General features: G+C 39.5%; 7 protein-coding genes across 10 annotated transcripts; 3 read left to right on the top strand and 4 right to left on the bottom strand.

The window, feature by feature from the left end:
• Positions 1–2,444: 2,444 nt before the first annotated feature.
• LOC104426409 (copper transporter 6) lies at positions 2,445–3,146 on the bottom strand. The gene has a single exon (XM_010039462.3). It carries the CDS (start codon positions 3,013–3,015, stop codon positions 2,539–2,541), a length of 477 nt encoding a protein of 158 aa, XP_010037764.1. The 5' UTR covers positions 3,016–3,146; the 3' UTR covers positions 2,445–2,538.
• A 3,809-nt stretch (positions 3,147–6,955) lies between these two features.
• On the bottom strand, positions 6,956–7,309 carry LOC104427851 (class I heat shock protein). The gene has a single exon (XM_010040873.2). It carries the CDS (start codon positions 7,307–7,309, stop codon positions 6,956–6,958), a length of 354 nt encoding a protein of 117 aa, XP_010039175.2.
• An 8,964-nt stretch (positions 7,310–16,273) lies between these two features.
• LOC104426408 lies at positions 16,274–21,149 on the top strand. The gene is made up of 3 exons (XM_010039461.3): positions 16,274–16,716; positions 17,614–20,357; positions 20,453–21,149. The coding sequence occupies exons 2-3, from the start codon at positions 17,784–17,786 to the stop codon at positions 20,744–20,746; spliced, it is 2,868 nt and encodes a 955-aa protein (XP_010037763.2). The 5' UTR covers positions 16,274–16,716; positions 17,614–17,783; the 3' UTR covers positions 20,747–21,149.
• A 14,657-nt stretch (positions 21,150–35,806) lies between these two features.
• Positions 35,807–40,209, top strand: LOC104426407 (phosphatidylinositol:ceramide inositolphosphotransferase 2). The gene is made up of 12 exons (XM_010039460.3): positions 35,807–36,429; positions 36,591–36,680; positions 37,455–37,541; positions 37,626–37,694; positions 38,031–38,111; positions 38,271–38,342; positions 38,491–38,551; positions 38,636–38,738; positions 39,303–39,398; positions 39,483–39,529; positions 39,624–39,748; positions 39,844–40,209. Exons 1-12 carry the CDS (start codon positions 36,397–36,399, stop codon positions 39,922–39,924), a joined length of 945 nt encoding a protein of 314 aa, XP_010037762.1. The 5' UTR covers positions 35,807–36,396; the 3' UTR covers positions 39,925–40,209.
• A 3,685-nt stretch (positions 40,210–43,894) lies between these two features.
• LOC104426405 (serine/threonine-protein kinase BSK6) lies at positions 43,895–50,627 on the top strand. 4 transcript variants are annotated; one of them, XM_010039458.3, is made up of 10 exons: positions 43,895–44,107; positions 44,222–44,454; positions 44,536–44,671; positions 45,056–45,189; positions 45,264–45,369; positions 46,178–46,263; positions 47,559–47,747; positions 48,200–48,361; positions 49,666–49,779; positions 50,196–50,627. In XM_010039458.3, the coding sequence occupies exons 1-10, from the start codon at positions 44,005–44,007 to the stop codon at positions 50,436–50,438; spliced, it is 1,506 nt and encodes a 501-aa protein (XP_010037760.2). In that variant the 5' UTR covers positions 43,895–44,004; the 3' UTR covers positions 50,439–50,627. The 4 variants fall into 4 exon arrangements, with proteins under 4 accessions (XP_010037760.2, XP_039161360.1, XP_039161361.1 ...); XM_039305426.1 differs by lacking the exon at positions 48,200–48,361; XM_039305427.1 differs by lacking the exons at positions 49,666–49,779; positions 50,196–50,627 and adding an exon at positions 48,597–49,644.
• A 60-nt stretch (positions 50,628–50,687) lies between these two features.
• LOC104426406 lies at positions 50,688–54,878 on the bottom strand. The gene is made up of 2 exons (XM_010039459.3): positions 53,842–54,878; positions 50,688–51,395 (listed from the first exon to the last, which is right to left on the bottom strand). Exons 1-2 carry the CDS (start codon positions 54,306–54,308, stop codon positions 51,155–51,157), a joined length of 708 nt encoding a protein of 235 aa, XP_010037761.1. The 5' UTR covers positions 54,309–54,878; the 3' UTR covers positions 50,688–51,154.
• A 2,067-nt stretch (positions 54,879–56,945) lies between these two features.
• LOC104426404 (transcription factor MYB1) lies at positions 56,946–60,716 on the bottom strand. The gene is made up of 2 exons (XM_010039457.3): positions 60,290–60,716; positions 56,946–58,140 (listed from the first exon to the last, which is right to left on the bottom strand). The coding sequence occupies exons 1-2, from the start codon at positions 60,618–60,620 to the stop codon at positions 57,389–57,391; spliced, it is 1,083 nt and encodes a 360-aa protein (XP_010037759.1). The 5' UTR covers positions 60,621–60,716; the 3' UTR covers positions 56,946–57,388.
• Between the last annotated feature and the right edge of the window lie 10,114 nt (positions 60,717–70,830).

Raw genomic sequence — 70,830 nt, 5'->3', positions numbered from 1 at the left:
TGCGTAGTCCGTAAACTTTTGTTCTATCTGAGATAAGGTCGGTGCCCATGGCTGACAAGGACTAGGGCCTGTGAAGGACGTTGGAGATCAGTAAATTTTGAGCATGTTTTCCGCAGAAGAATGATTAGATCTTTCCGGGCGTGCAGTTTGGTTCAGAACCGCAAGGATTATATTTTTCTAAAACCACAAGATGCAAGGTAGTAAAGTTTGCAAAAACTCAAAAGTCATTATCAACGATAATTACTATTATCACGTCAACAGTAATCATGATAATCATGATAATAATGATAACGACAAAATGGAAAGACAGTAAGGCCAGGTGAGTTTGACTTCTCTGCTTCAGTTCTAATGTGGTGGTTGGGCTGGGCGGGTCGTGCACTACATGTTCCCCCGAAATTGGGTACAACTCCATCCATTCATGCACCAATAATCTCTCCGCAACGTTCTCCTCACTTCTCCCCCCAGTTTGCTTTTTGTATCATGCGTTCCACTTCCACTTCTTGCCCCCACTTGTCCTGTATAAAGAAACCACGAGATTGAACCCCGGAACCGATGATGTTAGTTAGGGCGCACATAAGGGGATTTTCATTTCAAGAATCTGACCTACTGTGTCGAAACTGTTCTGGGTTGAATTCATCTGTATAGATTAAAGGTCCGAACTTAATAGGTTTATAGGGTATTTCATGAGTTTGCGGGTAGTCAGCTTTCGATGCCCGTGTTCCTAAATTATCAAAGAAAAAAGAAGTAGAATAAGAAGGAAATATTTACGTGATTTTGACATTTGACACGAATATTCATTTTCCAGTTTGCATTTCTAAATTTAGCCCCCCCTTTCGATCCCACAATGATTAGAACGAGTGTGTGTGTATATATATATATATGTAATAGTTATCTATATCCTATCTTGTCGTTTTGATGCTTCAGTCTATGCGTACATGAGAAGGCTCTCCACATTCAACGGTTGCTCAACCTATCCACCAACTCAACCCTACTTTGTCATCTTCTTCCCATCAATAGCAGCACCCATCTGTACAAATTGCTGGTATGAAATTATGTAAAGTGGTCACGACAGGGTACTACGTTGTGACGCATGAGTAGATATCCGTATGAACGTGGGCATGAATTTACTATGCATTTTTGGCTCAACTAAAGGGTCCGGTTCTCTTTCCAACCGTATAAAATGAAAGCATTTCTCGAGGTAGGTAATAAGAAATTAGAATTGATTGGGCTGAGATGGCTACATGGGATTTAGCCCTTCTAAGGGCATGATGCAATGAATATATACAGTAATTAATGTTTTGTTTTCGACGAAAGATGTAATCAAACAGAGGGGTAAAAGGGGGAAAAAAACAGGTCTTGCTTAAGAGTTAAGCAAGACTTTTTTACATATAGTGGGTAATCGTTTCTCGGGTTGATTAGTTCACAGTTAAAGTTCCATTTTGAAAAGTTTGGAATCGCATATCAATCCAAACAATTGCTATTATATCGGAGAATTTTTTAATCAAACTAGACGGATTTTGAAATATTGGTGAAAACCGTACTAAACCTCCTTTTACTTTTGTCCGAAATTCAAAGTCTTCCCTCTACTTTTTCTCCAACTTTTTACTAGTATCACCGACTTTTCCTTAATCAGTTCAATAATGAATGTTGTTGAGATGGACTTGAAGTCTTTAAACATTTACTAATGTGAACTATTTGGACAAAAAAAATCTGACCCCTCTCTCCCTTCTCTCTCACAGCCATGGCCGCTTGAGTTCGAGCTCATAGCATCCATGGCTGCTCGAGCTCCAGCTCCAAGTCATAGCATTTATGGCCGTCGCCGCTCAAGCTTGAGTTCATGGCATCAGGCATCTCAAGTAGTTTTATTCCTGGAAGTCCATCATTGAAACAAGTCTGAAAAATCGACTTCAAGCTGTTAAGTTGAATTTTGACCTAACCTAACCCATTGCTTCCGATTGACGAAAGGCAAAGAACAAAACATCTTCGCGCATTTTCCGGATGGGCTTGGAATTTGAACGGCCCGGTCCAATTAGGCCTGTCTAGGCCGCTAAGACCCAACTGTTTACACGTCTAGGCCACACTAAATGGGCCGACCTTCGGACTTGCCCTGTTGGACCATTGAGCCCCCAGGAATTTTTCGTGGGTCGTGCTCCGAGTTTTCTCGATGGGGCCCATCTATCGATCAGGTCTAGCCTGCTCCGGCTCACCCGTTTGGCCAGCGATCACCGGGGATCGCCGATGAGATCCTCGCCCGACTGGCCATGTGACCGACAGGTCAAATCCAATCCAGAGCTATACGAGCATTCATGTTTTCTTTAAAAGACTAAAAAGTGCAATATCGATCTCATAGATTTTTTTATGCGTCACTGATTTGAAAAACTACTAAAATATCTTCCGATCGAATTGAAAGAAACTAGTGATCTTAACATTATTGCTATGAGAATTGAAATTGCAATGATAAAAATAAAGATGGCGTTTTCATTCAACTAGAAGTGAAAAGAAGCCATCCTAGTTCGATGTAAGAAGGTTTTAGCGGACTCAGCAGCCGGTGGGTGGAAGATCAGTCCGCTCCTTCGCCGAGCCCGGCCCGTCCGGCTTCTTGGAAACCCGACTGCCAAAGGCCAAGTGCCCGAGCGCGTGGCCGCCGACCGCGGCAAGGAAGACACCACCGTTGAACGACATGACGGCGAGCATCAACAGGTAGCTCATCCCGCAACGCAACGTATAAAGAACCGTTCGAAGAATGCCCGCGGCGAAATTCCGGTTCGAGCCCGCTCGCACGGTGAGCTTGCAGCAAGAGAATAGCTCCACGAGCGCAGCCACGGCGAAGACGGCAGCGAGAGAGACGGCGTACATCTTGGGGTCGGTGCCTGGCCACCGATCGATGAGGACCTCGGCGTTGTGGCCCCAGAAGAAGGTCATGTGCATCATCCCCATCTTCTTGCGGGGGTGCATGCACGTGCAGTTCCGGTGGAAGCCGTAATGCGGCGCCGGAGCTGACATTGTCTCCGGCATGGCGACGCTATGGTGTGCTCCGAAGTGGGGTTTATTTATTTTATTTTTTTTGAACGAAAGTAGGGTTTATGTTTGGACGATCGAAAAGAAGCGAGGATCTTGCGGCCGGTAGAGATTGTGATATTGAAAAATATGGGTTTTGACCTAGTCAAAAATAAAAAGGAGAAAGAAGAAGGAGAGAGACCGAGTCTTCGGGAGAGAAGAAGAAAAGGAAGAGAGAGAGAGAAGGAAAAAAAAGAAAGAAAGAAAGGAAAAAAAAAGGAGGAGATAAAAGGGAAAGAGAGAGAAAAAGGAGGAGAGAGAGAAAGGGAGATCAGAGAGCTTACGCTCAAAGAAAGGAAGAGGAGGAAGAAGAAGAAGAAGAAAGAAAGAGTTTCATGCATTTTCATCATGGGAGCCTCACCAAGCCACCTCAACTATGTAACGCAACGCTTATTGGGCCGCCCATTCGTTCAATCGGAGTAACTTTGGACCTAAAGCTTAAAATTCGGAATTTTGGAAACAACGAGCGGCGAAATATAATTTTTGAGTCGTTGAGCTGCGTATTTTTTAGAAATGATAGCTTGGATGTTGTGGAGCTGTAGGATTTTAAGAATCGTGATTTGAGCTTATGGTTTGCCGAAACAAAATTTTGAAGTTTATCGCGTGTGATGAACAGTGCGTGACCAGGACTTCAGGGCCATATTTTGTTGATTTTTGGCTTGATTTTGGGTTGGCTAAATTGGGGTTCTTTTAGTATGTTGAATGGGCTTTCCATCGACTATAAGTACGCTTGAAACATAGTTCAGTAGAAAATTATGGCAAAATTATGGCATAATGAAGTTTCATGTTCAAGCTTCACTATGGACGACTTTGAGTAATTGTTTTGGTTGAGTGATTTATTAGCGTGTAGGTGTCATTTTATCGATGAATAAGCATAATTTAGTTGAGTAGTTAGCTTTTTTTTTTTTTTTTTTTTTTTTTTTTTTTTTTTTTTTTTTTTTTTTTTTCTGTCGATAGTTGAGTCATTAGGTGGAGAGTAGCATATTACCTGGTTTTAATATCATTTTCGATTTATTAATAGAAATATGAGTGCGTTGGCTCAATTGATTTTTGGCTTTCCAAGGTGAGTGGTGCTATCTCTTCTAAGAATTTAGAAACTCATGTCTTCAAAATGATAAATATTTGATAGTTTACGATATATGAAGAAGCATATTTGTTGCTTAAAAATTGGATCGGGCAATTACTAGGTTTTGGTATTTGATAATAGTACGAGAACTTTTTGATGGAAATATATACTTTGTTTGATGAACGAAGTTGAGAAATATTATATATTTTAGATTTGTGAAACATTTTTTACGAAAAGCTTGACTTTGAGATGATTTATGGGATGTTATATAAATATCTATTAGTGATAAACTTTTTAAAATGTATTTGATTTGGTTTGTAAAATTGATTTATGAGGCGAGTCTTGAAAATTATTTGAGAATGTTTTAAATTGTGGATGGTTTTGTTCTAGATTGATATTAATGCTCAATATTGTTGTGAGCCCAGCGAGGAACTTGTGGGTATGTGCATATTAGTCTAAGATATCTTTGTGCCCGAGCCACGGGCTAATAATAGGTGGAAAGCTTGCCAATGGGAAATCTTGGTCATCTCATCACTAGGCGTTGTACCGTGATCATAGTTTGATATTGAGCAACGAATTGATCAATGAAGTAGACCATTGACATGTGATATGAGTTTGGTCGATAGAATATGCTATCAACGTGTAATTTGAGTTTAGTCGATGAAATAGACCATTGGCGTATGATTTGAGATTAGTAATTGAAATGGACCATCGATGTATAATTTCATTAGACCATGGTATAAGATTAATCAATGAAATAGACCATTGACGTGTGAATTAATGAGATTGATCAATGGATTAGACCATTGATGTTTATTTTAATATTATTGTGAAATGATTATTTCTGCTATAAATATAGCTGTGTTGAAACATATGTACTTATTATATTTACTATATGTTTGTTATATCTTGGATTTGAGTTAAAAGATTTGTAGTTTGATTTTGTAAATATACATAATAGGTACTCGATCCACTTAGAAGAAATGCACTACTTACTGAGTTGTGGTTGCTCACCTCTTTATTTTCCAATCTTTTCCAAGTTTCACGACTAACGATGAGTAGGTACGAGAGCGATATAAATGTGGGATTTTGGGATGAATTTTGGGAGCTTTGAGGTTGTGTCTTTTGAGTGGAAGGATGGCTATGTCATCCCCCATTCATGATGGTTTTGGGGTGTGACAGATATGATGCCGGATTGTTGGTTCTGGTGTGCAAGGATACAGGCAAGAAATCAGGGTTTAAGCACTGCTATGCACCGACGCAAAATTCTTATCGTATTGTTGATTTAACTCTATCTCGAAAAATTAAATAAGTATCGACATAAGAACTTTATCCTTTCAAAGAGGTTAAATCATATCTCCAAATTTCCGATCATAAAACCAGAGATATGTTCTTCAAATACAATTAATTGATCGATGCATGTCCATGGATTTGCTGAACCCGTGAATTTTCTCGCCAACGTGGCGTTGATCTAGAAAGCATGATCTCATGGATATCAAATTATCAGCATAGGTAGCGAGAGAAGGAATCCAAAGTTATATTCATGCTGAAGAGATTCGCCGTCGATTGAGTTCAGGTTTGTGCGCCCGCAAAACTGGATCGGACAGGACCCGAGCCCCCTCTAAAGGGCTCGGATTGGCCCAACTAGACGGCCGAGTTCGTTCTGTTGTCTCTCTGGAGGAATCAGATTACCTTGGTTTCGCCCTTCCAATACGTTCACAACCACATCGCTCGATTGTTATACCACAGTTGGACGAGAGTACCCGTGCGAGCTGGGGACATTTCTTGGGAGCATAGGACAATGAGTACCTCGTACTTGAATTCCGCTGTCAAAGGTGGATTTTCAGAGCCATTCTTGCAAATTGCATAGGTCGTACTTGTTTGGGATCTATTCCATTTATGCATACATTCATCAACTTCACCCGACCAACAGCATATAATCGAAGGGCTACGATTGAGCACATCGCAAACCGGTGCGTGGGCGGAGGCTGATGGTTGGGACGCTCGAGGTGACCAAAGGCCGTGGTTGTTTTCTCCCTGGTTGCCCGCCCCCGCAACGACGACTTCCTTCCCCTCTCTGCCGTCCCTGTCGACGTTGAGCTTTTGATAGTGGCAGAGCTCGGCAAAGCGTCAAGCTCCCTCTCAGCTGGCCGATGAGGGACTGCCATCTCCGGATTTGAAGGAGACGCCTCAACTTTTGGAGGCTCAGATTCCACGACCATGGAGGGGTGTCGATCCTCCAAATTCGAAGGACTCAGGGAGGACAAGCCGAAGACCTCAACGGTGGCAGAGCGCAAAAATAGAAAGGCAAGGGAGCGAGACGACAGCGGGCAGCGGAACAGCCTAGACACTTGGCGGTGGCTCCGCACAGTTGGTGACGCGGGCTTCACCAGCGGCAACGACAGAGGAAGGCGCGGCGACGAGCTGTGGTTGATGGGAGAAGAGGAGACAGAGAGACAGAGAGAAAGAGAAAGAAGGGTTGGCCGTTAGGGTTTTTGGAGAATAATACTGAATTAACAATTAAGTGTGGAGAGAGCAGAAGAGCTGGATGAATTCATGTCTCAATCCGGTGAAGAAAACAGGCGTATGAAGAATCACGATGCCAGCGTCGCAAGCATATCTGAAACCATAATCATGTGTAGATTCGCGTACGTATTCACTTTCATAAGATTAGATTTATCATTATATATATATGCTTTACTTAACCGAAGTTTAAGCGCAACCGACGGCGATTTATTTAGCTACTTGCGGCAACATAATTATCATAACGAACGCTTATAGGACTCCTAAAGGAGTATCCTCGCCGAAGTCATCAAACTTGCAATCGTCGTCCTAGCGGACGGCGATGTTAGCCCATTCTCCCCGCCCGTGTCGCGCCTCCAGCTTCGGAACCTTGATCGTGAGCAGCCCATTCTCCATGGCCGCCTCCATCTCGTAAGGATTGCAATTCTGGGGCAACACGAAGGACGTCATGAACCGGCCGCTGCTGCGCTCCATGTGGTGCCACCTATCGCTCCGGTCCTCCTTCTCGACGCGCTTCTCGCCGGCGATCTTGAGCACCCCACCGTCGTTCAAATCGATCGTCACCTCCTCTCTCTTGAACCCAGGGAAGTTGAGCTTGAAGATGTGGGCGGTCGGGGTCTGAGTGCATTCGACCCCCGTAGTCGTGAAGGCCGACGCCGCCATCCCAGCTGTGAAGTGAGGGCGCAGCGGCAGTGGGGGGCTGAAGGGCTCTCCGAGGTGGGGGAATGGGTCCCACGCGTCGAAGGCACAGGGTCAGGGAAATAGGTGGTTCTCCGGTTACTAGGGTTGATGGACATGATTGCTTGCTTTGTAGTTCTTCTTATTGAAGCTTATAGCTATGTACGAGATATTATTGAGAGAGTGATGGATTGGTTAGTGTTTGGTCCGAAGGGTTTTTGCTGGCTTATGTTGGGGGAAATAAGGAAAGCTGCATTTATATAGGAGAAGAAAAGGGCTCTTTCCTGGATAATGCCTATCCCTATTTTGTACTTTTTTGAATGTCCCCCTCAAAATGGATCAACACAATTTCGTCAGATTGTAGTCGATACTTGGAACTTATAGCAAAATTTTTTTTTTTTTTTATTAACCTAGTTTGGAAAGGAGTGAGGATGGACGATAAACGTCGCCGGTCAATCCCCTTACGTTGACACGGGAGTTTCATTTTGCCGTCGTACAAACCACAATTGTTCTTTATTAAAGTGAGTCCATCATCGTTGCTCCTCTCCCAGCTCCTTTGCCTCACACAAGTCAAATTGAGGCCACAAATGAATCATGATTTACCGAAATCGAAAGAGGGATCGGAGGATTTCGATATACAACTAGGGAACTCCAAACTATACGGACGTAAGCCCGACACTAGGCCAACCATTGTAGGGTGGTAAACATGGTATCTAATAGAATATATTTAGGTACTTAAACAGCACCTATCGTGGCATCTCATATGAAAGATGATGTCCGGAGTTAGAGATTAAAGATCGACAAAAGGAGATTTTTATGAGTATGACAAAGTTAGTCCGTATCAATTCTGAGGCTTCCAGAAAAAATTTACGCTCATATATGTTGCAATGCTTGATTTGATGCTAAGGAAATTAAGCCAAACGCAATCAGGCACATGCTTTTTGGCATAAATTCCTTTCTTGGCCCGTATATTTTATAATTAAATAGTGATCAAGAGGAATTTTAGTATAGTAGACATTGTCCAATAGAATTGATATAATGGATCTTTTTGCCCATGAGAGATCACCTTGTTGGGATGTATGGAGTTAAGTCATATTTCAGGATGATGATCATATATTGGGGAGTCATAGACACGGCATGACAAGGCATGGCAATCTTCAATAAGTGCCACGTTTTATTAAGTGGAGTCGACACAATTTCAAAATATATTTTCTTTTAGCTATGCTTCTTTTGAAATATGTAATTTGACTCCTTTGTCTGTTGAGTTTTGACACCCCTAAATCCTCTTAAACAACCAATTGGACCTAAAACAAATTTAAATCAAGACAAAAAAGACGTACAGATAATAGACCCGCCTCAACTATTAAAATGCTTACATAGATGCAAGAACAATTTAATATGAAGATTTTTTCTGTGGTTAAACTTACTCTTTTTTTTTTTAATGTATGTGATTATAATCCCCAACTCTCATTTTTGTTGCCATTCTTTCAATCGATCCCAATTTCAAAAGATTTTGTTTTTTTGGGATGGCTTTTAGATTATTTAGTTTATTTAGATTTGTGTGAGAAACGGTGGCCTAAATTTACATGTGATTATAGTTCTTAAGAATATCATTGGACTACATTGACAATGTCTCGTATGGGTGCTAAGAAATTGTCACATTAGCTTCTACTAGGATCGTTTATGCGTATGTGTTCAATGGCATGAAAAGGGTCGATGGTCCCATGATGGAGCAGGCACCTTCCCCGACAAGCAGAATTTTCTGACCTTAGAATTAGCCTTTTTTTTATCTGGACGGTCCTTGTGGTCCTGATTCTTTAATCAAATCCAGCACCGGATTCGAATTCGGATTCCGCACGAAGGAACAAGAAGATGTGGGTGCGGCTGGCCCCATCATGGGAATCGAACTTAGCTTCTTCTCGAAACTAGAGAGGAATATTACCCGTTTTACTCGGCGAATGCTTGAGGAAAATTGGGGTGCGTTTTTTCTTCCCCTCTTCTACACAAAAGCGTCTCAAATGCCCTAAATCTCAGGTAGGGTTGGGTCGATAGCAAATTGGGCGAGAGATGAGGCAAAAGTAGCTCGATTAGGGTTTCTTTTCTTCTTTTTTAGTAGAGGATGTGTTGCACGAGAAGGTGAGTAGAGCTTGTCTATTCCACGAATACCCCCAAAAATGTCGCGGAAAGCGTCACATGAGAGCAACAGATGCGATCCGGGGCATTTTGAGGCGGTTTTTTAAAGCACAAGGGGCAATCGGGGAAAAAACGCGGCTCGGGGACACCTAGCATCCGGTACCAATACGGAGGTATATATATGAAATTTTTTCCTAATTCTTGTGGTGAAAATCAGAAATTGTGTGCTTCTAGATGGAGGAAAATGAGAAATTGTGTGCTTCTAGATAGAAACCTCTTATGTCGACGAATAAGGACATCGACTGATGTTGTCTTCCACATAGAATTTTTCAGGAAAAAACTATGACATTTCTAGATTAACTCATTTGAGTTATTATTCATTTCAGCTCATCCCATACTAAGTCTCATGGTTTTATCCTTTGGCATCCATATAATCACTTTTATTAGAGGTCACCATCCTAATAGTGTTCTAGCCTATGCTAGCTTAACCTTAGAATTCCAAAGCAAAACTTGCCATTGCATCAAAAATTATTTTCATGAGTTAATTTAGTTTTCACATATGTTCCATAATCACTTTCCCTTTGTTCGATGCACAGTTTAATTCATTTTTACCCCACTCACCAATTTAGAAGTCCAGCAAGAGCCACTCTTTATCTAAACCCTCTTTGACCTCAACGATCACTCCCTGTTCCTATCGAACTAGGTTGTTACAAAAATAATATCATAAATTTACCATACTCGTTTGAGTGTCATAATTTTTTTTTATTGCTTAAATGATATAACTTATGTATCAGCACTTACTTGAGCACCATAATTTCATTTTTCACTTCATTGCTATAACTTTTTGAAAATGTTCACTAAAACATTATGTCACATCGTATTTTCAACACTTAGGTGAACATTCTTAAAAAGTTTTGACACTTAAGTGATCAACTGAAAGTTATAACACTTAAATAAACATACGTTAGAAGTTATAGTATTTAAGTGGTAAAAAAAAAAAACAAAGTTCCCACCAAAAAAAAAAAAAGTGGTAAAAAAAAAAAAGAGTTGTAGCATACAAGTGATGCCACACAAAAGTTGTGCCACTTGTCACATTCTTATCTCTTGTTTTTGGAATACAAAATTTAGTTAATTTTTTTAAAAAGTTTAGTATCCATCTCGGACATATCTTTGTCAAAATATAATTTTATCACACTATAAAAGAGTCCAACATCAAATGTCTCATTCTTTTTCCTTAAATATCTTGATGTTATTTGTATACTTTTGCAGAAGGGTCCTCCAAATTTAGTGGTCAAATCAATCCCGCCTGGCAAGATGACAGATCAACGAGGGAGACATTGGATTGGGGTCGATTTATCTTTCCCCTTTCACCCCTTCCGTTCCTTTCTTCCCTAATTCCACCAAGATGCCCGCTGCCCTCCTCTAGACCTTTTAAAATGGATGTCTCTGGTCGAGATTGGTTGGGTTGAAAATAGATTCAACCCAAACCAACTCATTTTTATTTAATATAAACTTAGCAATTCATACTTATCCAACTCGGACTTAATTCATACCCAACTATACACAATCTACAATTCCTAAGCAATTTTCTTTCTTAAGCATGAAAAATAGCATACTAAAGTAAAACAGAATCAATTAAAAATGCATAAAATGAATGATAAGGACAACATTTTTGAAAAAATGATTATTTGTATCGTTTACAAAAATGAATGAATAAAACTATTTTCATTATTCACAAAAATATTTAGATATAAATTATTGTCAATGATGAAACATTTTTAATTGATTAATTATTTCGAGCAATACAAACGATCAATTTTAAGAAAATATTTTATAAATCATTCATTTTTCACGAAATAAAAAGAGCCAAAGAGTGGTCTAGTTTGTACATATGGACACTAAAATGCTCAAATTCTACAACAAAACATCTACTATGTCACCATTATACAAGATATTCATACTAAAATACAATGGCATGTGCAAAAAACATTTGAAAGCGAACTTTTGTAATATGGGTCATTCACCTCGATTATAACATGCCTCTAATCTTATTCATTAAAGTTAATAAAATGTTCCATGATTTTAAAAATCAATTAGGGTGTGTTCATAATAATTAACAATATGTCCCCCCCCCCTCTTCAATTTAGAAAATTTATTTACTCTAATTTTAAGCATGTATATTTTCTTTGATCATAAATGATTTTCTGTCAACCGAAATTACTTCAGTCTAGGTCGGTTTGATTTTTTATCCCAAATTTTCTTTATTTTTTTAAGAAAATAATTCATTATGAAATTTCAAAGCTCTCCCACACAATTTTCATGAGGTAAATTTACACAAGAGTGATAAGGTTCACCCAAAGAAACAAAATTCGCACACCTCACCTTTAATGTAGCATAATGTTTACTGCCCATCTGAAGTTTGATGGGTTAGTTTATTGTTTTTTGTAACTTTATTGAGGTGTATAAATAAAAAAGTACTAACTTTTAATTTTTTTTTTTATTTCTTCGTAACTTTAGATATATGTTTATTTTTTCAGAACATTTCAGTCCGAGCAGCGGCAATGGCCCAACCATCTAAGGCCCAAAAAAACCTAGAACAGCTCGAATGACAATCTTAAGACCCACTCGACGATTAGCCCGGTCCTAACCTTAAAATACTCGGAGAAAAGCGACAGAATTGAAGCAGCTCACCGTTCGGGGTCACATCCATGGTTGTGAATGGGCTTCACTGGATCACGTGATCAAGCAATTCCACCTAAATTTTTGTACTGGAGGTCCTCCGGCGTTTAATAATTGGTCCCCCCACCAAAGAGCAAATATCGACAAAAATCACAACCTTAAAATGGCATTCCCATTTGTGGCAGAAAATAAAAAAGTTGAAATGAAGACATTCGTTGTCGATAGTGTCGACATAATATTTGCAAAGTGTAACCCGGTCAATCCTGAAATTGATCGACCCCGCATTATGTGTTTTGACCCTCAGTACTATCAATAAGCTATATAGCCCCAAAAAAATCTTCTCCAATTAGGGGCTTCTTTCGTCTCAATCGAAGAGAAAACTCTGGGACGACCCAGTCCTTTCTAATCCCTAGAAATTACGCATGAGATACGCTTGATTCAAAAAATCAAATCGTATCGAATATGCATGGCACTTTTGTGTTCATTCACTAATGTCGACCAAAGAGCATCGAGAAAAATAGATAGTTTGGCCCTTCTATGTAAGGAATAATCCATGACAGAAGAAAAAAAAGTAAGGAATAATCAATAATTATCTTCATTAAATAACAAGAAAAGAATAATTCATAATGATTAAAGTGAGATTATACATAATTATTTAATGATGATCTATAGTACAAAACGTGTAGTTTAATTGTCTTTGCGATATAATTCTTGCGCATTATCATGTGGTGATCGTTCATGTACCCAGAAAATCTAAAATTGTGATCGAGATAAAGACATATAAATATAAATAAAAGTTTGCATTAACACCAAGTGATCGAGGTAAGCTAATCTTATTGATTGAAAATAAAAATAAATAAATAAAGGAAGTCTAGCCCTAAGGTTGCATTTGGTCATTTGGATTTCTGATTATGATTGGACTATATAGTATATGAAATCTATGGATTTTGTTAGCCGGATATTTTCATATTATATCCAACCCATTATTTGGTATGAACGACATATTAGTATAATAAAACTTAAAAATTACATAAACAGAGATGATAAGAATCTCTCACAACACTCTTGCCTATTTTATTTTATTTGCTAATTTTTTTATTTTTGTCTCTCTTTTTTATTTCTTTTCTTCCCTTTCCATTGTTCTCTAGTAAAATTTTATTAAATAGTAAACTACAATGATCCACCTAAAATACTATAAAAAAACTAAAATATGAAATAAATCTAAATACTAAATATATTTATATATATTGAATATATATTTCAAGATAGAAAGAAATTCGATTATATAAATAAAAATGGGAATATATATAAAAACAAAATTGATGTTATTTTTTAAAAATATTCTAATATTGAAATTCAAATATTATTTATATTCAAATATCATTTTAATTTTATTGATTTAAGAATTTTATTATTCAAAACAAAGTAAAATATATATTTTAGAAATTACATATTCTATTTACTTTTATCCCATATACCCCATAAGATATTTTTATCTAGCTATATCCTTCTTATATTCGGCCATATATCCTTCTTATATTATCGACCATATCATATTAAGATTAGGACTTAAGGCTATATTTGGTCTTCGACAAGAACCAAACACATGATTATCCTATAAATCTATATTTTATCCTTACTACCAAACATAACCTAACATATCTAAAATATAAAAAATACCTAAAATAAATTTTAAGATTAGGATTTAAAAGATTGATATAACAAATGACGGGACTAGACAAACTTTGGGGAAATTTTCCATTCAGTCTTAAATTTTTTAATCTTTTGCCAATTCAGTCTTGAAATTCTGCGTGAAATTATAATGTAATCATTTTCATCAATTTTTGTTGGAAATTGCTGACTTAGCGAAATGCTACACAGGATAGGCATGAGCAAGATCAAAAGAGAATGCGATTCTTGGTTATTTTGACGACGCTTTTTCTATTTCTATTTTAGATATGTTTCATGTGGGTAAAACAGGAAGCTTTTCTTTATTTGCAAAAGAGCCCGAAAGCAGAAGAGATCTCACGGTTTCTACTCTCATAAAAGGAACAGCTCTGCCGGGGACCAAAGCGAGTGAAAGACTAGAATAAGACAGAGCCCAAAAGAAAGGGAAAGCTTAAAGAGAGAGATTCCTCCGAAACAAACGTCCAAACATTCTCTCCACAATGTCTTGTGGGATTTGCTCACCTTTTTCCCAAAGCTTAGAATCAAAATGCCAACATCTTTGCCCTAATCACGTCGTATTAGATTTAATTTTTTCATATTTAAACATAAGATTAGTCGTTATATACACACTTACAAGTTACTGAAAACGGTATGGTTGACAAACTTAAGAAATGCATTCTCATTTGAGAAGGCATATATGAATTCAATAAATTTGTCGATACGAACAGTATGTTAATCTATTTTCATATATTCGTGTCTGGCCATACTAAATTGACTAGCCCACATTGATGCTTACTTCTTCTTTTTTGTTTTATAGATTATGTATCAATTTACCGCACAAATAAATAAAGTAGTCACAGTTATCCAAGGAACATAATTCAAAGGCTGGACCCTAGCACAACAGCTTAGCTAGGGGGATAGGACATGCAACGTTTGATGGATCATCTATAGAAGCGGTCCTTAATGCTGTGACGTGATTGTTACATCTAGATTCAATTTTATTCGCCTACATTTTTAGTTATTTTGATTTGTTTTGATATTTATAAACCGATCTTCACTTTGACAAAAAGGCTAATGAACAGTATTTCTCCAATTCTCTGACCAAACGCACACCAAATATTACCATTATGGTTTCCCTCTTTTGTTGACTCCACCTAACCTCCATTTGGCTGGTTTTTAAGAAATAAAGAGCTAACCACTTTTTCCACCGAAATTAAAAATATATATGTACTCTCATCTGACAACCGGGAGAATTTCTAAGGAAAAACAATTTCGCCATGACTTTATACGGCGTTCAGCAATTTCATATTCATTTATTTGGATCAATGGTCGTTTTTCCTGCTATAAAGCAAAATGTCCATAATCAAACAGAAAAATAATGAACACGCGACAGATGATGAGCGATAGCAAAGACTAATGCATTTTTTTTCTAAATAAAATGTCTCACGAGAATCACAAAACCGATCAAACGGTCCTACTTTAGAATTTCGATCATATTAAAAGTCTTTAACCTAATGTCCCCTAACATTTTTTATATAGGACGAAATTGGAATCTTGGTTCACATGATTTGCTGATGCCTTTTTTAGGCTCCTATTTATTTTTATTTTTTTCAATACTCCTACCAGATGGTTTTTAAATATTGGTCGTAACTAGCGAGGCTTGTCGTCTAGGGAAAATTCATCCCAACCATTGACGAAAACAAATCCTGTCGGGCATGTGATCTTTGTCTCTTATGCTATTCCTGGCCAAGATCATGTAATTTGATTGGAGAATTCCGGATTCTCTCGCTTATCAGACACCGCGCAGAAAAAAAAGAAGAAATATTCCAGGATATCGAATTTATACAAAATGACCATGTTGACTATACCAATCATCAGTTAAATCAGCTCCGATAAAAAATTCAAGAGAAAGAAATATAGTATGTGTCGTAATTTTAATACAATATTCGCTCGAATACTGCAAACGTTTATTTACATGTTGTAAAACTTTTTAATCGATCAATTGAATGTTATAATTTTGTTAAAGCATTCATCAATAATTATCATGTCACATTAGATTTTCAAAATTTAATTACGGTATTTAAGTAATCAATTGAAAATTATGTCACGTTTGTTTAAACTATAATTTCTCAGATGATAAATATATATATATAAATATATTAAAATCCAAATATAATGCAGCTGAAAAAAAAAAAAAAAAAAAAAACTCTCGCCACTCCATACTCCTAATCCAATCCGGTTCACACATGCACGCAAGGGCCGGTCGCAGTCCACCGGCCGACGCAACGACCGGGTGCTGTGGGGGACCAAGCAGGTGGGGCCACGCGGGCATCGGGATTCGGTAAAGGACGCAAATTCGCCACGTGGGGCCCATCCAGCCACCCCCGCGGGCCCCACCCCCCAATTGCCCTACGCTGGCTCTCCACCGTCCGATCGGGAAACGCCTCCCCTCGCCATCACTCTCCCCTCGCCCGCCTCGTGCTCTCCTCTCTTCTCTCTCCCGCAATATTCTCCTTCCCATCTTCCCTCCATCTGCAGTCCCTGCAAGTCCGACTGACGCAGACAGAGAGAGAGAGAGACTTCTCCTCTGCAGCTCGTCCCGAACTTTTGTCCCTGACTCCAAAGAAATTCGGGGCCTTGGCTTGGCTTAGCCGGCTACACGCTTAGTGTCAGTGTGTGTGTGTGTACGAGAGTTGACGCGGTCGCTGATCCGTCGCGTCGGTTTCGCCTCCCTCCGTTTTTGGCGCGAGCTCCCCTCCCCTCTCTTGTCTCTTCCCTCGGGTAGTCCATCTCCACCACATTGCCTCGCCGCTCGCCCTCCTCTCTCCGGGGTGGGATTCGGGTCGGTGGGTCTCGACCGGTTTCCGATTTCGCGGCGATCCTGGACGGCTCGCGCCCGCCGTTCGCCTCCGGTACGTTCGCTCTGATCTTCCTCCGACAGCAGCTCGTCGTGTGCTTCTTTTGTTTTTTAGGGCGGTGGGTCTGCGCGCGTTTGGCTATTTCGCCGCCGACCGTTCTCGTTATCTGTCATACCTTGGTCGTTTCGATAGCTGGGGTGGGGGGGCTTGTGGAGAATGGAAAGTTTCGAGCTTGTTTTGGACAGTGCAGTTCTTGTGCTCTTTGATTGGGGCGATTGTTCGGACCTTTCTTGGGTTGTGGAGCTTCTGGTTTTTTTTTTTTTCCAGGGCTATAATCCGTTTCGAACGTGAATTTAATTTCCTCGGGTACTCCGCAGGAATCCTTCCTATTTATGCGCTTGAAACTTTTGGTTTCGGTTACTAGATCCGGGGTCCATGGCATTAACTCTGAGTTTGCTGAACGCTTAGATGTAATGCCGGTGAATTACCGGGACGATTTCGTTGACATAAGGCAGATTTAGGACATGGAGCTTGTCTTCGGCTCTGAATTCGACCGCCTGGTCCTTAATTCATGATGAAGAAAATCCATTACGCGAAGGTGCTGTTGTCACCTACCCATTAACATAAAAACAAGCAAGTTTCTGCTGTTAGGTTCTTGTAACAACGCTCGCCGGTGTTTTCTTTCTTCTTTTTTTTTAGCCGGGTGCATGCATGTGTTTTTTGGCCATTAGGATGTCCGAGGTATGTAATTTGTGCATGCTTTACGTATGTGCAAGTGGAAATTCTAAGTCTTAAATCAAATCTGTCTCTCCTTTTATCCCTGAATTATGCTGGTCAGATGCGTTTGTCATGTCATCTATTTGCAGCAGATGGAATAAAAAGGACTGCCTTCTTGCATTTGTTCACTTCGGCCTTTTCCCTTTTCTCACATGTTGTCCTCCTTGTTGGCAGGGCCTTTTTTTTGACCTGTTGGGTTCGGTAGTGCATTCAGAATGTCACATAAGAGCAATTTGTCACGGTGAACTGTGAGAGCGAAAGGCTGGATGTGGATTCTGAAATTATCTGGTGTCATGTCATCTGATGTTTGATCTGGAAATCAACACCTAGTATCTGCTGGAGAAATGGGAAAAGACGTTGAGGTGAAAAATTACCCAAGGCTTCAGCAAATCTCCAAGAAGGGGAAGGAGAGGGTCTTTTCGCCCCGTGGGTCTGAAACTATAAAGTTCCCAGAAAAGTTAAAGGTTGAAAATGGTCAGTGTCTGCAAAATGTGCGCCGCCATCATGAACCGGTAGAAAATTTAGATGCCCGAGCAATCTGCCAGTATACTTCAGGAAATCAACAGAGGCAGTTTTTCAAGGGAAAGGTCACCAAGGATGATGATCTTGTCAAGCACATGAAAAACTTGCCGGGCTATCTCCAGAGCATGGAAAAGGGAGAAAACCTTCAAGGTAACGCTCTGAATGTTGGAGTTCTAGATTGGGAACGTCTTGAGAAATGGAAGCCGAGTCAAAACTGTGATTTTAGAAGAGGTAGGTTCAGTTCATCTCTGAGTGGCATCGACAGGTCTTTGAATATCTCTGAAGGGTCATTTAGCTTACCCAGTGATGCTCGCACTGCAATACTTACTCAGAAAAGCAAGCTACAGGCTTCTGCTAGTTTCGATCCCCTTTCTTCTGCTAAAGATGGCCTTTCTCGATGTCCAAGACCAGCTAACCGAAAAGGCATGCGTGGTCAAGATGCCACACATGTTTCCAAATTCACTTTAGATGAGAAGACGAAGAAGAAACCAGTTTCCACATATGAGTCTCCTGAAGGAAACCATTCTAATATCAAGCGTAAAACTGGCAGAACTGAAGAAGGTAAAAGGATTGCTTCAGGTACAAACAGTCCATTGAACTTGAAAAACCGCAGGAATTTTCCAAGTTCAAAGGAGAATTTCAGAGGTTTTAATGCTCATGCAGTGAAGAAAGTTGTGGAAATCCCTCAACTGGTTTCTAAAGAAAATTATGTAGAGCAAAGAAACACTTCAAGGATAGGTGCTTCATCATCTTCAGAACCAGGGAAACTTGAGGTCCCTTTGATTGCAAAAAAAGATGAAATTAATGGAAAGGTGGATAACCCTCAGGATTCAGATGTACATTTGGATTATAAGTTCTCTTCCGGGAAGCACACAAACATAGTTCTTCTTTTACCCAAAAGATTTCCCAAGAGCAATCTTGCAGAAACGTCACAGCAAAATGATATCATGAGAGTCCCAGCTCAGAGTTCATGTCGAGTAAGTCAGGATAGTTCATCTGGCTCCTTACTCTCTGAGGACCATTCCACTGAACTATGTCCTGAAATTCCATTCTCCTGTCCTCTGCCATCTCATGACACGACTCATTGTGAAATCCTTCACCGAGCTGCGATGCTGTCTCCTGATTCATCTCCCCGTTTTCCTAGCGTGAAGAAACTGTCTGATATTCCCTCAGAAGTCAAACGTGGTCGGAAGCACCGGTCAAGCAGTGCACTATTGAATCAAAATCTAGCTGCTAACCTGAATATTCTGGAGCTAGAAGCAGCTGAAATGGAATCAGGGAGAGGCAGCAATTCATCTCCCAACCACCGATTCAGCTTTAGTTTAGGTCGGATGAGGAAGAGTTTCAGCTTCAAAGAAAATACTTCTGCTCCGCAGTTGAGCTCGACATATGTCAGTGCCAAGTCTGGTCCAGTGGGAACTGGAGATGCTCCTTGTCTTGACTTCCCAAGCCATGAGAGAGTGAATGCTCCAACAAGAAGTAGATCCAGCCCTTTAAGAAGATTGCTGGACCCACTGCTGAAGTCTAGATCAGCGAATTCACATAGTTCAGCTGAAAATATCACGCCATTCAAAGGGATGTTGCACTCAATCAGCCCCAGGCCAATAACTGCCAATGAACTACTAGTCATTGAAAAGCACGACGAATCGAAAGTTCAAGCTCTATTGCAGCTCACCATGAAGAATGGGCTGCCTTTGTTCAAGTTTGTGGTTGACAACAATAGCAACATTCTTGCAGCCACAGTGAAAGATTCACCCCCTTCTGGAAAGGATGGTGCTGGTTGTAGCTACACCTTTTACTCTGTTAATGAAATCAAGAAGAGAGGTGGGTGGATGGGTCATGGAAGCAAAGTTAAAGGAGGCGACTTTGAGTACAGTGTTGTTGGTCAGATGCAGGTATCAGACAAAGCATATTCTCACTTGGCAGCAGAAAGTTTCGGTGAGGACATTATTACGAGAGAGTTTGTCTTGTCTGGTGCAAGACAAGCAGATGCAGAGTTGCCAGACTTTCTTCCTAACAGGGAACTTGCTGCCATCGTCTTCAAGATAGGAGCTGATAATTTTAGATGCGATAGAGAACAAGCGGATTGCTGTAAAAATTATAGTAACTGGAACCCTGAAGATTCTTTACTAGAGCATAACTGCGATTGCAAGTTCGCTAATTCAAACCGTAAACCTAGCTCGGTAACAGTAATACTTCCAGGGGGTGTTCATGGTGTGCCTAACGAGGGGGAACCTTCTCCACTGATTTACAGGTGGAAAACTGGTGGATCATGTGATTGTGGTGGCTGGGACACTGGCTGCAAATTGCACGTGCTTTCTAATCAGAACACTTACTCTAATACTCCAAACTCAAAAGCCTGCTCAATCTCCGATCACCTCGAACTATTTGTCCAGGTAGTTGTTTGATTTGATCTGATTGACGACTTCCTCTTATGCATCTTATGCGGCTTTCATCATTCATGATGTTGTGTGTTATTTTCATTATGCAGGGAGATGCTCAACTGGAAAGCCCCATTTTCAGATTAGCACCGTTTAGGGAGGGGATCTACTCCATCGAGTTCAATTCGTCAATCTCATTGTTACAAGCATTTTTCATATGTGTTGCAGCCCTTAGCCGTCGAGCTTCTTCCAATCCATCTGAAGGCAATTGCTCGCCCGAAATAAGCACTGTGGGAGAACTGGCTTTGAATAGGAACGTCCCATTGAAAGCCCCCTCCATAATAAAACAAGGCCGAGCTAAATATGCTCCATTCCCACCCCGGTCCCCTTTCGGGAGAGTTTGAACTTGGAACTTCCTGCAGAGATGGATATTTTCATTCCGGCTGCAGGAAACCTTCAGCAGGACGGCGAAACAGGTAAAATGCGCCTTGCAAAACCGTGGTGTAGATCGCTAGTGTGGACGCTTGTCGTCAAAGAATTGAAATGACGTTCAAGAAAAGATCCTTTCAAACATGCGGGAACAAATCTGTACGAATCTGTTTTGCCATTGCATTTCTGGTGCAAGTTGTAACACTGTATTAGAACCAGCCATGTACAAAAGCAAAAAAAAAATAACATCAATTAAGTGTATCCTACAATTTGTCAAGTGAATGTAACACGTCTACTCCTTTGTAGTTTCTAGCAGCAGCAAGGACGAACGGACTGAACATTAAAAGTTTTGACAATGTTAGTGCTGGTTGCTGATTACTTTGTTTTTTCTTAATTTCGTGTTTCCTCTCCTCACTTTTACTAGATATCCAAAAAATATAGAGGAACTTACAGAACCATGCTGGTCAAGAATTCTGTATATTACTTCCCAATCGACAACATGATTGTTTTCAACTGATATTGTTACGGTCCTCCTTTTTCCTGGTTATCGCCTTCAGATCTTCCCATCTGACAAAGTCTTTTTCAATGGCCAAACGGAAACTAAACTTATATTTGCCAGACACCTAGAAAAGTAAAGGGGAAATGACACAGATAGTCTTTAATTTTTGGCTCAATATCTAATGTGGTCTCGAACTTTAACTCAATGCGTAATATCGTTCCTAAACTTAAAATTTGTCAATGTGGTCCCTTCAACCTAAAAAAAAAAAAAAATGAGTCCTAAAATTTTGATACGTTTTCAATTTAATCTAAACTATATGAAAATGTTTAATGCTGTCATTGAATTTGAATTAATTGAAGGACTTTAAACATATTCATATAATAGTCTAGGAACTAGCTTGAACGTGTATCAAAAGTTTAGAAACCACATTAAACAAATTAACAGTTTAAAATTGACATTGCATATTGAGTTAAAGTTTGGAGGTCATATTGAACAAATTAAAGTTCAAGGAAAACATTACATATTGGATTAAAATTGATGGACTATTTATATTGTTATCCCCTTTAAAACCTCATTTAGACAAAAGAACATCATCTCCTTCTCATTAATTTGGAAGAAAGTATAAAAAAAGTCATAAACGTATTTCAATTAAGCCAATTTAGTACTAAACTTTTCATTAGACTAATTTAATTTAAAACATTTTGACGATTTGCCAATGTAATCCTTTTTATCAATTTTGGTAAAAAAAATAACATGGATGCTAATTATTTTACGTAGCATGGCTAACACTAACGTAGACATTTTTTTTGTAATTTTTGTAATTTTTATTTTCTTTTCTTTTCTTTTCTTTTTTTTTCACTATGGCCGACCACAGTGAAAAAAAGAAAATAAAAAAATTATATAAAATATTTATCATTTCATTTCTAAAAAAAAAAAGTTACAAAAATTAGTAACATTAACACCAATCATGCCATGTAAAATGGCCAAAATACTCAACTCTACAATATCAGGAAAATGATATGGCTGTCCTATCTGAAAGACAAATGTAGCTTCGTACCCATAACCATCATTAACCTACATCAAAATATATATCCATCTATGGATCTCATAAAACGGCAAGTTGGTTACAAGACGGGGTTCTAAGGTCAACCAAAAAGAATGTATACGTCTCTAGTGGCTAACAAACTAAACCTAATAAATACCATTTCAATACATAAACATATCTCACTTGTACCAAATTCAATCTTGAAAAATCTTCCAATAATTCTGCTCTCGTCTTATTCGCTGAGAGATGTAAAATTTAAAAAAAGAATTGAGATGAATCGTATGAAAAGACCATCGCCCAATGAGTGATGTAAATCTCTTTTAAATTGATTGAGCATCCTCTAAGCACATTTATAAAATTATGAGAAACAAATTTATCCAAATTTTAACTATAATATACGTACATTATCAAAGATGAGTTATATCACTTCAACAAAATTTTATACATTGTAGTTGTACTCATCCAACCAACGGCCAAAACAAACATTAATAGTTCAATCCACTGATCAATCTAGCGCTCAGTATCAAAGTATACCCACATTTACCGTACCGTGACAAGGCCTACCAAAATTCCCCCTTATTGTAAATCTCCACCTATATTAGTCGATGGCTTGACCAAAATAGAACGTCCCAAGAATGATATGCCTATCCACAACCCTTCTATAGGTTTAGATCATTGCAACAAGAGCATAAAACCACCAACACGACTCACAAAATCATTTTAGAATTCTTTTCACAAAAATCAAGATTACAGATCAACATGCAACTTTTCCTAATTCATTAAATCAAGAAAAATACATGTCATGAAGCATTTCTTAATCCATTTCACATAATCAACTCTCAAAATATTTCAAAAGATACTTTACCATTTCAAATAACCAAAATGTTAATAAGTGTATGATCTAGCTTTATGGAACAAATTTACTCTAAAAACAACTTTTCTTATGAATAAATTTTATACCGTACAGATGCCATTTTATAACTTATAATATATCTAATTCCTAGCATCATCAAGACATGAGTTTGCAAATGATAAAACAGATAAGCACCACTCTCCGTACCACTCAATGAATATCCAGCTTATGCATAACTAACAACTAATCTCGACTAAGGCCCTACCAAGTGGACTCTATTATTAGGTTCAAAACATTCGCTATGGGGCTGGCAATGTTTCTATTCCTTGATTTTTCTATTCTTTGTTCTCCGGATTAGAAAAAGAATAGAAATCAATTTGGTAACGTCAATTAATTTTTTTATTCTTTGTAATAGAAAAGTAACCGGAGAATAGATTTGAAACAGAAATAAGAAGTAAAAAAAAAAAAAAGTAATTTCTTATTCCCAAGAATAATTTCTAAAAACAAGCCATTTTTTTCTTATCTATTTTTCTTTGGTTCTTCTTCCTTACCGTGGCCGCTACCATTGGATCCGTCACTACCTGCCCGCCACCTCCAACTATTGCCGTTGTTGCCACCCGACTGCCGGCCGACCGTCACCGCCCACTGACTACCGCTTGACCATCGTTGCCAACCGACCACCGCCGCCACCTACCATTCGACTGCCAACACCCGCCACCCAACTGCCAACACCCGTGCCCGCCGCTATCAACTGCCAACCATCGTCCATCGCCACCGCATGATCGCCGCCCATAGCCCACCGACAACCACCAGTCAATGGGCTGCTGGCAATGACCATACGGGGGTGAGCGGCGGCATTAAACGGCAGTCAGCGGTCGATGTTTGGTGATCAAGTGAGCAAAAAAAAAAAAAAAACAAATAAATGCAAAAATTGATGGATTGTACTTAAAATAGATATTTTGTATAATTACTATACACGTTATTTTATTCGAAAATTATTTCAGAGAGTAAAATTAGAAAATAAAATTATTTCTAAAACGAAATTATTCTCCAAAATAAAAGTGTTACCCTTAGTACCCTATATAAGTCAACAAAAAGGCCACACAAGCATCAAACTTACTATAGGAGCAGAGCAGCAACCTTGTCTCGCGCCGCAAATTTTGGCACGACATATCCTCCCCAGAGAATCTATTTGGCAAGTGACAAAATCTGCTATGGAAAACTACCGGTCATAGTTACTGTCACAGCAGTTCCCAAAAATAAAAAAGAAAAAAATCTATGTTTCTTAAACGGGAAGCCCATATGGCGATTTCTGAAATCCTACACAATCCTCCCTAAGCATCAGTATTGGACATCTTAGGCTCAACCGGAATATGACCAGCGAAATCGACACTGTTGGAGCTCCAAATTTGGACTCTAAAGCAAAACCAACTTGCACAAAGGTAAAAGCAAAAGGAAGCTCTTAGCTTCTCACCAACTCTTGCAAATGGCCATTTTCCGGCATCAATCAATCAACGTTCTCGATCAGCCCACCGTCGATTCCTCCTCTCTTCTCCGCTCACCACTCTTTCCCCTTCTTTTCTTCTTTCTCTTACGTCTTTCGTGTGCACAAAGGAGAAGGAGAGAAGCTCGTTTTTTTCATTCTCTCTTTTATTCAGCTGAAGGGGCTGAGTTGGGCCTTTTATGGGCCCAACGATGGGCCCAATAAGCTCTCTCTCTCTCTCTCTCTCTCTCTCTCTCTCTCTCTCTCTCTCTCTCGGGCCTCTTATTTTGCAATTGAAATTCTCCAAAATAGAAAATTGCAACATGCGCCATTGGAGTCATTGCTGATGCAAAAAGATTTTGCTTGGGACTTCGCCAAGGATGCTTGCTTAGCCTTAATCCAAATGGCATTCTTCGCTCCCAAGGGAAAAAAAGTCAACTCCGTCTTCTAGAACCCAAGAGGTGCCAATTTCAATTTTCATTTCTACTTTTCAAGCTTTTGCGTGTCTGACTACAAATCGTTTATTTTTTTTGAATCCCGTCAAAGATCCACGCAATGGTCAATCTATGCTTTGGATCGTATAAGATTTTCCACGTGAAGTTTCGCTTCTGCCATAAATGCGATCCATAGAGCAGCCTCCTTCACCACTAATTATTTGTAAGGATTTTTTATGAATACTTTTGACGCCGATTAACTGACCAAATAAAAAAAAAATCATAATTTTAATAATTGAATCTCAGAATATCGAATTCAACGAGTGATCCCAGCCCGTCGTTGATAAAATTCGAGCATTAAAAATTCCAGACTATTTACCTCATGACACGTTCATGTTAAGCTAGTTTTCGTTTCACAAAGAGCGTCGTACGAATTTCAGTCTCGCAAAGACTTCAAGCCAGTACCTCGATCACAATCTACCCTTCACTTCATATTCTAAATTATTGGAATAGGGAGTAGGTCCAGGTTAAGGTTATCGGTTCGAAATCATCATGAGATGAAAATTAGCTTGAGATAAATATATCGTGTGAATATATATTTAGAGTTTCTACGGGACAAAAATTAGATAAGATAAATGATATTAAAAGATAATTTGCTAACGCAATATACCCTATAGACCGATTCAATTATCGATGAAATCCAGCAATTGAATTCACATGGACCCCACGAACATTACATGTGTACGGACCTCCCCAAATCTTCGACAGTTAGCACCAATTGACGTGAGCAATTAATAAAGAAACTCTTTGGATTCGATTAATTGAATTAAGAACGAGAAACGTAAAAAGGGCGGCTGCTGAACAGTGCAACGCGGGATGCGAACCGCGGACCGAAAACGACGGGCAAAGGCCACGATAAAACGACGTGAGGACCTCGAGAGCGGAGAAGCTTCGCAAAGATGTGCCGTTTCTGCGCGGCTCTGACCGTGGAACGACACGTCTTCGTCGCGTTCGAGGTGGCCGCCGCGTTGGCCGTTCTCCACTCATCCTTATCTCCCCCTCCCTGACATTCGATTTGCCAATCCGCATCGACGTTGACGTGTCTTTTTCCGCTTGTGCCCACGCCTTTGGCATTATGGGTGAGCATAGCGTGGGTAAACGATTCCCACTTTCTAACGAGAAACCGCCTGTTAATGATCGATTCCGACATATCAGAATTAAGATTCGCTCATTAATTCCGTGGATCCATCCGAAAATTGGACTGTTGATTTGATTCCTGGATAGGTCCGTGGAACTAGTCTCAAATTCCTACAAAACTTGTTTGGTCTTTTTTTATGATTAAATTGTGAGTCATCAATTTGGATTAAGGATTGAAAATTATAGAGCGAAACAAATAGACAATACTTATAAGCTAAAAACTTTATTTCTTCAAAAGTCATTATGCGGTCCTTTTAAGGTTTCCCAACACCATAAAAATGTGAAGAATTAGACTCCACGTTAAAGGCCCTAATCTCCACAGAAGTTAAAACATTTAAAACATTAATCACTGGATCCATTTATTTTTAACGTCAACCTAAGTTAATCATGGGAATGACTAAGGAGAGACCTAATTATACTCTTAAAACGAGCCATTGGCTCTTATAGATATCTCCAATTAGATCTTTCATTCCTCTACATTTATTTATTTTGTTTTAGTTGAGAAAGCAAGTAAATGAATTATTAGAATGAAAAAATAAAAAGTAGAGGGTTGATCCTATTACACACTCAGAGACAAAATCAGTCAATAATGTCCAATAACTACAAATATACATATATATGTACATAAATCTTTGGTCGAAAACCTACAAAATAAGTAAGTAATTGAGATAGAATTTCTTTTTTGAATTATATATGTACGGTCCGGTTCAAGTAAATGGGTGGGCGATTCTATGCCTAAAATCGGGAACCAGACCAATACTCACTAGTTCCACTAAATTAGAATCGAAAATCGAACCGACCCCATGGGAAGGGAACCATTAGTTCTGTTCTGATCCGGTTCGGTTTCAGGCAATTCTTGATTCTTTTGCAATCTCCTATTTTGTATTAGCCAGTTGAAATGTAATTATTTCGTGATCTCATTGTAGGCGTTGGAATCTCTGTGTTTGCCAATATGATGTATCATAGCCGTAACTGTGAAATGCTTGTCAAAGGCCTTATAAAAGTGACAAATGTTCATTTTTTCCATTATTAGGGCTACTGCGAGAAGACACTTTGGATTATGAAACGTCTGGAACCTTTTGAAGCTCATCTCGCTACTATTCCCATGAATTGAAGGAACGACGGTTCCGATAAAATGAAGACTGCGAAAGTCGCATGAGAAGCAAAAAGACGATTCTACACATAAGAAGATTTATTATCACTAGAGGTTATTATTTAACGGTCAAGAGTGTTGTTCAAACTTACCCATAAAATGAAATCTATATGTAAAAAGCTTGTCGGGCGAACTCGGACCCCAATCAAAATTGGGTAGGTTGGGTTTTTTCATGTGGTAATGTTGCCCGACCATTTGCCTTCGAGCCTCTCGAGCCTGGCGAGGCAAGTGGACAACCGCCCGCTTGCTGATCAACTCTATTTTTAATCAACTCATTATTATTTATTATTTTCTTATAGAAAATTTTCGAGGACAATGACACACATGAGCTGACACGCTAAATTAACAAAGAAATGAAAGATTTTACTAGTATTCACTCATTTTTATTGTTTGGAAAATAATACAAACGATTCACAAACTTTAGGCTGATGTGCAATATAGTCTATGAATTTTTAATTTGTTCAATATAACTCCTGAACTTTTAATTTATTTAATGTAGTTATTGGACTTTTAATACATGTTCAATTTAGTTTATGGACTTTATGAAAATATTTAATATCGTCCATGAACTTAAATTAATTAAATGACAATGCTGAACATTTTTATATAATTTATGGACTAATTTGAATATGCATAAAAAATTCGAAGTCTACATAAGTTAAAAATTCAAGCAAGTTTAGGGATCATATCGCACATTGGAATAAAGTTCAAGGACCACGAACAAATTGAAAGTTCGTTGACCATATTGCATATTAGGGTAAAATCCAAAAATCATATTAAATAAATTTAAAATTTAAGAACCACATTGCATATCGATCTAATGTTCGAGAACCATTTATGTTATCATCCTTTTATAGTTAGCACGACTAAATGCAAATGATACTCGAAAGCAATTCCAAATCATTGAGTAAACATCCAATTGTTGCTCAAGCTTAACCTTTGGTTAAATGGGCTTTGCATTGTAACACCTGTTTTCACGTGGAAACTAACAAAATCGCAAATTAAAACAGCACACTTAGTCAAACTTTCTTTTCTCCAGCTACCTTAATTTGAACTAACTAATCATTGGTCATTACTTTCAAAGTTCAAATTCAAAACGATAGCACACCACACCGCAGGCATTACGTTTTTTCTTTCTTTCAAACTCGGCGACCTCTTCATCTATATGTTGGAAATTGACTCCCTTTTCTTTAATGTTCTTTTGTGGTTTTTCTTCCTCCATTTTGACGACGAAATCAAAGGGAGAAGGAAAGAGACGAGGACGATCCCTTTGACCGAGGGATGTAAGCCAAAAAAGGACGTGGGGGCGGGGTGGACTCCCCGACGATGTCGCAAACTGGCGGTGGCCCCCCTTCCTTGACGGATCTTTCGAGCAAATATCCGTGGCCTCGTCGGCAAAAGCGACTTTGACTGTTGACTCGACCACCCATTTTCATTTTAACTCTTTTTGTTTATTCCTATAAAATGAAAGAAAAAGAAAAAGAGAAATAGGAAAAGTCCAATCTGGGATGCGATCTCAATTAGGGCAAAAGTCCCATATGCTCGCCACGTCACCATCGAATGCGAATTTTCATTCACCCACCACCACCGCAGTCACTGTCCTAAAACCTGGACTCCCTCGTGTTGATTGACGAAATTGCCCTCGCCTTTTGGTTTCTTTTTCATCGTCGCTGTGATTATTATAATTTTCCTTATTATATATATATATATATATTTTTTTTTTTTTTTTTTGGGAGGGTGATGGTAGAAAGTACTTCGTTTTCTGAGGTTAGTGTAGGGTACTTGTTCGGCCATGGTGGTCTCGATGCTTGGCTTGCTGGACAATCATGGGTGAAGAGACGGATCGCTTGTCTGGTGCAAGCTCTCTCTCTCTCTCTCTCTCGGTCAATAAGTCAATAGCCTCTCTTGACTTAGGTGAAATCACATTGGAAAACTCACTTTATTCATAAATATTAATATCCATCCAGTGTTACTCTTTTGTGGGTGTCAGGTAATTGCACTGGAAACCATGTGAAAAGGTAAATAAGTACATATATATATATATATATATATATGTATAGCCTTACATATCTATCGACAAGAAATGTCCACTTGATGCGTGATTGGATCCCTTGCTCTGCTCGTTTTCCAAAATATGGTGAGGCTTGACACATGGGTCATGCAGAGCTAATGATGAAGGCTTACTAAATTCCGAATAGAGAGGAGATTCTACGTATAATATTATCCATAAACTTTTAAATTATCTAATATAATTCCTAAATTATTGATAATTATATGACTTGGAAAACTTGCTCAAGCAACAAGTCGAATGTTATTTTGATGATGTGCATTATTATAGGCTGAGTTTGATTTTTAAAAAAAAATGACGGGTCAACATGTCCATCTTTTTTTATCTATCTAATATAGAAAATGTGAAAAAAAAAATGACGTTAACATGATTATCATTATTTGCTCGGGTGGATTATTATATCCTAATATGAGACGAATATCTCATTGGGGGTATTTCACGTGTAATACTTTTTTCTATGTCTACCATTCAAAACTTAATGAATTGAGAATAACATCGTCGAATTCCCTTAACTCTATTAATTGGAAGGATAACATTAATTTTTTTATATAATTTATGGATTGGATTAAACATTCACTAGTAATTCAGGAACTGTATTGAATAAAACAAAAGTTCAAATACAATATTACCTATTGAATCAAATATTATATATCACTTGTGTCGTTTTTTCAACTAAAAAAAGGATAAAAGACAAGAGTGATGAAGTGCTGGTGGTCAAGTTGACAACTGTCATCATTGTCTAGAAATTGTCCAGAAGAGCAGGTAATCGAACGACCCAATTCTCCACGACCCGGTTGACAATTGGCCGCGCCTTCTTTACTCCTCACCTTCGTTTATTAAATTCGAGGAGATTAACAAGTTGTAAAATACACTTACCAAAAAAAAAAAAAAAAGTTGTAAAATACAACACTAATAAGTGCATGAGAAATCGAATGAGAGATTGAACGTGTCGTCATCGGCAGTTGGTGAGGGAATAGGTGGATGTTATTAAGAATGGAGAAAGGCAGACACTGATGAGAAAGCACGTGGATTCTGAGGGGGCCGATCAGGCAGGAAAAAAGGGTGTACTTAGGTGGGACTAATTCATCGCCATGATGATGCACCATGTGAAATCTGTCTGGAGGATGACTGGTTACGGTTTAAGTGACGTAGTACTTTTTCCTCAGTGGAAAGATCAAAGATGATTCCCACGGGCCATTTGGATAATCAGACTCCTTAAACAACAAAAATACGGTGAAAGTTCCAAAACTATCGTGCAAGGTACATTTTGTTGCCGTAATTTTGTGATCATTCGCTTGAGTGGTTGTCGTGGATGCTTTATTATGTCACTAAAAGACATCTGAAATTTACGTTGTTAAAAGAAGTGGAAGTGAGCATGTCACATCGCCTAAATCAAAAACTGCCAAGATCAGATTGGACTCGCCATTTTGGTCTAGTTCTCGGTTCCATAAAAATGGAATCAATGATTTTCAGTCCGGTTATTAAACCAGACCGAACCAAGAGACTGTACTAATTTTTTTTAATATATTTTTTAATTTCTCAAAAATAACAATAAATTCTAAAAATAATAGCAACTCTAGTACTTTATTTTTTTTTTTTGCTAAGTGATCGGTTTCATGGGAATGGTCCATTCCCGACCCTAGGAGCATCTAGTCCAATGGCCAATCCAAAAAATTAGGAATTGATTCTCTCGATCTTGCTCCCGATTCCTAGGTGAAACCAAACCAGACCGGACCGGTAAGTTGCTTTGTCTTGTAATTTCTTGAACTTGGATAAGTGGTAGGAATCCAACTCGGTTATATTGTTTGGGATGTTTTAGAGAATTTTAATTTTGTAGGCTTGAAATAATGACCATTAGGAAAGGCCCGACACTGTCCATCGCTAATCTTTTGTGATAGATTTGACGTGACGTCCTTTGTCATGCGTGATCACTTATCCCTGGCCCGCGTTCTTGTGACTTATAGCTAGCCAATCCCCACTTAATCCATGATTTTCACATGGTAAGATCATTACTTGCCACCTGGCATTTAAAAGCCTTCTAGGATTACTTGGTCTTTTAAAACTCCTTTCACTACCTCCAAACCGTACTCTGTGCAATTGCACGACACCAAAATGTCATCGGTACTGAAATGTGCTCGTATGATGGTTTAAGGCTCCTACAGCTTCTCTCTCTTTCTTTAGTTCCAAGTATATCTCGAAGCATTTTCTATTTCTTTTTTATAGTGCGAGATTTCGCGCAAACACCAAACTGCTTTTTAAGATATATATTTTTCTCTTGTACAATTTTTCTAATAATTTCCCTCTTCTTCCTTTAGATTCTTCCCTAGAAGCATGAGATCTATGATGGGAGTGGTGATTAAAAGTAACCATTCCATCTTGAATTTAACATTTGGATCTTGTTAGCAAATATTTTCAGAGCGATAATGAAGTCAATTAAAAAATAGTGAAAACAGATGCCCTAATATGCCAAATATTTCAAAATAAAAAAGAACACGCGTATTCTTGCTAAGCTACTAATTCGATCGGATAAGGGAGCTTTAACTTTATTTTCATTGCATGACCGACCAGACTTATCAACGAGTGTCTGAAAGGTACTTTTTAGATAATCCTTCGTATTTTGAACGCACATAATATTTATTTAATATAGTTCATTATGTCGCAGATCATTACAATTTGCGAATTGTAATCAAAATAAAGCAAGGAAAGGGGAGCAAAAAGAAGAGGTACTTTGCACATTTTCCCTGCGATTATCCAAAAGCAACGACAGCACTCATTAGGCAGGATGATGCAGGATCATCATTTGGACAACCAAGATGGAAACCCCCATAAAAATTTCAAATTCAAGAGCATTTGAGCCGCTTGTTCCGTCTCATATATTTTTTGAGGATTAAAAAGTGATCTTTTTTGGCACCCTCTTTCTATATACCACGATTAAATTAATTTCAAATAAATAAAATATTTATTTTCTTAAAAACCAAAAAGTCCAAATGGCAGGGTCGTTAGTTGGCAGAAGATCCCTTAATGATAGTGACGAATCGATCTGAAAAAGATTTCCCACAGGAGATGGAGCCCACTGCGCAAATCTTTCTGCACTTCCTCCTCCTCTTCTTTTTAAAATTATATATATTTTCCATTGCCTTCGTTTGAATATTTTTGAAATAGAAAAACAAAAAAGAAACCATCAAAATGAAAAAAAGAAAGACTTTTTTTCGAAAAATTTGAAAAGTTTCAGTCAGAAAAAAAAGAGGAAAATTTGAAAAGTCAGACGAGGGGGAGTCAGTTAGCCTCGTTATCCGAGCCGAGTCACCCGTGACTCGGTCCTCTCTCGCCCAGGCGGGGGGCCAGAGTCACGCTTTCATCCCCCTTGGAGCGGGGAGGGAATGCCGAGGGCGTTACCGTCATTTCATAATTGCAATTTTTCTCTCTGTTTTTTTTTAAAGGAATTTCTTACACCGCCCCAGTTGGATGGTCCAGACTCCATGCGCCGCAGCCTCGATCCTATAAACCGACCCCTCTTTCTTCTTCTTTTTATTTTATTTTATTTTTGGATTTTAAAAAAGGCAGAATTTGCACTTTTTGTTTAAAAATTCGAAAGAATCGGAGAATTTTAATCTCTTTTTATTTTTAACATCTGATATTTGGTTTTTTTTTTTCAAATATCGTATAAATTCGAATTCTTGGAAAATCTACAAATGGGAGGTAATTTAAGATAAATCTAAAACCAGGCGAGGTTTTAAATGTTTATTCTTTTTCCGGCTTTGTCCAATTTTGATTTCTCCAATGAGGTGGTACCGAGAAGTTTGCCTGAAAACTGCAGGCCAAGGCCGGACCTGAAAAAGCTTCGGAAATTATCTCCTTCTGACGGAGAAAAAAGAAAGATTCTCATAAGTACTCAAAAGCTGCTTCGTAAAAATGTTGTAGTATTTATGCAATGAGTTAAATAACCAGCTCATTGTTATTATTTACCATCGTCGTTGTTATTATTACTATAATCATCATCATTAGTTCATTAATTATTAATTGTATCATTAGACAAAATTGAGCATGAGAATTGTATCCCGAAAGCATATATTCAGGATAGCCAATTCCGGTAATCCAACACATTCATTCACGAAAATCGCCGTACCATTCTTGATACGTCTTATTCAGCTTTCCTTCTCGCTTTTCACCGCTTCAGATTCCCGGACAAATGGGTAAGGCAATTCACGTAACAGTGATGTTTACGCCGACACCTTATTTTTTCCTCGACCAAATAAGAGCAAAATAATTTTATAGCGACGTATGTATTATCCATGTTAGTCATATTTGTCATATTTACCATTGTCATGTACGATGGCATGTGACCAACTTCGTAATCTTTCGGTGCTCAAACGCCTCCACATGGACCTTAAAAAAACAACGTTCGAACTATATCATTTGTTTTTTTTTTTTCTCAAAAAAGACAAGAAAATATAATCAATTATTGAATAGCATGTACCTAAATGAAATAGCAGCGATTACGATAAATCGAAAACTTCGTACTCATTGAAGAAGACAGTAATTCGAATCCGAATCAGATGAATTTCACCCGACGTGAATTCTCATTGACCTGTCGATGTGTTCCGATTGAACTATCTGCTTCGATTATTGCTAGGTCTCGTGGAAACAAAACAAAATAAAAAAATTATAAAAAAAAAAGTCCGTGCTAAGATTAACACGTTCAATGCCCCGACAAAATGCAGTACTTTCGACCTAGGGAATATATGCGCTCCCCTCGTTCCGCAATTAAACAAACAAAAGAACAAAAAAAGAGAAAGAAGAAAGCTATACATCATGATCTACAAAGTCCATGTATTTTTGCTATAATAATCTTGTTAATAAGTATCTCGAACACCGGCAAAATAGAAATGTTCATGCTTTCACGTCACATTTAATGACTCTTGTGATCAAAGAATTTTATGAGCAATTATCCTAGAAACATGCTAAAGAAGTGACTAACAAAATTATTAAATGCTACCTCTTTTTTGATAAATTGACATCTAATTATCTGGAAATTCAAAGAACTCCACAAATCAGTTAAGTTTTTATTGTCTCGCCTGTGATTATTATTGTGAAAAGCTATGCAAAAAGCAATGCCATGACTGCTTGGCACATGTATTGAGCGGTTACTAACGTGATTGTTATTCACAAGAGCTATCTTGATGAGTTTTGACACTTGTTAAGTTGATTAGGAAAAAATAAATTTCAAAACAGTGATTATACATGGCATGACGATAGTCACGTGCATTGGAAACTACGAGAGTTTTGTCGTTTAGTTACTTAATAAATGCGCTTGATGTACTTTTTAACAAAAATAAGTAATGCTAAATATGCTAAGATTCACGCACTAAATGAACATGATGCAAAACATCGAGTGGTTATTCAAGTTCAAAGGGTCATTTAAATAACCAATAGAATATATGTTGTATCATGTATAAATCCATTTAAAGTCGGAATCTTAGTATCCCTAGTATAATTTTAACGAAATCCTTATATTATGGTGTACCCGATTAATCCTCAAGAAAATCCCTATTACTCGTAGGTCATTGTCAACTAGTGCCCTTGCTCCTTATCCCCAATTGGCCCGGGACACCAGGTAAGATTATGGAAAACAATAATAATGCAAATAAACACATTTTGAAAGTTGAAATTGAAAATCATTCAAGAAAAACAGAGTATGATTAATAATCGTTGACAAGTACTAAGTACGCATGTTTCGGCCGTTGTCGTTACATTTAAAATAGGGACTTTTCATGGGTGAAATAAATAGTAAAGATAGAGATGCTTGATTAAGGGTGTAATTTCATAAACGTTTACTCATCAATTGATTTGAATTTGTGATATAGATAATCGACGCATAAATTCACATATAATTCTTGATAATATCTTAAAATTCCGAAAGAAAAGGAAAGGAAAGGGAAGGGAAGGGAAGGGAAAATCTTTAACTTTTGCCTTTTTAGAAAGCTTAATCAAACAGACACGTTCTACTAATTTTTTTCTTCTTCTAATTGTCATTATTACAACTCAAGTAAACACGAAGTTGCTCATTAACGATCACAGCAAGAAGAGAGTAATTTCCCCAAAAAATAAAATAAAAAATAATACGGAGTACTTACAAGAGGGGGTCACTGGCGAGTCGTGGCGAACTTTCTCATTATTTTATCTTTTATTTTACTTTTTCTTAATTTTGAAATTTTTAATTTTGAAATTTTGTTTTAATTTTTATTTTTAGCGTAGGATGGGGGCGAGGGTGATATAAGGAGCGCTCTCTCTCCTCGGGTGCTTCATTCCTTCTCCTCCTCCGTCAACTGTCTCTCCGTGTAAAACTCGCGTTTCGGCAGACAGACAGAGAGAGAGAGAGAGAGGCGAGGCGCAACACCAAAAAAGGCGAAAAAGAAAGCACCTTGACATCCCTGACCGAGCCGCCCTCGAGAATCTCCGCTCTCTCCCAATCCCCATTCATCACCACCACCATCACCATCCCCCCGGCCCTCGCCATTCTCGCTTCCTCCTCCTCCTCGGACAATTCCGCCATCCTCTCGCCCGCTCGCCTCGGCTCGGGTCGGTCGGTCGGTCGGTCCTTCCAGCCGCCAGATCCTAATCGCGAGATCGCGCTCCCGTTCGAGCCCCGGATCTTTAGATAGGTTTCGGGTCACTTCTCTCTCTTTTTTTAAAAAAAAGTTCGGGTCGTTTTTGGTTCTGTTTTGGTTGGGCTTCTCGGGGGAGGAGTGGTGGGAGGTTTCCGATGAGCGCTTGAAATTTCGGTGACCTCGGAAACATGGTCGTGAAAGGAATATGGGACTTGTAGTCGCTAGTCACTCGACCGCGACGACGACAGCAACCAACGCAGGAAGGAGGCGAAGGAGGGGAAGACGATGACGCTCTACATTGGTCGCGAGGCTTCGAAGGTGTCTCTCTCTCGCCCTCTCCCTCTCCCTCTCCTTCTCTCGCGTTTCTGCTTGATTTTGTTCGTGCATGTTGGGTTGCGATGGTTATGGATGTCGGGGCTATGGGATTGATGTGGTTTTTTTGGTGTCTGTGCGCGCCTTTGGCCATTGGGTTCGAGAAGCTATGGAAGAGAATTTGCGCGGAGATAACCACGGAGATCAACCTCCTCGCGGAGAACTGGAGATACATTCTCGCCGGTCTCATCTGTCAGGTTCTAATTCTTCTGTGATTGCTCGACTCTTTCGTGAATCTGATGTTGAAAAGTATACAACCCAGATTTGCGTGTTTGCGTTCATCTTTCCAATTCCGATTGTGGAATATCCGAAGTTAAATTTGTCGAAGTTTTTGAAGAATATTGGGGGGTTTGAAAAGGTCACCCTTTTCGTTAAAATGTAGCTAGCGCTCTGTTCGGCATACCGGCACCGAGCGCGCGCATCTGAACATGGATGTTGCCAGGAATCGTCGACTGGCCTTTTCTGAAAGTTAACGAATGAGCGAGAGAGAAGCATAGGATTTGGTAATGCGTTTCAAAATTGTTTTTCGTTACTTCAAGGGAACTCCTTTAGTCCATGCTTTTCACTCAAGGCAGAGTCATCTGCTTGCGCAAGTGGCGTTCTTCAATGGAAAGGACTTGGGTCTGCATGAATCTGAAGTTTCAGTTACTGGGATTTGTGTTTCTTTTTTGTTTGCTGGATTCGAATTTTGTGTTGGGTCTCAGAGTTCTTATGACGGGCATGTTTCCTCTTAGTTGCGTAATGCCATGCTAATATATGAAGATTGACGAACTATTGTTTCTTTATAGCATCGTTAAATGAGGTTAATTTAATTCTCTCCGTTTTGAGTGAAATTTGTTGCTCATCATGGCCATTAAATTTCACTGACTAGAACTCTCTAGATGGATGTTCACTTTGAGTTTTTTTACCCCCAGTGAGGTTTGATTTTTTTTTTCTTGCCTTATTTCTGATTTATTATTTGTCTGCCGCAGTACATACATGGTCTGGCAGCTCGAGGAGTACATTACTTACATAGGCCTGGCCCCACACTTCAGGATGTTGGATTCTTTCTACTTCCGGTCGGTCTAAAATCACTCTGATATGATATAAACCTCTGATTCTACGTATCGTGTTTTGCTTAGAGTATGTTATTGTGTGTGTAGGAGCTTGGCCGAGACAAAGCTTACATCAGCGAGACTGTATTCACTTTCGTCTTCGCATCTTTCGTACTGGTAAGGTTTTTGTTTTTCAAGTCTCAAGTATCTCGATCTTTTTCTTATCCATTATCCGAAGGTGGAACTGCTTAGTAATTTCTTTGCATCTTATGAAGATGCAAAACCGTGCATGCTTAATGGCACACTAGATGAATCTTGAGCTTTTGTTGCTTTATGCCTTTTGTAATATGGATTCTAATGATGCCCAATATCACTAAGGAGATGTGGATAGAATGCAAATATTGATGACCAATTGAAAGGAGTATGGAGTGCATAAATAGATTGAAGAAGGCTAGTCTTTGTTTGGTTTCTTTCGTGGTGAATATGAACTGATGTGGGCCATATTTTTTGCAGTGGACTTTCCATCCTTTTATTCTGAAGACCAAAAAAATCTACACTGTTCTTGTCTGGTGCAGGGTCTTAGCTTTTCTTGTTGTAAGTGCTGTTTTCATTTAAATCGTCTCATTTACAGCAGCGTGCGCATTTTTTGGATTGTAAGAGTGATTGGGATATCAAATAGGAAAGATCAAGCGGTTAGCTCTTATTGCATTGCTAGTCCTAAACCTTATTTTTATTTTTTGACAAATAATGCAGGCTTCTCAGATTCTTCGGATCATCACATTTTATTCTACACAGCTTCCAGGTCCCAACTATCACTGCCGTGAGGTAGAGTCTCTCATTTTTTTTATAGAAGTTTGTTCTGGCTATTCACAAATATTTTTCATCTTTTTGTTATTTTGAGTCTTAAGGAATCAAGGAATCATTTACTTTGTTGATCGACACTTTATTGACTTCTTGCTGCAACGCAATCCAGGGATCCAAACTTGCCAGATTACCTCATCCTCATAGTGCAGCAGAAGTTCTTCTAATCAACTGTGAGTGACTTTATTTTTATGGCCCTTATAAGCATTACCCTAAGTTGTTAACATTCTCACTCCTTTTGTGTGCTAAATTTGCAGTTCCTCGGGGGGTATTATATGGTTGTGGTGATCTGATATTCTCATCTCACATGATATTTACCTTGGTCTTCGTGCTCACGTATCAGAAATATGGCACAAAGAGGTGAGGCATTGTAGCTATGGACGGAATTTGTTTTGCAAGCTGCCATAAGCTTATAACCACTGTCATTTGATTTTTCAGTAACTACTTTAGTTGCCTCAGTAATTTTCTGACTGGTGTTATTGTAACAAATACAATTGCTGAGGGTACAGATGCAGTTGGTCCAGGAGATGTTTGCTAGAGAATTTAAAAAAAAAGATGATGTGATATATATGAATTGGTCGTGGAATTTAATGGAGCTCTAAGGAGTGAGGAGAAAGTCTCTTATACATCTACTTCTTCCTCATAAATCTGATTTTATAGCAGCTTCATGGCCTCTTTGAATTCTTTTTACACTGGATAGATGATTAGAGGAATAGTTTTAGGATTCACAATTTTGGTGGGTACTACAACACTGAGAGTGTGAAATGCCCTCTGAACTTTTTGGTGGAAGACGTTTGGTTTGAGTGGATTACTTTTTATGAGTCGGATAAATAATTGTCAAGTATCCTATAAAGCCATATTAATGAGTTTGAATGTTCTGTGAACTTGTATTTGCATGTCGAATTTAATCTGCTTTTGGTGCAGGTTTATAAAGCAGTTTGCTTGGTTGATTGCTGTAGTACAGAGCTTCTTGATTGTTGCATCGCGGAAACATTACACAGTCGATGTCGTCGTTGCATGGTAAAATCCTTTTTTATGTCAATATCTCTTTTCATCACTACTGATGCATTTTTCGCTGAAGCTCATGTTGTGCTTAATCTGCAGGTATACCGTTAATTTGGTGGTATTCTTCATTGACAAGAAATTGCCAGGTTTGCCCCTGTAAAATTTGCATCTATCCGTGTCTTTTGGAAATGCAACAGGGCAGTGGTTATATTTTAATTATTCTTTCTTTTCTTCATGCAGAACTTCCTGACCGGACCAGTGGCTCATCACTGTTCCTACCGGTGAGCACCAAAGAGAAAGATGCTAGAAGCAAAGAAGAGAATCACAAGCTCTTGAATGGGAATGGTGGAGACCCTGCTGATTGGGTAAATATAAGTGAAAACAAGCTTAATCGTCAATCTCCCGACTGCACATTGTGCATTATAATTGGAATTGACTTTTCCTCTTGATCTTTGTTCAGAGACCAAGGACACAAGTCAATGGCAAGATTATGGAAGATGGCAATGCTGTCCTTGCTGATAATGCAATGAACGGTGCGTAGAATATGGAAAGCTGCCACTGGAGCCAACTTGAAGACCTCCAGCGCCTGGAGGTGACGAAAATTCTTAAGAGATGGAGTTGATATTGCAGCATGGTCGGCTCTTATTTTGAAGATGGGTGAACATGATTTTTATTGTAGTGAAGATGAAATTTAGCTTAAGCTTCTATGTTTTGGCCATCGTGCTCTACCATGCATGGCTTAAGACCATGGCATGCACATTGGAAATTTCAGCAATCTTGTGTCCACTTCTCGATCCAATGAAAGTATCTTGGTTTTTTTCTCTTCCGCTGGCACTGTGTTGACGTGGGTGAAAACTCTTGTTCGGGCTTGTGCGGCGGTTATCAATACTGTATCTCTTTACGCTAAGTCCCGGGACGAATGACAGATGCAATGAAAGACTTATGAATCGAGAAAATGCTTGTAGATGCAATTCACATGCTTTGGTGGGAACCTCGGAACTTTTAGTTGTTTGTACTGCCAATGATCTTGCCAGATAGAGGGGAAACAGAGTAGATTCTGTTCATTATCGAGGGATCACATCACATGCACCTTTTATGCCTACCGTTGATTGAATGTCCTTCGGCCTATGGTAAGGTTCTTGCACTGAGCAATGAGCATCCCCCATCCCACATGCCATGACAGGGTGGCGCTGGACTAAATTTTGTACTATTCCTGTCGTCCGTGCCTTCGTTGTTTTTATATGTGGCGTTCTCCAAACAGATCTTGGGCGTTTTCGGTTATGATCTAGTTCCGTGTCATATGCAAAGTTTAAATGAGCGACCTTTACCTATGACCGGACGAAATGCCTATGATCCAATATTTAAAAGAGGAGACAGATGGTACAGCTAATGTTGGTGTGGCCATGTGGGCGTTACATGGGAGTGCTGGCAGCAGACAGGACACAGCCTCTTTGGTCCCATCCCATGCCCGCTTGTCCATCTTTGTGGAAAAAAAGGGGGGGCTAAATGGGCAAATTGGCCCCATCACCTGCGACTCGCAACATGCGGAGCAAAGTTCCTCCTCCCCACCAGTAACGCCGTTAGAGTTGGCACCATACAAATGCAAATTCAAATGAAAATTTATGGAGAGAGAGAGAGAGGGGAGGGGGAGATGGAGACAGAGATGCTCTGTTTGTCTGCCCGGTGAATCACGTAATGTCCTGGTGTCACGACCAGTTGCTTCCTTTTACACAGTGAAAGAGAGTCCTGCTCTTTTACCTCTTGTCTGCCATGTGCCGTCCCTAGATTGTTAAAATTGATCATAAATCTATTTCTTAACCCATAAAAGTGTTAAGTGGGTTAGTTATATTGAGTAAATTGGACTTGAATTAGTTATAAATGTGTCATAAATATAGATTCACAGCTTATTTAGGTGTAATCAATTTCTGATTCTCTTTGAGTTTATCTCATCTTCACTCGATCTTGCGTTCACTCACTCCGCATTTTCACATCACTTGAGTTTTCATAGATTGGATTAAATATGAAAATATTCTAACAATATGAGTTAGGTCGAGTATGTGTGTTATATTTGAATTTTGTGAAAATGGGTCAAGACACATTAAATAGGTTTATTTAGATTAGAACATTTATACCGTTTGACAGTTGAGTTGTCACTAATGCACATGTCCCAACACATCCCAAGAGTTATTGATCGACGTGGGAAGCGATTGATTGGGATCCAGAACAACATTCCACCATTCTAATATTTAGTTTTTATATTACCCCGTGACGATTGTCTAATCTTTTCATGCGCTCGAGGGTTGTGTGTTTCGATATGCCTCGAGAAAGAGGGTTTCCCACGAGCTGTTTTGTAGAAGTCTAGCAGCGGCAGTTGATTTTCTTTTGCTACACAAATAAATATTATACCAATAATCGAAACGAGTACAAAGTGCAACCGAGGCGCGCTTGCTGTTAGAAAGTCATGAGTTTAACAAGTGAGATTAGGGCGAGCAGCAGCAGCCATGTCTCTGGAAGATCACTGATCAGGAAATTGAATAAATCATTGTTTGTGTTCCAAGTTTGAGAGAGCAAAACAAAGTAGTGGGTATTCTTGTTGATTAGGGCCTCACCCCATTTTCCATGACATGATCATCGACCTAAGTTTCAAATCGGGATCCAAATAAGCTTTGGAGTAAGGTTGATTTACAAAATCACTGGACTAAGCGAGGAGGCAAGTTTACTAATCAGCATTTGGTATTCAACGGTGAATTAAACCTTACCCCGTTACGTGTCATACTAACTTCATAAGATCAACCATAATAAAAGATAGAATTGTTCTTACATAAATAGAAGCTCTATTCATTGCGACTTTCACAATGGGAGAAGTCATCCAATCAACTTTAGATTTATTATATGGAAGTCAGTCAGTCCTAAACATTCTAATTTTATTGATCTAGTCATAAACTTTCACCCGAAATTCTAATGTAGTTCTTTTGATCAATTTTCACCGGCAATGGAAAGTTTTAACATTAAATTAGAATTTTATTGACCTAGTCTCATATTACATTAGAATTTCATGCAAATGTTTAGTATTTTTATTTATAAAATTGAAAACTTTTGAATTAAATTGACATCCAAAAATATATCGTGATTAATCAAGTAATTTTTTCATGGACAATGCATAGCAAAGTTCAACATTATTAGTGACAAGATTCAACTTTCTATATATATATATATATATATATATATATTTGATCGGAAATATAGCTTTTTCATTGCTTAATTAACTTAAAGTCTCAATATCAGAACATAAAATTAACATAAGAGAGTGCGGGGGATAAGTAATAATCTCTTAAGTAATATGTATGAGCTGTAGAAATGGTCTTTATCTAAGTAACGTCAGTGTATAATAAAATACAAAGGGTGTTGGTAAGAACTAAGACGGTGCAAATAAGAGAAAAAAAGGAAGACGGGAAAAGAAAAGAAAATAAACATAAGGACTTTTTTTTTAGTGTCAACTTCTAGACTGTTTCAACGGTCAAACGTCGGAATCCTCGGTCAACGGGTCAAAAAATCTGCAAAACCGTGTGCGCCCACTGGCCTTCCCTGCAAATTGAACTATTTTCGTAAAATTTAGACGCGGTCATGCATTCCCGGTTTTTAGTGTCAAGTCCCTGTTCGGGATGTTAACCTGCCAAGAAGAGGATATAACTGATTTGGACGTAAGTGTTAAATAAACCATGGTTTGCCCACATCTTAATTAATTTGACTCTTAGTCTTACCTTACGTAATTCCAAATCAAGCATTTATTAATAATTCTGGGTAATCGGTTTAGTATTTTTTTTTTTTTTTGGTCGGTGGTAATCGGTTTAGTTTAACACGTTTTCTCGATAGCTTGACTTTGACCCATTAATGACATCTTTGCCCATCCTCCCCTTTCTATTTTGATGAAACCCAAATCCCCTCTATAGCAATATTTTATAGGAATTAATCCGATTCGACGCGTGTACGAAAATGGGTATTGGCAAATACGAATTTAAACAGACATCGAGAAGAACTTAAAGTGCATGACATACCATGTTTTGCAATGGGATTCATTATTTTTCTCGCCCGTGATTGTCATTGCATTGCCAACCTAAAGCAAATAAAGCAATATGGTTCAAATTACAGAGTCAACTAGAAGCAATGAAGCAAAACTTGATTATATGAGTAGATTGGTATGATTTTGCTTAGATGACCAAGAGATAATCCGGTCTATAAAATGGTGTCATTTCATATAGCATCACATATGCGGAAAAAAATAAACAAAACGTACAATTGTCCTATGGGGTGTGCACACTCAATATATATACATACACATATGGACTATGGAGTCTATTTTGGGTAATTACTTGTCTTATTTGGGGTGGTTATATTAATATAAAAGTACGAGGTCTCCCTTTCTGATATTTTTTTTTGTTTTTTTTTTTGTCAGTCCTTTCTGATATTTGACCATTTACAAAGGGATGACTTGGAATTAGATCAAAGTTCCGATCCCAGAGAGCCAAAGACGGAAAACCCAAAACATAAATTGAATCGAAAAAGAGCGCGCACAACGCTGACCGTCCGATCAATTCCGCGCACCGTCGGTTCAAATCCGCCAATGGGAGATCGTCGTCGCTCCAAATTCTCCCTCTGCTGCTTCGCGCCACGTCTCCGACCGCCGTCCGCCTTCGAACCGCCGCCGCCGTCCGCCGATCTCCGCCGTAACTACCTCCCTCCCCTCCCTCCCTTCCTCCATCTTCTTCAATCTTCATTTCTCGTCGACTCTTTTTTTGGGAACGAAAATTGATTCGCGCGAAGAAACGTTTTTTGAGCAGAGAACGGGGGCGATGGCGAGCGGGAATCGTGCCCGAGCTTCACCGAGTTCCGCTTCGAGCAACTCGAGGCCGCGACGGGCAGATTCTCGCCGGAGAACGTCGTGCGGGACCCCGGCCGAGGGCGGCTCGGAGGCCCCAGCGACGCCGTCTACAGAGGCGAGCTCGAGGACGGCCGCTCCGTCGCCGTCAAACGCTACGAGAGGGGCGCGTGGCCCGATCCTCAGTATTTCCTCGTGCGTTTGACCGTTTGGAACTCGAATTTTACTGTAGCGATCGATGAGCGCGGGTTGATTTTGGAAGGCGATCTTTTGCAGGAGGAGGCGAAATCGGTGGGGAACTTGAGGAGCGAGCGTCTGGCGAATCTGATAGGATGCTGCTGCGAAGGCGATGATAGATTGCTGGTGGCTGAGTTCATGCCCAACGAGACGCTCGCCAAGCATCTTTTCCTCTGTGAGTCTTTTTTTTACCGTCCTGCTTCAATCCTTAGTCGTGATGTTTCCGCGTCTCTGAAAATTGAAATTTCTCGTTGGGCAATTGGGTCAAAGTTGACGCTGGGTCATTCAACTCAAAGCTACTTTAGCTTAAAGAGAAGTAATTGACTGCTGATGTCCATGTGAAGTCGAGTTGTCCCGTGATATCTCGTACACACGGATCGGCTTATGTTGTTTGCTTGCATAGGGTTCCTCTATTAGTCTGAAAAACGATTTCGTGTACACAAGAAGAAACGTGAGGGCAGTTGCATTGCTACTGCTGTTCTTCAAGCAAAGTCATTAGCTTAAACATGAATGTTTGTCTTGGTTTCTGTTTGAACCTGCAATTTCGTTATTGACATAGGGAGGACCCGGCCAATGAAATGGGCAATGAGACTGCGGGTAGCATATTATTTGGCACAAGCATTAGAGTATTGTAGCAGCAAAGGGAAGCCATTGTACCTTGATTTGCATGCGTACAGGGTCCTGTTTGATCAGGTACTGGTATTTACGCAGCTTCGCCTCTGTGTCATGCATTAATATCTATTCTAAATGCCTCAATCTCATGGCAGGATGGCAATCCCAGGTTGTCCTGTTTTGGCCTTGTGAAGAACAACGTAGATTGGAGGAGGTACCGCACTAAACTAGCTTTTCCACCCACAGAATATCTCAGAACAGGTGAATACTCAACACACAAGTATCTGAGTTATGTTACTACTCCTTGTGCCATTATTGAGGGGGTGGTAGACATTGGCGGACTTCAAACATGATCTAACTTTTCCAGAAATTAAGAATTCCGTGTTTCATTCATTTGTTTATCATGGTGTGGCACTTTATAATGCAGCATAAGCAATGATTGAAGAGAAGATACAACATGAAAATTCTTCAACGAGAGAGTAGTTGCTGTTTAGTTTAGGGCAATTTGTCTATGTGGAGGGTCTTCTTTTAGCTGCAAAGACCTTTATCAGTACTAATTTTGTATATTTCCATCATGGTATTCATATGACACCCTGTGGATTTTAAGACAGAATAGTCTTCAAACTTTCATGATCTTCTTTCCCTTTTTGACAAAACACAGTTCACATGGAGGGCACCGGTCAACTGTGTGTCAACCCAATTAGATATGCTCCCAACAACTGGGAAGATAGTAAATTGGAACATTACTTGGTGTCTGTTTTTTGTCAAGTCATCTTGGTAAGTGTCAAACCTGATAATTTCGAACTACTTAGTCTAATATCTTTGATTTGTCCTAAAATTGGTATGGTACTGCACAAGTGATGTATAAACATCTTACGAGTAAAATATCAACGAAGAGCGAAATATTACTGCTGATCTTGATGGGTCTAAATTTGCTTGTACTGCTCTGATTTTGAGTGACTTATCTCCATATCAGAATTTGCTAGAAAGCAATTTTGAAATTTGAAATGAGCTTGTTTGCAAAATGTATCAAAGTGATAACTACAAGAAAATAACTTTATTTTGGCAGGTACAATGAAGCCTACAAGTGCAATTTACAGTTTTGGTACCATGTTGCTGGATCTACTTAGTGGCAAAAACATTCCGCCTGCTCATGTATGTCTCTATCAGATATTTCAACTGCAATGGGAAATTTGTACTACTCTGCACACTTTGTATTTGGTAAAGCATATAGCTTATATAAGCAATAGTCAAGAATTTCTCTTAATGAGAAGATTACAGATTTAAACTTATCCATTGGCACTCAACTTCAACAATTCTCAAGATCAACACAGGTCTACCTATACATGCATATGTACAATGTGTAACATTTGTGTATGTTATAGTATCATCTAATCCAAGTACTACATGACTAAAATCCACAAATTACAGACACCTACGGTAGCCAGTGTGGGATGTAGGCTTCCCTTAAACGCATACACGCATGGTAAATGAACACGCATGTTTGGCTGTACCTCTGCCTGAGCACTTAAATAAAATAAAATGCCTAGTCCTTCACCTAACTGAGGATGCGACCCAGATTTATTGCTCACCCTTATCATATAAAGCAGCTGCTTCAGCCGACTAGAGGATCAGTTGTATTCATAATATTAAAATGTTATGCCTAATTAATGCCAAGAAAGCCTTATCTGTAAGATTTGGTCACTTATCATGGCTATCGAATGATGTAGTCAAGAGTTTGATGTTGTCTTTATCTAGAATTCGAGAAATTAATGATATCTTCTTTAAGCTTCGACAGAGTAATAATGGGGCTTCCACAGTGTCTTTGGGATCTTTATTTTGAATGAATCTACAATGATACCAGCTTCAGTGAGTTGCTATGCTTGTTTTCTCTTAGGAACCATTTGCATACCCTACCGTCATGTAAGAAGTTGCCATGATACACATAACTATGAAGATGCGATAAAAATTCTGGCTTCATTAGATTTTTTGCGTGGTAGACAATCTAATTCCTCTCGCTTCTGGATATTTATGATAATCAACATGCTTTATACATTGTTGCCCCATTTATGACTGCTTGGTTTTTTTAAAAAGATGGTCTATCTAATAAGATATCGGAATACAAGTCAGGAGTAATCCTGGGACTCATTATCTTTGTACATTTTCCTTTATTCTAGAGTCTCAAGCGTAAGGCCTGGTTTATACGCATGGGGACGTGTTAAATGATAAGGCTTTTGTTAACGAGGCACTACCAAATAAGGAAATTTTATAGTTTCCAAATGCATTGATTACCCTTGTGTTGTGCAATAAATGCTATGAAAATTGAATTATTCTAAATCAATTATAACTAACAAATGCTTTAGGGGCACTCGTTGAAAACACTCAAATAATTAAAGAACGATTTGCTTGGCAATTTAAATGACCACTCTCTCCCTTGTTTCGCTTTTCAGGCACTTGACCAAATACGAAGCAAGAATTTCTCAATGTTAATAGATTCTGCTTTGGAAGGTCCATTTTCAAGTGCAGATGCTATTGAGTTGTTTCGCTTAGCTTCCCGTTGCTTACAGGATGAAGCTCGTGAGAGGCCAAATGCTAAGTCACTTGTTACAATTCTCAGATCACTACAGAAAGAAGCAGAGGTATGCAGAATAATTCATGCTCTTCTTTCTCTTATCAGGGTTTTTGAACATATAAAAGGCCACACTTAAAACTCTTAAAGCGGATGTGCTCATAATTCTCTTTTTATCAGTAATTTATCCAAAAACATCAGCCGGGCTATCCCTTCATGCATGAATCTTCTTGTTCTGTCATGAACACAGTTCACATCATAATCAATATGAACTCACTAGCAACCAAATTTCTGCTCAACATGATATGTAATCAAATTGAAGAACATAGGTGTTTAAATTCTACAAATCATTCTTGGATTATAGTTTCTTGCTTTGTTTAGGCCAGGTGCTTTGTAATCGTTTCTTAGTGCTATGCCTTTCTGAATGGTTTCAACTTGCAAGCATGTTGCTTGCAGACGATACTACACTCTTGAACAGACTAACTTCTTCGAAGGAGTAACTTATTGATCAGTGAAAAGCAGGTTCCGTCACTTGTTCTGCTGGGTGTCAAAGAGGAAGTATGCATAACCGAAGCACTTCTATGGACACCCTTAGGACAAGCTTGTTCGAGAATGAATCTCACTGCCATCCATGAGATCCTTGAGATGAATGGATACAAGGATGATGAGGGGATTGGCACTGAGGTCTGTCTTTATTCTTTCATACCTCCAATTTTTCCTAGATGGAGTAAAGTCACATCATAACTATTTTGTCCACTGGGATCAATGTACCTATGATTTGTCTTTAAAAGGTAACAAGACAGAATTTGGGTGCAAAGTATCCTACTTAACTTTGATAAAGAATCTTGCCCTCAAAACTGACTTTCATATGGAGAGGGATATGTCTGTTTTACTCTTCCCTGCCACAATTGTGTTTCAGAAAAACATGTTTATCAAAAAAGGACTTGAATGGATTTAGAACCAGCAGCGCAGAAGGAAAGGAGAAATACGTAAACAGGTCTTTGATACTGGACTGAACCCAACTGAATTTTGATTATTCGACTCAATTTGGTTCCAAGAAAACTAATAAAATTGGCTCACATTACTTTCCAAAAAATATTTTTGTTAAAATTTTTATAATTCTTATCATCCTAGAACAGTAGCATATATAGTTGGACAGTGGCGAACGGCCAAAAAATAAAATAAAAAGAACAGCATAAAAATGTCAAGCTGGTGACAAAAAAGCTATTAGGCAAAAATTTTAAAAGTGGTCAGGAAGAGGCTAGAGTGGTGGAATTTTTTTACTGATAAATTGCCATGGTTCTTTAGATTTTAACTTAATTAACTATGGAAAACCTTTTTAAGGAGCAACCTTCACATCAAAGAAACATGTGCAGGAAAAGAAAAGAAGTTCAGTTTCTTGGCAACTTGGAACTGCTTCGGAAAAAATAGGATTGTACCAGATCGGATGGCTATGAAATGCTTCAGTTTGGTGAACTGAATTTCCAATTTCTGAATTGAATGGAATTGAAATGAAAATTCTAGTTCTGTTCAGTGAATAAAAACAGAAACCTCTCTCCTCATCCCTTTGTTCGCAGATGCAAATAATGGTCAATAAATTTCTGAACAGCAAGAGTTCCTTTCTGGATAGGGAAGGTGCTATTAGGTTTGGATGTCAAATTGACCTTCTATGATGTGAGCTGAATTTAGAACTACGTTGGACTGAGAAAGTACAGGCTGAAGTCAATTGTTGCTCAAAAAACTGATTCAACCGTATTTGCTTTTTTTCCCGCCTTCTTTCGACTTTCGATAAGCGATAAGTTTGTCATTACAAGTGTGACTGTCAAAGCAATTGGCTGTTGAACATTCAATTGTTCGATTACCATGTGGAATTGAGATTTATTTCTTCCTGCATGTTGATGTTATTCCTTCATTAGAAAAACAGAAATGTTCTTTTTGTTCATCATGATCTGACTCTTAACATCTTTCAAATTATTATCCTGTTGCAGTTGTCCTTCCAGATGTGGACTTATCAAATGCAGGAGACCTTGGATTCTAAGACGCGTGGCGATACTTGTTTTAAAGCTAAAGAATTTGCGGCTGCCACTGATTGCTATACACAAGTGAGTCTTGTATTAAGTTGGTGTAGTTTCATGAACGCGAGAAAACTGGGAATTATCGACTTGTAACGCATACTCACTCCAGAGCTAGATTCTTGTCGATTTATAAATGCAGCTTACTTTTGTTCAGATTGTCTAGAACAGGCCCATACTACCTAAAAGTTCTGAAACGACAAATTGTTCAGATGCAATCTAATTTATGTTTTTTTTTGGTCGGAAATAAGGCATTCATATATTAAAAGCTCGAGTTACAATCTAATTTATGTTGAGTAGTGGGAGATTTGCATATGGTAGAAGCCCAAAGTTCTAGATACGGAAGACGTAGTCCAGTCTAATGTGAGGGGCTTTTACTGGGCTCCTAGTTCCTCCGACAGTTGACAGAAAGAAGTTTTAACGTTGCTCATTGTGTTCTCGTGCAGTTCATTGAGGGTGGTTTGATGGCGTCGCCTACGGTCTACGCAAGACGGTGTTTCTCTTACTTGATGAATGACATGCCCAGAGAAGCTCTTGGCGATGCCGTGCAAGCCCTGGTAATTTACCCTGATTGGCCAACAGCTTTGTACCTTCAAGCTGCCTGCCTGTTTAGCCTTGGCTTGGAAGATCATGCCAACCTGTGTCTAAGAGATGGCGCAAGTTTAGAAGCCAAAATTAATAGACATTGAAAAAGTATAAGTTCTTCATTTGTTTGGTTAGTACTTATTTTGTGTTTCTTCTTTGTCTATAGTCGCATCAATTTAAGTAGCGGCGAATTCATTTGTCTGAGAAAAGATGGTAGGCTTAACCCCATTCATATTTGTGACCCCTGATGTTATCCATAATGTTTCATGGATTAATCGATGATGAATAACAAACTCGGAAAATGATACAAAATGCTACTTCTGCTTCTAGTTAGATCTATGAGGCACTTCGAGAACACTAGATCCTCTTTTGTATAACTCCTACCAGATATAGAGTCGAAATCCAGGAGCACACAAACTCAGGTTGCGGAGAAAAAGAGCACAGTACCACAAGATCACCTGCTGTGCAGAATGTTTTGTGGAGATATTAATCCTATTTACAACTCCACCCAATACTCAAATCGAGTTTACAGAGGAAGTAGATGGAGGCCGAATCCTGATGATTCCGAACCTCTATATTATGGGGGAATGCTCATATAGATGAATAAGACAGACAACCACGGACAAACATGAATCCACACAATGAGCCGCGTAAACACTGAGAAGCTCATGGCTAATCTATACTCAAGCACCAACTATCTGGAAATGAGCCTGGAAACGAGCCCCGCAGGCTCTTTCGCAGGCTCTTTTTACAACTCTCTCGATCTCTTTTTCCCTTTTCTTTGTACTATATACTTCTTGAAAGAACCAGACACATAAATTCACGAGGATGGCATTCTGAAGTGGAAGAGCCATGATATGACGAATGCAAATACCATGCAAGCGAGCAGAAAATTTAGTAGTCGATGGCCATGCCAGAAGCTTCGGGTTTCAGAAGTAGGTATCGGGGCCAACACTGCAGACACAGCCATGGCACTATGGGTTTCATTCAACTGCTCTGTCGCCTCTATCTCACTTGCACCGGACACATTATGTGCAATGGACTGGCAGATCTCACAGGTCCTGTAACATGCAGAATGAGATTGAATGTAAACACAAGTAAAGAGCAAAATTAGCAGAATGACTTTACCAGACTGGGCAAGCTCAGTTACACATGTAATTCCAAATAGAGAAAGCATTTGAAGAGTTTTAAATCTATCCAAGAGCACTACACAACACACCAAAGAAGGCCTCAAAATTACAGAAACACAAACTAGCAAACTTTCTGTTTCAATCATTTGGGTAGAGAAATGCACCTTGGAGTTTGGAAAAAGAATAATCAAGCATAATGACAATGCAGTAAATTCATAAACTTTGACTAATGCAGTCAGAACAAGTAATTAGAATCAGAATGACAATTCACCATAGGCCAATGGATTAGCCAAGAATATATTTGATGTTTCAAGAACATAGAGGTTCTTGTCATACGCAGTATTACATGGAAGAGACAGTATAGAGAACTGTAAGTTTCTGATCGTGTTTAAAGAATGGTCTAGGTTGGCTTAAGAAATGTCACACCAAGGTTGTCATAATACAGAACATCATATGGAAGAGACAATAGAGAATTGAAAGTTTCTGACAGTGTGAACCAAAGAACTGACTAGGTTGGCTTCTGAAATGCCATACCAACACCACAAGATTCTTGCAATGCACTTGTGACGTAACACACTAACAAGTGTTGCTCTTGTAGATTCTGCTGGGGTACAATGGCCTTAGGTTTGTGTGGCGAGATAAAAAGGTGCCAAAAAAAAAAAAATATCTTATTGTTGCAGTCCCTAATGAACTCGATCTCATATTGCCTAAAGGACATTATGCATCAAACAGATTGATCTGATTCAGTATGGCAATGTGGGCAGGGGGAGAAAGAGAAATGGCCAAAGGAAAAGGTGAGGATGAGATACACTTCTGTTTTCTTTCTGAAGCTCAAAGTAGATCGGCCCTCAGATTGTTTCTATCTTTTTCTTTTATAAGTAGGCTCTCGCATTCTTCTATCTTATCGCAACCTTTTCCCTTTTCTGTCAATTTGCTGCGCTCCGGACGGTACCAGTACTAGGTGAAACCTCAAGTGATGTCTTTTCACAATTAAAAAGTTCTGCAACAAACATGTGATGATTCCTTTCCTTTTCAGTGCCAAAGGGAAAGGTGACAATGGTATACAGAGCCTAGTCCCGACCACTCCAGTTTTAGAACGAAAATGCAATGAGGAGCATCATTCAAAAACATTATGGCATGAGCAGGGTGCTTCATATTGTTAAGTGGGAATTGTATAAATAAAGTAGCTATTTAGTAAGGGTATTATAAGTCCTAAAACGTTTGTACGGAGAGCAGTTCAATCCTAGAACTTTTCAATGGAAATATCAAGTCCCAAAACTATTAACAAAATTTCAACCAAGTCCTTCTGTAAAATTTTTTATGATAATCCTATAGGTGGCTATGCCATTCACTGCCAAGTGGCACTGCCGTGCAGGATTTCCACAAAATTGATAGACAAATCTAAACAGAAGGCCTCAACTGATCATTATTTTAAAGTTTTAAGCCAAAGATCGCTCCATCAGAAAATTGGGGGACTGAGTTGCACCAAGTTTTCAGATTTGCCATGCACTTAAAAGTTTGCTTTTTTTTCTATCATGGTCCAGAATCAGGCTTCAAACAAATACCACCGAGTGCAGAGAAGGAATTAATTTGTGCAAAGCACAAGAGGGCACGGGATTCTCAGCAGACATTCAAGAATGCCAGCTGCTATCAGGAGCTGCCTACAGAAACATTAAACTTCCGCAATTTAAGCAAGTTCCAAGGAGAAAAAGTTGAGAAGACTACAACAAAAGAACAAGGAATTTTTTTTTTCTTGCAAGTTAATATAATAAAACCGCTCATTTTAAAAAAAAAAATTAGAAGTTGCCATGAGATGCAAAGACAAAAGCAAACAACTCGCCAGAGAAAGAATATGGACAATGAAGAATCAGCCGCACCTGTAGTTAAAGCGAACGACCACAAGAAAGGGACAACAGTGAAGATTCCAACACATTTTAGGAAAAAGAGGTTAAGCAACAAGGAATCATCAGGCCAGATAGACAGACACTTCAGCAGGACTCTCTCCTGGTTCTGTCTCTCTCTCTCTCTCTCTCCCCCTACTAACTTTACCAAAAAGCCAGCTCTAATCTCTTCTCACCTCCCCTTTTATATATCGACTTTGCGTCTAAGTTCATCAAACCTGCCACAAATTCTCTGCCTTTAATCCAGACTGATTCTTCCATGACGAGCACTCACACTTCAAAATTATAAATCGTAAAGTGTCGGAAACTAACGTCCATCAACAAACAGAGACTCATCATCTGGAACCAAACCCATGCGCAGTTTCGTACATGCCCCAATGACATCAATGAAATCCCCACAGAACATGAACCAATTGACCGAAAGCCAGACATTGAAGGAACCAAAAAAGAAGTGTGAATTGGGTATCGTGACTCACTTGTTGCCCTTGATCTTGAACCAGGTCTCGGCACAGTTCTTGTGAGCAGCAGCCAAATCGTCCTTGCAAGCACAGCCCAATTCAATGGCGACGCCGGACTCGTGGCTGTTGCTTTCCAAACCCAAGTGGCAAATCCTGCAATCTCTCTCTCTCTCCCTCTCCGCCTTCCCCAAATGCACCTTCCCTTCTCGCTCCACCACCTCGATCTCCGCCGACCGCTCCGACCCGGAGGACGGCCCCCGCGCCCCCGAGGCCGTCGCCTCGCGATCGGAGGCGCAGGCGAAGCTGAACTCGTCGTAGGACCCGCCGGTGGTGGAGTAGAACTGGGAGCGGCACGAGCCGGAGCCGTCGCCGTCCTCGGCGTCCGAGAAGCACTCGCTCTCGTCCTCGTCCTCGGCGCTCGACTCGCTGCGACGACGACGACGCCCCCGTTCCAAATCGACGTGGGAAATATCTCCGTTCCTCATTTTTTTTTTCTTTATTCCCGAAAGAACCCAGAAGCGGGGAAGCGGATTACGAGCTTCGAGGAAGCATCGCGGGGCTTAAAGCTCGAAGCTTTAGCAGCCGCCCCAGCAGATTCTGGGTGTCGGTCCCAGAAAGATTAGATTTTTCCCTTCGTTAACGCTTGTCCGGGGGAGACTGGGACTGGGGCATCTGACATTGTAGGGAATTTTTTACAGCGAGTGGAGTTACAGAGTTACGAAGCTCAATGTAGCGAGAAAATTATGGAAGGAAGGGAGTCAAGCAGAGCCTACTACTCAGACAATAACTGTTCGATAAAGATGGAGGCTTGGAGGGTGGGGTTGTCTGAAGAGAGAGAGAGAGAGAGAGACGCATGCCCCTGTCTGACTACAGATCCAGGGGGTAAGAGAGAGAGAGAGAGAGAGCTCTTTTTATATGGAGGGGGGGAACAACTGTAGACCACAGAACCGATTAGCGTGCTTCGGGGTTCACTTCCCAGAGGTGGAGGAGACGACCCGCTTCGCGTTCCTGCGTGTGTACCGTACAGCAGCAGCAGCGGCAGCAGGGTTGGAAAACCGTATGTATGGGCAGAGCCGGGTGGACGCTCAACGCATCATTCATCAGCAACCCGAACTGTTACAAATGGGAAAATTACAAGAGATTCTTTTGTAATTTTGCCACTGTTTTCGTCACGGTTCAAAAATAATTTCTTTATCTTTTCCATCAATGTGCTCCCTCCAATGCCTAAATCAGAGAGAGAGAGAGAGAGAGAGAGAGAGAGAGAATTCCTGAATCATGCCGCAGTACTACCTCCTCACGACTCACGAGGGCACGGGCCAGCGCGGTCCCACTGCCTTGCAGTGCCGGACGCAAACAAGGCAGATTTTCCACGCGAGAAATCAGTGGCAAGGATTTTGGCGGGGCAGGGATGGTAATAAGCCTGCCCCGCCTTGTTTATATGATATATATATATATATAAATTTATAGTGCTTCAACCTTCAGCTTGGCTTACTCCACTCTCTCGATTTTAATAGCCTTGATAAGACTGAAATTCATTATGTAAAACTCTAGATGGTACACAATGTGCTGCTTCCACTGGAAACTTTTTGAGCTACCTTCTACTTGGAACTTCTGGAGCTGCTTCTATAAACTCAACCACCTCTTACAACATTTTACTTCAAATAATAATTATTCATACCCTTCATTGAGATTTACAATCAAAATTGACTGTATCTTCACAAAGGAAAGCAAAGGAATTCAGAGAAAGAATTGTTTGTGAGCTTCTTAAGTCCACCAACCACTTTGATATGTCTGTAAAGATTTCCAAGCTTTAAAATATCTTTTTGGAAGCTTTATCTAGTGAGATAGCCATTAGCCTAACTTTCTTTGACAATCATTTTGTTTTTTTACTGCGGAATATTAAAGGTCATTTCCCAAAGTAGAACACTATTGGATTATGCAGTCTGCCCAATGTCTTTTTTACTTAAAAAATAAATAGCAAAACACGTTTTAATTCACCCTAGGTTGCTTTTAGCGAAATTGAACCCTAGAAAACAATTGTGAAACACTAACTTGGACCCAATTCAATTTAATAAAGAGCTAGTTCTTTCCATCGGGATCGTAGATGCTCACATGTATTGCTTTTGCAATACATTTCATCTGCAGCATGCATTGCTTCTGCAAAATTGTCCTTCTAGACGTTTCACAACTTTTTGTTATAAGGTATGTTTACCTTCTACAGACAGGTTTTTCCAAGAAAATGGACGTCATCATACTCTTTAAGGCATTCACTTTCTATTGATCCATCCAAGTTTTAACGAACTCTCTTTGTACATCTTGTTTTCCTTCTAAAGTAGTCCCTTCTAACTTGGTCACATTACTCACAGAAGGAGAAAAGGTTTTACCTAGTTGCTTTTCTCATATAATCTTCCAGACTTAGTTACTTGAAATTCAAATATGAGAAGCGAGGTGTAATCATGTAAGCTAAGTAAGTAAGAGCATGGACAGTTCGTAAACTTTAAAGCACAACTCGCTCCCGGGGTGTTGTCTGCAAGTATAAGATTTGATGCGAATTATCATATTTTTGCGGATTCAACGTTTTTGCCTGTGCTTCTACAGACTCCGCACCAACTCCTTGGTCGAAGAAAATGTAGCCACATAAATGGAGGAACACAGATGGGAATGGGATATGGCGAAGGTCAAGGGTAGAGCCACTTCTGAGAACGATGCAGAGAAAGATAATCTCCCCCAAGAAACGCAGACAGGTAAAAGCAGCGAGAATTTAAGAACAGAAACTCCAATGCTAATGGACAGGACACATGCGCCTTGCCCTTGTCATCGAACATATGGCCTCTCACAAGACCCATCACACACTGAGACTCTGATACTAACACTGTCCGGTCTGAACACAAGATCGATCTAAGAATTGATGATAGAACAGGAATGGAAGTTGCATAGATATCTGTGTCGCTACTAGTGATGTCAGAGACCTTCAAGTTCCGCAAGAAGAAATAGCCAGGATAAACAGAGCATAAAGAAAGAGACTTCACACGCCGACAGAAGCAACGGACGAATCGAGATCAAACTGCAAGATTCAGCATAAACATAACATTTTGCTAAGTACTCATGCATCAGTAACCGCAGTTTGAAAATTTTTGTGCTTGCCTCATTTTTCTAGGGCCTTTGAGAATAAACATACACGAGTTTATCCAGTATCGACTCCTGGTCCCTTCAGCCCTCAAGTACTCTTTCGGGAAAGGAGGTCCAACAATACCAAAAAGCACCTACAATACGTCCTACATCATACTGAAATAAAATAAGGGCTTCCTTGAATTTCCGGTATAAAAATTGCAACAGCCAATTTTGTACTCTTTTCAATGTTTAATTTTTAGCTGAATCTAGCCGGTCCTAGCATAAAACCCACTAGCCCGAGGTTGACTGTGCATTCACTGTCATGTTCCTTGACTTGCCGTTTCCCTCTTCAATATCAAAATAGTTCCTCTTTCTCTACTCTTTCCTAACATATTCATGAAGCCTTGTGTGGCCTTCAGATGCCTGAGGAATCTGACCTAGGAATCAAGGGGATCTAATGCCCAGCTCTGTCGTCTTTTGTCCTTACACTGTTATTGTCCAGTCCGCTACGAAGCCATGCGAGGTTGCTTATATCTGCAGCTATCGATGCCAATTCATAATTTGGAAAAGATTGGGGCTCCAAGTACTCCACAAATTCTGGGCCCAGTAAGGAATTCTGAGCACCAGCAGCATTGTTACCATCGCAACAACCATAACCACAATTGTGAGGCACCAATCTTTCACCATAGACGTCATTGAGCAACCTAGAGAAACCATGATCCTGTTTCAACGCTTGACCAATGTGTTCCGAAGCAGGAACTGAGCCCACAAATGGCAATGCAGGTTGTGGACCATCCGAGCGATTGTACGCATTGAATGCACTGACGCGTGCAACAGGTCGGAAGAGAGTAGGCTGACCCTTCGGTCCATGATTGAACTGATCCTTTTGCATTGACTTTTCTTCATATTGGTTGCTTGTGTTCTCCAGAGAACTGACATCCTTTCCCTCCAAAGACTTAGGTGAATTTGCTTCTCCGCATGAAAGTGTTTCTTCAGATGATGCTTTTACTCTGTCCAAGCTAGCATCGTCAACTGTGTTACTGCCTTCCACCTTAATCTTTTCGAGTTCCGTGCTCCGGCGCCTAAGGGTGGAATTCCAATGGTTCTTAATGGCATTGTCTGTTCTCCCTGGGAGAAGTCTTGCTATAGATGCCCACTTGTTCCCGTGAATCGCATGGGCTGCAATTATGATCCGATCTTCCTCATCTGCAACAGACATAGTTTATGGGCGTTATCCAACATAAATCAACAGTGAAGACAAGAAGATGTCACTCTAGAGCTTTCCAATGTATCCAGATCACAAGATATAGAAGCTATAAGCTCAATGCAAAGAAATAAATATGATCCACAATGAGGGAACTCTTGGAATGGCTTATCCATGATGTACTCTGAACCAGAGATTTTAACGTAAACCACTTGGCTACTTCAAAAATGTCAATGATGTTAGGAGAAATTTGCTCATCAGTCAGTAGGAATACACATATTTAAATTGGCTAGTCATAGGTTTATTTCCATAATTCTAAGCACTGTGAAACACAGGAGATCAATTATAATGGATTACTCATCTACATCCGCTACATCATTTATCAACAATTTCTTCTCTCTTTTTTTTCCCAGACTGTATGAATAAGAAAACGATAGAATCAGGCATGAAACATTTGGATAGCAACAACAGTAAGCAAGAGTTAGAAAAAAGAACTTATACGTGCACACCATGCATGTGCCTACAGGATCACTGGCAATTATGAATATAAAATCAAAAGGAAAGCCGTCCACTTGCCTCACTTTGCCAATTTTACTTTATTAAACCAGGTAAAGATTCAATCACTAGCAGCTGATGTGACACACAGAGGATCAGTCTACATCCAACCTTCACACTTTCAGGAAATTTGAAGATTGAGGATATCATGCTTGAATCCTCAAGTTTGAACCTTTCTGCATAGAAATGCAGTGCCTGTTGTCTGCCACTCGGTATTTCATAGAATAACAACCAACAACCAACATGATATTCTACTCCCTTAACAGTCAAAATCAGTACTGCATTAATGAAAAATATCTGACATATCTGAATTCACTGGGGGGAACAGAGAAGCATGCAAATAAAGTTCCAACTCCTCCCTTTTCGACAAAACCAGATTGTTTGTCGTCCCTACACAATACAGCTCCCAGTACTACAATGAAACGATGATGATCATCCCCTTTTTTCTTGAGTAACCATCTAAATCCATACTGAGCACCCTCAAGCATGGATCTCATATTATTTAATCAAAGTGATCCAGTTCCTTCCACCAATTACATTGTTCATGATTTTAATGGTTTCTTAACTGAAAGTATTATGGTTAGACCTCATGAAGATGGCACAATACCTACACAAGCCATTCTGATTATACAATCTCTTTAAATGCTAATAGTAAGAGGCTTTTACAGGGCAATGGTTGGTACATCTCAGGATATTAGATGGATCATTGCTGCAGCCTACCTTCGTAATACATTGAACAAAAGTTTGAAACTCCAACGTCCTCATATCCTCTGTCTTTATTCTTTATGCACACACTAACGATTCTCACCCTAAGGTAGTATTTTTGCAGCCAATTTTGATCAGAGCTGTATTACATTTTTTGTTCTATATATCGAGGGCAACATCTTTTAAAGAAGACAGACCAGTATTTCAGATCAAGTCTTCATCAATCACAGAGGCAAAGGCATTTGTCAATTAGTCAGATAAACAAAACATTCAACCATGATAGTTTTCTCTAAATAGTGCTAAATCACATGACATGAACAAACGTAAACATAGCTTAGCGCAAAGACTCCACAAAAACATTCATTCGCTATTGTATTTCTTGTCTGGTTTAAAAATAAGTGGGTCACTTGTAGTTCATGATAACTATTTGCATTTCCTTTCAACAATAATTAACCAAATATCTTATTCTTGGACAAGATGATTATTACGCAGAACTTGTTCGACAATCCTTCATCCAAATTCTCCGGACATCCACATCATCTAGTCAAACTAAATTGACTACAAGCTAAGAAGGCCGTCCAAGATGCAAACTACCCATAACGAAAAGAAGAGAAACCAACTCCAAGAAACACACGGCACGCATTTTGTTCCATTTTATTTTCAGGAAACACTGTATGCACAACTCTCACGAAATGAAGCACAGAAAAAGCCCAAAACAAGAAAATCACCGGATAAACCAGAAAATCGACAAAGATCAAATTTTCCCCCCAAAAATGGAAAAAAAACTCAACCCAAAGACGAAGCTCAAGATCGACAATCAAGTTTCGAAAAAGACCGTTTTTTGCCCCTCCGCTTCGTCATGCGGAAGAAGAGCGAAAAAGAATTACTTACCAGTGAAGGGCTTGCGCTTCACGGCGGGGTCGAGCTGATTGCACCACCGGAGGCGGCAAGACTTGCCGGATCGCCCGGCGATCCCGCGGGCGATCAGGCTCCAATTCCGCGGCCCGAACTTGCTGACGAGCTGGCTCAGGATCGCGTCCTCTTCCGGCGACCAAGGGCCCTTCACCCTGTCCCTCCCCGCCTTCCCGCCGCTGCTCCCGCTCCCGTCGTTCCCGCCCCCGGCCGCCGCCGCCTCCGCCTCGTCGCCGCTCCTGGCGTCCTCGCCGCCGCCGTCCGCGCCGTCGACCTCGTTGGCGGCCGGATCCTCCGTTTCCGGTTCCATCTCGCCGGTTCGCTCCCGGTCGGGGACACTGTGTTTCGGGGAAGGAGTGTGCTTGTGTTGTGTTTGTGTCGTGCTGGGGGTTCGTTGGAAAGTACCTATCTGACTAACTGCAATCTATTTTGCTCTTCCAGTCACCTTATATATTCTATTAAATTCTAAATAAAATAATTGTTAGGGCAAAGTCCAGTTTTTCTTCTTTATTCGCATTTTTGGCACACACACTTTTTCCTAATTTCTCTCCCGCCCCTTGATTTATTTGAAATTATACTATATAGAAGTGGATTCTCATTTCATAATAATTGCTCCTCTCATTGCCCAAAAAATAATAAATTGATTGCTCCTCTCTTTTCCAACTATGAACTCCTTTTCTTTTTTCGGCTAGTCAAACGGGTTCCTCTCGGCTTAAAATCTTCACATTGAGAAACCATTAGAGTATTTTTAGCATGTCAAAGTTGTACGTAATTTTAGAGAAGAAAACTTATGTGCAAATTGGTTAGCGAATTGGATCATTCAGTCATGTGAGACCTGTGATGTAAATAACATTCTAGCATTAGATAGTCCACCGAGAGATTTACTTCCTTTAATGATTGGAAATTATCGAGAAGGAAACTCATGTGGAGATTGGTTAGTATATTGGGCATGTATAAATGACATTCCAGCATTAGATAGGCCACCGGGAGATTTATTTCCTTTGTTGATAGGAGATTAAATTGGATGAAGTTTTATTAGTAAATTGGTAAGGAAATTTAAAAGTAGATTTATTAGCAAATTGGGTTATTTAATCTTGTTATGTTGATGACGTTCTAGCTTTAAATAGGCCATCAAAAGATTTACTTCCTTCTATGATACTTGATAGAAGATTAGAGTGGATCAAGTTTTGCTAGCAAATTGGGAAGGAAAATTATGTGCGGATTTGTTAGCAAATTGTCAATTTTGTTATGTAAATGACATTAGATTTACTTCCTTTGTTAATAGAATAATAGACTAGATCAAGTTTTGCCCGAAGAGTAATATTGTAATATCGGGCTTCGCCCCTTTTCTTACCTCCCCCACCCCCTTAAAAAAAAAAAACGTAGAATCTACAAATTCACGTAATTATTGCTAAGTACATCACGCCTTTTAATTGTGCACAATCCCCTCACATTAGTGTAGAAATTTGCATGATCTAAACTAATTTCTAATTTATATATCTTGTTTTGATTAATAATCTAAACAAATTTTTATATGAAACAAATTAGACTATTTCACGTTTATGTGAAATTTTGCTTATGCAGAAATTCTATTCAATCATTAAAGCTATGTCGTATAATTATTTTGGTTATTGTCTAGTGTCTACTATAGAGAAAACATATAAGACATTGTATGTTGGGAATGACGATCCCAAAATACCGGATACGACACTAAATCGAATCCCTAAATCAATGCGGAAGACGAAGCCCGGGAAAACACGTATCACCGATCGTAAAGCACACCACGGAGTCGAGCGTACCTTGTTAGCCACAAATTAAACACCAATGCCGAAGAAGAGGAAGAAATTCTGGCCCCGTTCGATCCGATGATGACTTGAAGGGAAGGAAAGCGCGCCGTATGCTTACTGCCTTTTCTTTTTGGGAGAGAGAAAGCGTGAGAAGAGAAAAGACGTACGTTCTGTTCCTCAACCTTGTCTTCTCTCTCTCTCTCCTCCCTTTTATACCTTCCCCTTCCACGGGCCCTATTCCCGTGGGCCGGGCCTTTTGGGCCCAATTTGAGCGGATGGGCCTTAAGCCCACCTCATAAATCCATCATCTCCCACTCGCACATGGTGGTCCAAAACCAACATGGGCGGACAGGCCCTACTCATCCCCATCAGAGAAAGATCCATCATAGACTCTCACTTAACAAGGTGGGTCGAACATAATCCTCTTTTCTTCTATTCAACATTCATACCGGTGAATAATCCGTGCGACCAAAGATACTTTGAGAGCTCGTTGCCATACATCTCGTTAGGAATACATAGCAGCTCATAATGGGCATCACTTCCCGAGTAGATTTAGTATGCGACTGCTAGATCGATCGATCACATTTATATCTCTCTTGATCTCTTTCAAACAATGATATATATATTGTATTCACAATTATGATTATCACAAAGACAGTCATAATTGGTTAACCGGTGAATACAAAACTACAATGTGATTCTCCAAAATCGGTCTTCCTCTTTCCTTCAAACTCTCAATTTCAGTTTAACTTGCTTTTCTAGAAATGTCCCATTAGATCGAATCAAACTCATGACCATCGGCAACATCCTAAGATAGCAAACACTAAATAGAAATCTTGAGAATAAGTAAGAGTTATGAGGGGACAAAAAAAAAATTGAGGAACTCTTTTCCTCAAGAGTCTCACACGACATAAAAAAAAATTGAGATCAAACTTTTGCCACTCTTATTGGTCGTCTCATGCATACGTAGTATGAAATACGTATTACGGTATTAACTCCTTTCCCATGGAGCGTATGTCTACACTTTCAATACCGTACGATGATAGTTCGACATACCCAATGTCTAACTTGAGTTCACGTATCTACTCATTCACAAAATCCATCGAACTCACATCTGGCATCTTAGACAGATAAAGTAAAATATGTGGGGTATTTTACTTTCGGACATAGTAAGTATTATGTCCTCATCTTAACACCTAGTTAAGGCGACATACGTGTTTTAAGCTTGAGCTCTCGATTATCACCTAGATAATAAGCTTAAAAACAGTCTCATCTTTATTTATCACATAGTAAATAGAGGCGATTACCCGTGTGAGTGGGCTAATCTTATATCTGTCCGACATACTTCCTAACTTAAAGTAATGCACCGAGCATTAAGATGCATAAAGATCATACAAAGATTCATAGACATTAATGATGAAAAACATAAATTCATCATATGTGAACACTTAGGGAAAAATTACAATATTCAGTACATCATCCTCTACGCAATCCTAGAGATTTCACATGGCCACAAAACACATCTCTAGGTTATGGCTTTGTCATAGGATCTGCTACCATTCTATGCGTAGTATGTACTATAAGTTCACATCTTTTCGTGCAATCATATCCATGACAAAATTATACTTGGTATCTATATGTTTGGTCTTGCCATGATATTTGGATCTTTAGTGTACACTTTTGCTGCTTGATTATCATAGTTAACTAATAACAAATCTGCAGCACTTCCAATAACACCTAAATGATCCAATAATCTCTTAAGCCAAACATCTTCTTATACTGCGATAATGCCATGAACTCAATTCCATCGTGGACAAGGCTATGTACTTTTGTTTCTTACTGCTCCAACACATGGTGCCATTATTCGGTAAGAGAACAAACCTAGAGGTAGATTTCCTTTCATTTAAATCTCCTCCCCAATCAACATCGAGAATAGCCTTAGAGTCGCAGATCCTTTCCATAATAATTCAACATATAATCAGCAGTCCACTTTAGATACCTCGGTATTCACTTAACGGCTTTCCAACGTGCTTGACCTGGATTGGATTAGTATCTACTCACCATTCCAACTGCAAAACATATGTCGGTCTTGTACGCATCATAGCGTACAACAAGCTTCTAACAGCACTAGCATAAAGAACATGTTTCATTTGTTCCTTCTCTTGTGGAGTCCTTGGACACAGTCTATGGCTCAATCCTTCACTTTTTGCAATAGGAGCGTCAATGAGTTTACAATCTCATATCATTCAATTCAAAGTGGGAAGACAACGAATTCTTCACGATTGACTAGCTCCATATTGCTTCCGGCAATTAGTATATCATCAACATATAATGATATGATCACAAATTGATCCTTGGATCTTTTGATATATACACAATGATCCTCATCTATCATTGTAAAGTCATATGCCATTATGGCATTATGAAAATGTACATATCATTGTCTTGACGATCGCTTAAGGCCATATATCGACCCCCAAAGTCGACATACCTTTTCTTCTTGGCCTTTCACTATGAAACCAACAGGTTGTTCCATATATATTTCATCCTCTAATTTTCCATTGAGGAAAGCAGTCTTTACATCCATTTGATGTAACTCAAGATCCATACTAAACATTATTGCCGAACTATGCGAATCAAGGCAAATCTTACTATAGGAGAAAAATATCTTCATAATCAATTCCTTCCTATTGATTATACCCCTTCGCCACAAGGCGAGCCTTATGCCTTTCAATCGAGCCATCAGCCTTTCGCTTTATTTTGAGAACCCATTTGTTCCCAATAGCTCGCGTCCTTTTGGCGATCAACCGGTTCCCAGACTTGGTTTGATTTCATTGACTCCATTTTCCTCTTTCATTGCATAAATCCATTTCTCCTTACTAGGGAAATTTAGAGCCTCATTAATATTTCTTGGCTCATCCTCATCTTGCGGAGCAATCATAAAAGTTTCCCCTTCAATGTCAAAACGTCGACGGGGAATACTTTGGCGACTTGTTCGCCGTATGGGAGATTGTACACTTAGCACATCATTCCCCATTATGCTTCCACTGGATTAGATAATGACGATATCATCTCATCATGTGGTTGTAATTGAGAATGAGTTGAATTCAATTCATCACTTCTCATATTACTCCCACTTGGATGAACTCAACCAATATCATTATCTAGATCCAAGGTTTCAAATAGGGACTGATCTTCTCCTATTTCGCCCTTCTTAGGAAAATTCATCCACTAAGAATGTGACATCCCGTGATTCAAATTCAGTTATTCTCCCACTTTCCTGCTCATCTATGAACACATACCCTTTCGAGTGTTCGGAGTATCTCATTAAAATACTCTACTTTTATCTCGGGACTCAATTTCCCAAACTTGTGAGAGGACATATGAGTATAGGCAGCATAACCCCATGGCTTAAGTAAACTTAAGTCCGGTTTCTACCTATCCATAACTCATATGGAGTGGAACTAACTGATTTGGAAGGCACCCGGTTAAGTATTTAGGCAGCGAAGTTAACAACGCATCACTCCATAAAAGTGATATGTAAGTTAGCATACGCCATCATGGACCTAACCATTCCAAAGAAGGTTCTGTTTCTTCTCTCTCGCAACACCATTTTGTTGAGGAGTATATGGAATAGACAACTATCTTTCTATTCCTTTTTCATCACATAATTTTCTGAACTTATCGATAAATATTCTCAGCTCGATCGGATCTAAATACCTTTATTTTCCTGTCTAATTGATTTTCTACCAGGTTCATAAACCTTCTAAAACAACTTATGCTTCAGATTTATGAGAAATCAAATAGACATATCCGAATCAAGTAGAATCATCTATTAAAGTGATGAAACAAACAGCCCATTGCCTTCCTTTCACATTCATTGAACCACGACGTCCAAATGGATTAAATGCCGAGAAATTCAGCTCTTTTACCTTTTCCAAATGGTCTCCTTGTCATTTTCCCTATTAGGCTATGCTCACATATGGACAAATTGACTTTTCAATATTGCCCAACAAGCCCTTTTTGGCTAGTCTTTTCATATGTTGTTGGCCCATATGACCAAGTCTAGCATGCCACCATATTCACATCATTATCATATAAGATAGAAGACGTGAAACAAGGGGATAACATATTGACATCATCACAAATCAACATTTAGTACAATAAAACCATCTAGAAAGTGACCACAACCATAGCAGTTTGTATCTAAACACAAATCTACACATTTATTATGGAAGTTCATACCAAAACCAAGCTTAACCAACATCAAAACAGACAATTAAATTTCGACGAATCTCCGAGCATTTAGAACATCATGTAGGAACAAGTTGCGTCCACCACACATGTTCGGTTGGCGTGTGCCAATCCTTTTAACTTCAGCTGAGTTGTTTTCCACATAGATCCACTCGGTTCCAGTTGGTATTCGTCGAATTCCATGAAGGATCCTTTATCCTTCGCTACATCGTCTCGTTGCTCCCGAATCTACATTCCACACAAAGGATTGGATTCAGCCAATAATTCAGAACTTGACACATAAGCAAAGTTCTCAAATGTACAAGAGGTGTATGCCTTCTTTGGCTCACGATATCGCAAGTATAGTGACCTTTCTTGTCACAATTGTAACATTTCACCCTTGACATTTTCTTAACTTGGAGGACGTTTTCCTCTCTTGTGTTGGTTAACTCTTGATTTCTTGCAATAAGGACTTGATCCTTTGCATTCCCACATATTGAACGAATCAATACGCTTGCGCTTAGAGCTCAAAACCCTTTATGAGCTAGAACCAAGATTGCAAATATCTATTCTCGCTCACATGCCGTTAAGCGGTCCTCTACCAGCTCAAGGTGGCGCACAAAGATCCTCAAGATCTTCCATAATATGGTCAAGAGCTTCTAGTGCTTCTTGCTTTTCCAGCACATATTGAATCTTCATATTCAATATTTCACAATAGTTGCCGTTCATATCAGCAATCACGTTTTTAAATGCCGAAACCATCCATCACCAACACATCGATACATGCACGAATAATTAATGCCTATCATTTATGCATTCCTATTTACATAGACCCATCATATTAATGAATAATTTCAAGTAAGGCTTCGAAATCAAAAGGTCACTACGTTTCCAATCATCCTCCAAAAATCCTAACTTAAAACTATCATTAATATGATTGTCATATGCAAAATCAATTCTAAGAAGCTACACAAACTTCTAAAACTACCCACGACTAATTACCCACAAAGAACCAAGAATTACGTAAAGCAATAGATAATAGATATCAAATAACACAACAATGCTTTCATCTTATAATACAATCAATACATTGGTTGCTACATCAACAACTATCAGGTAGTCAAACAGTACATAATATGTCCACAAACACATTTAACAAAAAAAAAGGTAAATACAACTAACACCAAGTCAGCACACGAACTGGGAAAGATCCTCTTTTGTTCAATTTCTTGATCTTTTCCCTTGTTATAATACAATAATATTCATTTACAAAATCCATAATGATTTTCTTATATGAAGTAGCTCCGTTGACATCCCATATGCAATTCAACACATCTTGCCATTCAGGTGGAAGAGTGCTTATGAAAAATCGCACCATCTCTAACTGTGACATAGGACGACCATTACATATGACCTGTTGAATTTTCCCGTTGACTTCAAGGACGTGATCAATTAAGTCACCACTCTCCCATCGATGATCGGTCCGCCATTATCCTATCAACTTAGACAAATTTCCTTTTGTTCATTGGTCACCTGCGCGAATAGGTGTGCGCAACCTCAGGGGAGGCATTGTTCCTGCAACAAATGCAGAACAAATAAGTGATTACATATAATTCACATAGACTTAATTGAAAAAAGAAACACATTCTTTTCCTCTTTTTTTTTTTTTTTTTTTTTTTTGGTGGTCAACGGTCAACGGTCAAAGTCATGGTCAACGGTCAAGTCAACGGTCAACGGTCGTCGCCGGTCAACGCTCGTCGGTCGTCGGACCGGTCGGACCGGCCGGACCGGACGGATCGGTCGGACCGGTTGGACCGTTCGGGCGGACCGGCCGCACTTGCCGCGCGCGTGCGCGGGATGACGTCACGCAGACATCAGCGGCATGTGCCACGCGCGTGCCATCGTCAGCGGGTCGGGTCGGGTTGGTTCGCGGGTTGGGTCGCCGCCCGGCCAACCGACGTCATCGCTGATGTCATCGATGACGCGCCCACGGCATTATCGACCGTTGGGTGACGCCATGCTAACGCTCGCACGCGTGGTCCGTGGACCGGCGCGTGCCGGTTCGTTGCCGGCGGCGAGCGCGCCCACCGGTTCGCCACCGGCGCGTGTGCCACACGCGCCTGGGTGAACCAGCGCCTCCGGGTGCGTCGCGCCCACGCGCAGCGCCTTCCGGCCGCGCGTGTGGGCGCGTGCGGCGTCTCCCGGCGGCGATCGACATACCGCCAGACTCGTCTCGACGCCCCCTTTCTCCCTGTGCCATCAGATTTTGATTTTGACATACGAAAACATGTAAAAATGGCCGAAGAGCGCTCGGGTGTCGGGATTTCACGCCCCGATCCGTACGGCCAAGAATTTTTTATGAAAAATCAATCAAAAAACATCAAATTGATCGGGAAAACGTGAACTAGGGCTCTGATACCAATGTTGGGAATGATCGATCTCGAAATACCGGATACGACACTAAATCGAATCCCTAAATCAATGCGGAAGACGAAGCCCGGAAAACACGTATCACCGATCGTAAAGCACACCACGGAGTCGAGCGTGCCTTGTTAGCCACAAATTAAACACCAATGCCGAAGAAGAGGAAGAAATTCCGCCCCATTCGATCCGATGATGACTTGAATGGAAGGAAAGCGCGTCGTATGCTTACTGCCTTTTCTTTTTAGGAGAGAGAGAGCTTGAGAAGAGAAAAGACGTACGTTCTGTTCCTCAACATTGTCTTCTCTCTCTCTCCTCCCTTTTATACCTTCCCCTATCCACGGGCCCTATTCCCGTGGGCCGGGCCTTTTGGGCCCAATTTGAGCGGATGGGCCTTAAGCCCACCTCATAAATCCATCAATTGCCATGTGCACATTACGAAATAGAAAGGGTGGGGCCTTTTGGCACCCGAATTTGCTCCATGCAACAAGAAAGGCAAGTAAAACTAAGAATGTTGTCATGTGCGTCTAGAAACATATCTCTAAGCCGAGATCCGTTATTGGAAAAGTATTTAATCTCTAAGTTGTGTTATTTTTTAATACTTTTCAGAATTGGATATATGACTTGAATTTTACATACTATAAATTGAACAAATAACCTCATATAGTATGCTTACCATGTCATATTTTCGTCTCATGAAAATGGTCCAATTAGAGTATTAATCATCAATATTTTTTAAGATCTAACGTTCTTTTCTCATCCATGCATTCACATAACAATTGTTAAGTTAAATAAAAAGAAGAAGAACGTCCAAGAGCGGTAAAAACTTAAAAAGAAAAATTGGCATGGAAGGGCCCAATGCTGGGAATCTGAAGCCCAAGAGGCCGATGCTATGCCCAAGCCCAATGAATGGAGTGAGTTTAGAACTTTAGTTCTTGGGCCATGAGTGGTTCTCTCTCTCTCTCTCTCTCTCTCATTGGGAGTGAGTTTATAACTTTAGTACTTGGGCCATGAGTGGTTCTCTCTCTCTCTCTCTCTCTCTCCCTTTCTACTATGGGTATATAAAATTTTCAATCTGATTATTCCTTGAACCTTACTCTTCTAATGTAAACTTTATCATCGGCTCAAGTAACAAACAGCCCCATTAAACGAGGAGCCTTTTTTTAGCAGACCTTGACAAGGTTAATCGGTTACAAAGCCTTGCTTGATAGGTTTTATACATAAAGATTTTGTTATGAGAGGCACTGTAATGGTTAATTAGAAATGTTACCATCCTGGTATTATTGAATATTTTCTGAACCAAATTTCTAGGTAGTTTGTAGCTAAAAGGCAGCTCTTGAAGGGTTTGAACAATTCGTTCGTCTATTGTGAAATAGCATACCTATCGTAATTGACCTGATTTTCCCCGATTCTAAGTATAGATCATTTCATTGGTTGCTTGTCTAGTGATCACCTCTATTTTGAGTATATTAGATAATTACTATGACACATAAATCATGCTTTAGTAGATGACCTCAAAATAATAATAATAATAATAATAATTGATTATCATATCCAAATTTTTGGATGATGAATACACGTACCACTTCATTAACCTTATCAAAAACCCGAGAGCATACTTATGCCACAAAATTACTTATCTACGGGAATTTTGCCCATCAGCTACGCGTTATGCACGTTGCTTGATTACAAATCAAAGCATTCTTAATCAAGACTCGCGGTTTCAAGGCTACCTAATCTTTTGGGGGCGAAAGTGCTGCATTTTCTTTCCAGACAATCCTTTGGCAATGTCAACAAGCATTAATATGTCATCAATGATCCGATGCCAAAACATCTTCCCCCCGGTCGCACACATCTTTTCCTTCACGTATGTTCCAATTGAATCAGTCAGCTCCTTGGATAGAAAATTGGAAAATCAGCTTCATGTAATCTTTAGATATTCAAAAATAATAATATCCCTGATGGTAGTTTGAATGTCGATAAACTTGGGGACGCTAAGTATCCCACCTAATGCACTTTCAATTAGACTTCTCCGAAGCCCGCGTTGATTCTCAAGATCTTCCAAAGTCCAAATTCATC

This window comes from Eucalyptus grandis, chromosome 11 (assembly GCF_016545825.1).
Source record: "Eucalyptus grandis isolate ANBG69807.140 chromosome 11, ASM1654582v1, whole genome shotgun sequence".
In the NCBI taxonomy this organism is placed as follows: Eukaryota; Viridiplantae; Streptophyta; class Magnoliopsida; order Myrtales; family Myrtaceae; genus Eucalyptus; species Eucalyptus grandis.
The sequence above is the reverse complement of the archived record's forward strand: the minus strand, read 5'-3'. Positions and strand labels throughout refer to the sequence as shown.

Bases quoted from the DNA above. Each gene is read 5' to 3' on its own strand.
- LOC104426408 (XM_010039461.3), top strand. From the start codon at position 17,784: ATGGGAAAAGACGTTGAGGTGAAAAATTACCCAAGGCTTCAGCAAATC. The intron at 20,358-20,452 runs GTAGTTGTTTGA...TTCATTATGCAG, and splicing joins ACCTCGAACTATTTGTCCAG to GGAGATGCTCAACTGGAAAG.
- LOC104426409 (XM_010039462.3), bottom strand. From the start codon at position 3,015: ATGCCGGAGACAATGTCAGCTCCGGCGCCGCATTACGGCTTCCACCGG.
- LOC104427851 (XM_010040873.2), bottom strand. From the start codon at position 7,309: ATGGCGGCGTCGGCCTTCACGACTACGGGGGTCGAATGCACTCAGACC.
- LOC104426407 (XM_010039460.3), top strand. From the start codon at position 36,397: ATGACGCTCTACATTGGTCGCGAGGCTTCGAAG. The intron at 36,430-36,590 runs GTGTCTCTCTCT...GGGTTCGAGAAG, and splicing joins TTGGTCGCGAGGCTTCGAAG to CTATGGAAGAGAATTTGCGC. The intron at 37,542-37,625 runs GTCGGTCTAAAA...TTGTGTGTGTAG, and splicing joins TTGGATTCTTTCTACTTCCG to GAGCTTGGCCGAGACAAAGC.
- LOC104426406 (XM_010039459.3), bottom strand. From the start codon at position 54,308: ATGAGGAACGGAGATATTTCCCACGTCGATTTGGAACGGGGGCGTCGT. The intron at 51,396-53,841 runs GTGAGTCACGAT...TGCATGTTACAG, and splicing joins TTCAAGATCAAGGGCAACAA to GACCTGTGAGATCTGCCAGT.
- LOC104426404 (XM_010039457.3), bottom strand. From the start codon at position 60,620: ATGGAACCGGAAACGGAGGATCCGGCCGCCAACGAGGTCGACGGCGCG. The intron at 58,141-60,289 runs GTAAGTAATTCT...TGTCTGTTGCAG, and splicing joins GAAGCGCAAGCCCTTCACTG to ATGAGGAAGATCGGATCATA.
- LOC104426405 (XM_010039458.3), top strand. From the start codon at position 44,005: ATGGGAGATCGTCGTCGCTCCAAATTCTCCCTCTGCTGCTTCGCGCCA. The intron at 44,455-44,535 runs GTGCGTTTGACC...GATCTTTTGCAG, and splicing joins CCGATCCTCAGTATTTCCTC to GAGGAGGCGAAATCGGTGGG. The intron at 48,362-49,665 runs GTCTGTCTTTAT...ATCCTGTTGCAG, and splicing joins ATGAGGGGATTGGCACTGAG to TTGTCCTTCCAGATGTGGAC.